The 68,650-nt window shown below is 37.7% G+C and overlaps 4 protein-coding genes and 1 long non-coding RNA gene across 8 annotated transcripts; 1 reads left to right on the plus strand and 4 right to left on the minus strand.

The window, feature by feature from the left end:
* Window positions 1-2,981: 2,981 nt before the first annotated feature.
* On the minus strand, window positions 2,982-10,853 carry LOC121401452 (protein KIBRA-like). Of its 3 annotated transcripts, none has more exons than XM_041586156.1 (3): window positions 9,787-10,853; window positions 5,349-5,470; window positions 2,982-3,186 (listed from the first exon to the last, which is right to left on the minus strand). In XM_041586156.1, exons 1-3 carry the CDS (start codon window positions 9,904-9,906, stop codon window positions 3,120-3,122), a joined length of 309 nt encoding a protein of 102 aa, XP_041442090.1. In that variant the 5' UTR covers window positions 9,907-10,853; the 3' UTR covers window positions 2,982-3,119. The 3 variants fall into 3 exon arrangements, 1 of the variants encoding a protein (XP_041442090.1); XR_005966256.1 differs by lacking the exon at window positions 9,787-10,853 and adding an exon at window positions 7,821-7,839 and having other exon boundaries at window positions 2,983-3,186; XR_005966257.1 differs by lacking the exon at window positions 9,787-10,853 and adding an exon at window positions 5,730-5,748 and having other exon boundaries at window positions 2,983-3,186.
* A 9,835-nt stretch (window positions 10,854-20,688) lies between these two features.
* LOC121401453 (protein spinster homolog 1-like) lies at window positions 20,689-25,266 on the minus strand. Its single transcript, XM_041586157.1, has 11 exons — window positions 24,933-25,266; window positions 24,747-24,812; window positions 24,390-24,526; window positions 24,099-24,250; window positions 23,822-23,891; window positions 23,310-23,452; window positions 22,666-22,818; window positions 22,249-22,438; window positions 22,072-22,137; window positions 21,247-21,342; window positions 20,689-21,046 (listed from the first exon to the last, which is right to left on the minus strand). The coding sequence occupies exons 1-11, from the start codon at window positions 24,967-24,969 to the stop codon at window positions 20,816-20,818; spliced, it is 1,341 nt and encodes a 446-aa protein (XP_041442091.1). The 5' UTR covers window positions 24,970-25,266; the 3' UTR covers window positions 20,689-20,815.
* A 5,249-nt stretch (window positions 25,267-30,515) lies between these two features.
* Window positions 30,516-47,899, minus strand: LOC121401454 (protein KIBRA-like). Of its 2 annotated transcripts, none has more exons than XR_005966258.1 (3): window positions 47,745-47,899; window positions 34,979-35,100; window positions 30,516-31,258 (listed from the first exon to the last, which is right to left on the minus strand). XR_005966258.1 is itself a non-coding variant. In XM_041586158.1 (3 exons), exons 1-3 carry the CDS (start codon window positions 39,537-39,539, stop codon window positions 31,192-31,194), a joined length of 309 nt encoding a protein of 102 aa, XP_041442092.1. In that variant the 5' UTR covers window positions 39,540-39,684; the 3' UTR covers window positions 30,516-31,191. The 2 variants fall into 2 exon arrangements, 1 of the variants encoding a protein (XP_041442092.1); XM_041586158.1 differs by lacking the exon at window positions 47,745-47,899 and adding an exon at window positions 39,420-39,684.
* LOC121401455 lies at window positions 31,857-57,103 on the plus strand. Its single transcript, XR_005966259.1, has 3 exons — window positions 31,857-32,043; window positions 56,496-56,695; window positions 57,083-57,103. It is a non-coding gene; the product is annotated as an uncharacterized LOC121401455 (long non-coding RNA).
* A 4,272-nt stretch (window positions 57,104-61,375) lies between these two features.
* On the minus strand, window positions 61,376-62,946 carry LOC108706163 (protein spinster homolog 1-like). The gene is made up of 5 exons (XM_041585499.1): window positions 62,826-62,946; window positions 62,639-62,704; window positions 62,279-62,415; window positions 61,988-62,139; window positions 61,376-61,778 (listed from the first exon to the last, which is right to left on the minus strand). The coding sequence occupies exons 1-5, from the start codon at window positions 62,860-62,862 to the stop codon at window positions 61,541-61,543; spliced, it is 630 nt and encodes a 209-aa protein (XP_041441433.1). The 5' UTR covers window positions 62,863-62,946; the 3' UTR covers window positions 61,376-61,540.
* Between the last annotated feature and the right edge of the window lie 5,704 nt (window positions 62,947-68,650).

A 68,650-nucleotide genomic window follows, 5' to 3' on the forward strand; every position in this document is an offset into this window, starting at 1 on the left:
GTAAAGTGAATTATACTTTAAAGTGGTGTAACACTGTTAGGGGCCCACCGATTTAGGGGCCCACCGATTTAGGGGCCCTAGTAAGTAGTATATATATATATCATTTTAATACACTGGAATTAAGATTTATTTAGGGGCAGATTTACTTAGGGTCGAATATCGAGGGTTAATTAACCCTCGATATTCGACTGCCGAATGTAAATCCTTCAACTTCAAATATCGAAGTCGAAGGATTTACCGCAATTCGAACGATTGAACGAAAGATTTTAATCCATCAATCGAACGATTTTTCTTCGATCAAAAAAACATAAGAAAGCCTATGGGGACCTTCCCATAGGCTAACATGGCACCTCGGTAGGTTTTAGGTGGCGAACTAGGGGGTCGAGACAGTACTTCGACTATCGAATGGTCGAACGATTTTTAGTTCAAATCGTTCGAGTCGAAGGTCGAAGTAGCCCATTCGATGGTCGAAGTAGCCAAAAAAAAAACATTCGAAATTCGAACTATTTTTCCTCTATTCCTTCACTCGAGCCAAGTTAATGGGTCCCTATATGTAGATTGTCATAATTTGGTTTACTCAACATATTGTTGAAGGTAAAAAATATTTTTTAGTGAGACAAAAATGAATACCCTCCAGACATTTATTGGTTGCATAAGGATTCAGTCAATACCTGCTGAACCCACTTTTAACGCAGAGCTGTATTGGTATCTTGGTGGATGTTGAACTTTCCGCAGCCTAAAATACATTTTTTCTCTAAAATCGCCTCATGTTCAAACTCCATGTGTCTTGCTTTCCATCCTGACCATTTTTTGAGTGCCTGCAAAGAACAGCATTCCTGCAACAAGAAGCAACTAACAGCACTCTTCCCCAGCAGACACAAAAACAATGTCAATATTTTAAAATACATTAAACAAGTTTCGACTACAATGAACTTGAAACCCCTTCCTAGGCTCACAAGGCAGAACCTCAGAACGACACTTATCCAATGTTACTGATACTTTGTGTGCATCGTGAGTGGCACACATGCTAACAATTAGCAGACAGTGTGCCCTTTAGTAGGCATCTCTGCACTGATCTGGCCCACTAGAAGCCTGTGTTTTGTAATGCCAGATGCAATGCTGTGGGCAGGCACTACTAGCACAGTGGCAGTTGTGGGGAACTCTGGGGGATTTACTGGGAGATTTATTCTGTAGAAGACAGTACAATTCTAAATGTTTTAATTGTATTTGTCTCTTGTTTATGGATTTTGCTTTGTCTTTGGTGGAATACGGTTGTAGTAGAAAAGGTGGGCGTGTGCAGGGAGCTTGTCTCTAAATACGGTATTTGTTTTTTCCATTTGATTGCAGGTTTGATAGGTCCACCGTGCCAAAGGAAGGGAAACAGAAAGGGGCAATTCACCATTAAATGAACTTGAGGGGGGCGGGTTATTTATCAAAGTCTGAATTTATCTCAATATTTTCTGCTACAAACTCCGATCAAATCTGCTCTGGTTTTTTCTACGCTTATTTATTATTACATTTTCCTGAAAATTTGCTCTGCGGGAAAAAATATCAAGATTTTCACAATTTTTCATCTGATTTTCACAAATTTTTTTCGGAATTTTCAACTGAAAACTACCGAAAACTTCGGGGTATTGCACAAAAGCCCAGCGCACATCAAAAAATCATTGACTTATATGCAACCTGGACAGGTATGAGATGGCCGGATTTTTAGATTCGGACTTTTCCATCCTCAGGGTTTAATAAATTCCAAAAAAATTATGATTTTAGATTTTATAAAAAAAAAAAATCACAAATTTTCCATGATTTTTGCTTTCGGAGTTAGTAAATAACCCCCTCCGTATGATGCGGAGATAGATATTCTGAGGACAATTTGCAATATGTTTTTGTTTGTTATGGTTTTTTAAATTTTGGCAGCTAACTGGTTGTAAGGGATCAATGCAACCAAGCACTGACTAAATAAAAGACTGGGAAATGAGGGCCTGAATATAGAGATAAGTAATTAAAAGTTTCAATAACAATAAAGTTGTAGCCTCAGGGTTTTCAGCTGAAGGGGGTCAGTGACTCCCATCTGAAAGTTGGAAGGAGCTGGGCAAATAATTCAACTATAAAAGAAACATTGCTAAAATGGGACATTCTAGAACACACTACAAGTTAAGGTAAAGGTGAAATACCCATTTAATTACATAGGAGAGTGAAGATAAAATCCAAACAAAGTGTACAGAATGGGAAATAAAATGTGTTTCGCTATATATAAAAGCACGTGTGGTCTCCTAGATGTTTGGGTGCACTGCCATTTTTCTTTTTTGTGTCTGTGCACAATGGGGTGCACAAACTTCTTGTTCCACCACTGCTTACTGGTACTTATTAGCCATCTGGCAACTATAACCCCAAATCCTAGAATCCACCCATGCCAGCAGAACAGAAAGTCACATTCAAACACGGATTGAAAATAAGCTTTTATTACCAAAAATTGCATTTGACCGTAACTATGCACCACTAAAATGTTCATCACATAATATTTTAGACCAATTTAAGGAACCGGTAACTGATTTTTTTTCTTCATTTGTCTTTCCATGGGGGCCACAATGTGGTAAGTGCATTTCAAAATATATTCCAAACTGTATTATATCATAAAATTGTCTATTTAGCATTTATGATATAGCACGAATTTGCTAAAACATCCGATACAAATAGTTAATGTCCAAAAAGTTGCGTGAATCTGTAAGTTTTCCTTTTTTCTAGTAGCCCATTTTAATAGAATTTTATTGCATTACAAATCTCTGAAGCGGACTGTACAAAAGTTATACTTTGCACACACACAACATCTGAAATGGTTCATTTGAAAATACAGCTCTAAATATACAAGCTATACAGACGTGGAAAAGGAATGCTGGTTTTGTAATCACGACGATAAAAATAAAAATGTCCACTTGTGTTGTCGTACCTCAAGCCAGTGTTACTCTGCTGGGTTATTGCAATGAAAAATAATATGTGACATGAAACTCTGTAACTTCATTACACCACACAATTACATTTTCAGCTTCACCAGGCTGCATTTCCTTTGCCGTGGTGCTCAGAACCGAAAAAAAAGAACATAAAATACTTTATGGTGATTATTAAACATCATCTGCTGTGAGTGTAGGTAGGTTCGTTCTTGGCCGAGTGAAAAATGCCATCTTCTCTCTGAAACACAAAACAAATGCATGAATTGGAGCTGCACATATAACAGATTTTGCCATTGCAATTTCTCTGATTGGGAAAACTGAAAACCTTGCCTCAGAGAGCACTTTGTTAGGGGCTGAAGAGAGCTGCCCCTGGAACTTGCTCTACCAGTCCAGATGTAAGAAGGTGAAATATAGACTTAATTCATGTAAATAGTTAAGAAGAAGGAAAGCTACTGAGGCAGATTATTGGCAATATATTAACCACAAAAGTGCAAGCTATACCACTATATTTTTTCTGTAGAATGCTTTATCTTTTATAAGTAAACAGTTCTAGAAGCTCTCGTTTTGTTTGTTTACGATAGCAGCTGCCATATTAGCTTGGTGTAACATAACTTCCTGCTTGAGTCTCATCCTGCCCACTCATAGCTCCGGGCTCAGATTACAGCAGGGAGGGAAGGAGGGAGGGGGAGAGGAGCAAACTGAGCATGCTCAAGTCCAAGCACAAGCCCTAGAGGTTTAAGATGAAAGAAGGAAGTCTGATACAGAAGTCCATGTATACACAATAGAAGGAAAGAAATCCTTTTTTACTCAGAGGACTCAGAGCAGCATTACTTTGAGGGTTTACTGGTATATTTATATAGACCTTTCTAAAAAGCTTACTTTTTTTTAACCTTTCCTTCTCCTTTAAGGTAATATTTAGTTCAGTCAGCAGGTGGCACCAACCCTTAAGGTTGTAAGGCAGTGAGGAGCAACAGACTCCCTCTTTAGCCTATGAAGGTCAACAGGCAGGACGGACTTCAGAGCCAGACCAGATAGGAGGATGTCGAAATTAGGAAAATTGGTGAGAGTCTTTCAGGAAAGGGAAGCTGTGGCACTGACAAGTAGATCGTTTTTTGGGGTAGGACCCTGGTTAACTGTGCCAGTTAGGGACTGGAACATTGAGGTGTAGGCTTGTACCTTCCAGCTTCTACTATGACATTCTTGTAAAAGCTGCTTTACTAAAGTCTGGTTAAACGCATCACTTTGTAAGATGGCTATTTTTCACAGGAAAAGCCTGTTAGCCACCTTTTTAGTCATGGGAGCCCATCAACCATGGATGTCCCCGTTAAACACAAGTTAATTAGTCCCACAACTGTTATGATCCAGGCTTTCAAAGTTGTCAACACGGGCTGAACTTTTTGTGTCAGTGGCACTGCATGTGCTCAGCGTGAGACGCCAAGCCTTAGGGTCCTCAAAAATCATCAAGCAGAAAGTAAGGTTTGTCTGTCATAGAAGTTGGTGCTCAGAGCTGATTAATGATTCCTACTGCAAATCATACTGGTTTCTGAGCTGCCATGTAATGCAAATCTGAATAAATGACTAATCATCCTAGTACTGCGACTTCTGTAGTCTGTATATAGAGTATCTTGTGAGACAGTCCTTAAACTCAGCCTAAAGAATATGAGGAGCTACTGGTTGGCATCTTCCGTGACCAGTGTCTCAGCAGACCCCTGGATTTTGCACTGTAGAGAAGGATTATACCACAGACTTTTCAAACAATAAAAACAAGTGTTTTATATATGGAGAGAGGGTTTTATTTGGAAGAAGTTAAAATGGGATTTCACCTTTAAATCATTTCTTAATACAGGTATGGGATCTGTTATCCGGAAACCCATTATCCAGAAAGTTCCGAATCACGGAATCACCATCTCCCATAGACTCCATTTTATCTAAATTTTTAAACATGATTAAATTTTCTCTGTAATAATCCAAACTTGATCCAAACTAACATATAATGAATCCTTATTGGAAGCAAAACCAGCCTATTTGGATTTATTTAATGTTTACATAATTTTCTAGAAGACTTAAGGTATGAAGATTCAAATTACAGAAAGATCCATTCTCTGGAAAACCGCCGTTTCCCGAGCATTCTGAATAACAGGTCCCATACCTGTATGTTAAAGATTGACCTAATCTTTTGATTTGTCTTTATTTTTTAAAATGTATTTTTATAGTCGCACATGGCATAGAGGTGTAAAGAACTATACAATAAGCAGGGCCAAACTTCAGTGAAAGCCTATTTTAATTCCTCTTACATCCCTTGTGTACATTCTGGGTTCTCCTGGCATAACACCCTGAGGCATATAGTAATACAGCACTTTACATAATACAAATCCCATAGGTGTATTTCATTAGACTCACCTGAATGACTGCACCTCCAAAGGCTCCTTGCTGCTCTGCCCTCGTAACCTGTGCACATCCTTTGCTGCTGCTCTCATCATCTTATCTGCTTGCATCTCGTATTTCTGCTCGATCTTCTGTACCTGGGTGGTTTAGTGGTTAAATAACCATTAGTGCAACGAGGAAACAGAAAGTGCCAATTCAAGCCGTTGTAGGATGAATTTCACTAAGATGAACCCATGTAAAAGTTGTTATTTTACTTTCCTTTATCAAGCACAGAGCTCTGTGTGCTAAAACTACAATCAGTTTATATTACAATAGCTCTATCTACTGATGAAACATATTACTACACCAGTTGAAGTCTCAATCCTAAAAATGTTGTATGTATTTTATGTTGTTCACCTTTGAATTAACTTTCCATATGATGTAGAGAGTTATATTCTGAGACAATATGCAGCTGGGGTTAATTATTTATTATTTTAGGTTTTTGGGTTATTTAGCTTCTTATTCAGCAGCTTTTCAGTTTGCAATTTCATCAGTCTGGGCCCAGATACATTTGCAATACAATGACAGTTGAATTAAAGGGGTTGTTCACCTTCAAATTAACTTTTTGCATGAGAGTGATATTCTGAGACAAAACAGTAGCAGTTGGATTTCAATTTTTTAGTATTTGTGGTTTGGGGTTATTTAGCTTCTAAAAAGCAGCTCTACACTTGGCAATTTCATAAATCTGGTTGCTAGGGTCCACGTTACCCTATCTATGATGTAGAGAGTGATATTCTGAGACAATTTGCAGTTGGATTTCAGTTATTTATTATTTGTGGTTATTTAGAATCTAATTCAGCAGCTCTACACTTGGCAATTTCATCAATCCGGTTGCTAGGGTCCAAATTCAAATTTACAATATAACGAGAGTTTAATTAAAGGGGTTGTTCGCCTTTGAGTTAACGTTTAGTAGGATGTAGAGGGTGATATTCTGAGACAATTGGCTATTGGTTTTCATTTTTTATTATTTGTGTCTTTTGAGTTATTTCGCTTTTATTCAGCACCTCTCCAGTTGGCAGTTTCATCAATCTGGTTGCTAGGGCCCAAGTTATCCTAGCAACCACACACCGATTTGATTAAGAGACTGGAACATGCAAAGGAGAGGGTCTGCATATTAAGACGCGTAATGTAAAATGGCAAAAGCCATACAGTTGTGGCCTTGCAGAGCATGTGTTTTTAGATGCAGTCAACTATAAAAAATAATGAAGGTGAAAAGTTGCTTAGAATTAGCCATTCTATAACATACTAGTCGTAGATAACTAGTTAACATAGTTCACTTTAAACCAGTGTTGTTTTCATTCTCCAGACAGACCACCATGTATTTAATATATACAGGTATGGGACATATATTTCACAGCAGAAGGTCAATGATATCCAGGCAAACTGAATGCTTTATTCACAGCAGAGTTTTGCAGAGCATAGTAACGTATTGGTAACAAGAAATGACACACTTTGTTCAAAAGAACAGTATGGTTTATCTCCTCAAGCTCCAAAGCAATTAGCGCAGGAGTATATTCCTTCACAGCAGTCTCTCACACACACCCACTTCCTGCTTTACCCCTGAGCAGAGAGCCCCCCTCCCCCTACGTAGTGACATCACTTCCCCAGGGTATGACTCACTCACAGCGTCTGTTATTCTGCTCATAAGCTGGGTCTCTGGGAGATATTTACCGTCCTGCTAGTGTTTTCCCAGCCACAACACCACTACATATGTAAATGTTTTATGAAAACAGCAGGCACAGGTATCTTGAGGCATCAGCTAGCCCACAAGATCCACAGACCTCTTTGTATAAGAAAGCATCAATATTTGCTCCCATTGGCATTCCCTGCATATACCAGTAAAGTGAGTTAGACAGGTGTCACTTAAAGGAGAAGCAAACCCAAAAGTTAAAACCCCTCCCCCTACCCTACATAGACCCCCTCCCCCCAGCCTAAGTGTTACTACGGGCAAATGCCCCTTACTTTATACTTACCCCTCGGTGCAGATGCAGGCATCGGAGTTCACGAGCGCCATCTTTAGCCGATTCGGTAATCTTTGGAATGAGACGGGCGCTTCAGCAATTTTCATGAGTTTCGGCGCATGCGCAGTTGTCGCGAGACAGAAAATTGCAAATGCGCCACTCCGCTGGTCTCATTCCGAAAATTACCGAAGAAAAGAACATGGCTGCCGTGAACTCCACTGGACAGAATCTGCACTGAGGGGTAAGTAAAGACTTTTTTGCATTTTGCATTTGCACAGGGTAACACAAGTTGGGGGCAGGAGGAGGGATCTATGTAGGGTAGGGGGGTAAGGGTTTTTTAACTTTTGGGTTTGCTTCTCCTTTAAAGGACCAGCAATGCCAATTATTTTTTTTAAAAATTCGTTGTATAGAATGAAAAAAAAAAACCCACCAAGATACTGTATATGTAACATTAAAATCGCAAAGTCTTTATTAAAAAACAACTTACCGAAACGCCGCTGGCACGCCTCTTCAGAAAAGCCGACAGGGCGACTATTAGGGTTGCCACCTATTGCTAAATTTTTTTACTGGCTGGTGGGGGCGGGTACAAAAAGGGGTGGGTGTGATGTCAAAGGGGCTATGACGTAAAAGGAGGCGGGCCACGGCGCGGCGATTTCCAAACAGGACAAAAGCTAAGTTTACAGGGGATTGGGGGCGGGCCGAGGGGTCTTTTTAAAGGAACAGTTCAGTGTAAAAATAAAAACTGGGTAAATAGATAGGCTGTGCAAAATAAAAAATGTTAGTTAGGCAAAAATGTATGTAGCTGGAGTGACTGAATGTCTTCCTGCTTTCCAACTCTCTTGGTTTCCACTGACTGGTTACCCTGTTTACCAGGCAGTAACTTGAAGGGGTCCACATGGGTCATATCTGTTGTTTTTGAATCTGAGCTGAATGCTGAGGATCAATTACAAACTCACTAAACAGAAATGTACCATATGGCTCCCCTTCAAATCGCTGACTAGCTCAGAGTTATAGAGCTGAAAAGCAGGAAGTAGTGTTCTGGCTATTATGTTAGACATCCAGTCACTCCAGCCTTTATACATTACATTTTTGCACAACTAACTATATTAGAAACATTTTTTTTATCTATTTACACAGTTTTCATTTTCATGCTGAACTATTCCTTTAAGGGTTAAAAGAATTGCTGAATTCTCTCCCTGAATCAGTTGTACAGGCTGATACATTAGATAGCTTTAAGAAGGGGTTGGATGGCTATTTAGCAAGTGAGGGAATTCAGGGTTATGGAAGATAGCTCATAGTACAAGTTGATCCATGGACTAGTCCGATTGCCATTTTGGAGTCAGGAAGGATTTTTTTCCCCCTCTGATGCAAATTGGAGAGGCTTCAAATGTTTTTTTTTTTTTTTGCCTTCCTCTGGCAAAGCTTTAATGCTTTATAAATAGTTTGAGTGGCTTTCAGGTCTGTGTAATAGAAGGATACCCGCAGGTGTAAAAGACAGCTGGTGAAGTATGTAAGAGCAGTCTATTGATCCTTATTGTACATCGCTGTAACTGCCTGCAGTCTGTAATGTAGCACCAGCTGGGCAGACGCATCCCTTATATACCAGTGCAACTGAGCACTAATAAACATGTTCATCTTCTTTATATGAATGTGACAGTCACAGGGGCAAGGATACAGTTGAAGGCATTGTTCAGCATAAAAATAAAAACTGGGTAAATAGATAAATTGTGCAAAATAAAAAATTTTGCAATATAGTTAGTCAAAAATGTAATGTATTAAGGCTGGAGTGATTGATGTGTAACATAATACAGAACACTACTTTGTGCTTTTCAGCTCTCTTGGTTTCCACTGATTGTTTACTAGGCAATAACCAATCAGTGTTTTACTCACGGAGCGTCAATGGCGGAGCTCACCCGGACCAACATGCCTTCCTGCTTGATCGCAGCTCTCGCGATAAGCCGGTCACTCCTCACCGGTTATTACATCCGAACCAAAAACCACAGATCGCTGTCAGGCGCACCCTTTTTATGTGCGAATAAAAGCCGAATTTTGATGATAATTGTGCCGGATTCCTGATGTTCTTGGTCAGCGCCTGATAGCGATCTGTGGTTTTTGGTTCGAATAACCCATCAGTGACTTGAGGTGGGGGGGGGCACATGGATCATAATTGTTGTTTTTGATTCTGAGCTGCATGCTGAGGATCAATTGCAAACTCACTGAACAGATATGTACCATGTGGCTCCCCTTAAAGTTGCTGACTAACTCGGAGTTAGAGAGCTGAAAAGCACAAAGTAATGTTCTGTTCGACATCCAGTCACTCCAGCCTTTATACGTGACATTTTTGGGTAATTAACTATATTAGAAACATTTTTTATTATGTAAATACTATCTATACTACTAGCTTTTATTTTTACACTGAACTGTTTCTTTAAAGAGCACCTTTTCCTCCTTACCTGTTTCTCCACTTGTCTAAGCAGAAGCTTGAATGTGTCATCATCCTTCACCCGCTGAGGAAGCTCATTCTCACCCAGGCGCTTGGTGAATCCCCGATGGAGACTGGCCTTGGAGTACATGTGGATAATGTGCTTAGCTTTATAAAAAGGGGACTGATCTGATTTCCCTATAGAAGTTACACTGAGCCCCACCCCGAGTGCATTAGATAGGAAATTTTGCCTTCCTCTGGATCAGCTAAAATATTAGGCAGTTTCACTTTGACAGACTGTTAAACCTGATGAATGTGTCGTTTTAAACCTTGTCTTTTATGTATCTGTATATATATAAATATATATATATATGTGTGTGTGTGTGCCATCTACCAACTATAACCAGTAGATCTTCAGTCTGTCTTGATCACTGTGTCCTGTATGCCTACAGCATCATCTGAAATAAAAGACACTGACAGTGCTCCTGCTCCACATGTTCAGCCAAAGAAAATTATAGTCAAAAGCCTTTTTTCATTCAAAATTCGCGCTCACGTATCCCTTAATAAATAAACAAGTATTTTCCCCCCCACTTATTTTGTGTGGGACTCATCTTCAATTCCTGCAACGTCTTTCATTCGTTATCTTACTGTGCAAATATTTACACAGGCCGCTGTGGCTGTTATTTCAGCTGCTATTTTAGTCTTACTTTCCTAATATTCTTCCGTAAGTTTTCTCCACTCTCTCCAGACAATTCCACATTTCTCACTGGAACTGTGTCTGATTTGTCACCAGTACTTCCCTTGCATACTCAAAGAATAAAGAAACTTATTTTAGAAGTAACTAATGGGGGTCTCATATTTGCTTTGTATGAGGAATGCTGACCACCAGGCTCTGAAGAATTCAATGTTTGGTCCGTTAGCTTATACATTTCTCAGCAGCAGTTTTCCGCCCCTACTGAGCATGCTCCTTGACTTGAAGCTTTTCTAGGAAATACTGTGTCAGACTGTAACAACTGCTTTGTTTCAGACTTAAAGGAGAACTAAACCCTAAAAAGAAATGTGGCTAAAAATACCATATTTTACATACTGAACCTAAAGTTTCAGCTTGTCAATAGCAGCAATGATCCATGATTTCAAACTTGTCACAGGGGTCATCCAGGGTTCTTCTATCGAGCACCATGGATCGATTTTCATCCTGCTTGTTTGGGTCTTCTAATGGCTGCACATGCACAGTAGAGCGAGAAGCCAAACTTTAACAAAAAAGCCAGCTATTTCGCTCTACTGCGCATGTGTCTGCCCTGGGAAATTTGAAAACCGAAGAAGCAGGAAGAGGATCTCTCCGTGGTGCTCGCTAGAAGAACCCTGACTCGGTGCTATTTTCTGCTGATAGGAGTACCGGCCTTGGGTGTCAGGTAAGTAAAAGTACCACAAAGACAAGGTAGTGCTGAACAAACACTCTCACAGCTTTTTGTAGCGTCTGGTGCCGACCGTGACTCTGTCTGCCCTGTTCTAATCCATATTCAAGAAGGTATTTCAGCAGCACTCTGATTTAGTGAAAAAAGTGAAATTTTATCCGTGCCTCAACGTTAGGTAAGTAAAAGTAGTCACTTGGGGATGAGTAACTTTTGGCACCCCCAAGTGTAAAATGGTATTCCTTCTCCTTTAAGTTCCTCTTTAACTTTCAGCACAGCTGATTCATGTTGGCACTACTGCACTTTTGTAATCATCTTGGGGATGAACTCCATTATATCTTCCTCAGGATCAGCCAGCCATACGCGTACCATTTAGTTTTGTTGTAACGATGTGCTGAATCCACTACTTTGGAATTTGGCCCGAATGTTATGGAGTCTATAGGAGATGGTCATTCCCTAATTCTGAGCTTTCTGGATAATGGGTTTCTGGATAACAGATCCCATACCTGTACTTCCCGACGTTCCATTCTTCCTGAAGTGCTACCCCTGAACCTTGCTTTGATATTGGCATCTCTCTTCAGAATTCCTACTACAAAGCAATGTGGCCTGGAAACAGATTTTTAACATGATTTGATGCTTGCTTCTGGTGAATCCCAAAAATACGTTTTGTTTTAAAGAGATACATTAGCAGCGGGCTTGTGCATTAAAAAGGATTCGCGATGCTGCATCTGACTCAGGAATAGCAGTAAATCATACGACCGAAAGAAGCAAACAAGTGATTAGGAATGCTGCTTCTACGCAGAGCTGCTGCCAACCATTTTGTTTTCCTCTTTTCTCATGCGCCAGCGGTGTGCCAAGTCCTTTTATTTGTTGTGGGGTTTCTCAGCACTCTGGCTGTTTATGCACAATTCAAGTGTAGTAATAACAAACTTCTGTCAGAGTCGTGGCGCATTGTCAAGATGCAGCGCAGGGAAATTCAAGAGGCCGCATATGTAAAACTTCACTGGAGCTGAGCAGAAATGATTTTAGTTTCATGTTGGCTAATCCTTGCACTGTAGTTTGTGATCACACACCAACCGCCTTTTATACAGTACAGGTATGGGATCCCTTATTCAGAACCCCATTATCCAGAAAGCTCCGAATTACGGAAAGGCCATCTCCCATAGACTCCATTTTATTGAAATAATTCACATTTTTAAATCGGATTTCCTATTTCTCTGTAATAATAAAACAGTACCTTGTACTTAATTTAAGCTAAGATATAATGAATCCTTATTGGAAGCAAAATCAGCCTATTGGGGTTATTTAATATTTAAATGATTTTCTAGTACTACACTTAGGGGCAGATTTACTAAGCTCGAGTGAATTTTCGAAGTTAAAAAAGTTCGAATTTCGAAGTAAATACTTCGACCATCGAATAGGAGAATACGACTTCAAATTTACTTCGACTTCGATTCGAAGTAAAAATCGTTTGAATATTCGACCATTCGATAATCAAAGTACTGTCTCTTTAAAAAAAAACTTTGAATTCATACTTCGCCAAATTAAAGCTACCGAAGTGCAATTGGGACCTTCCACAGCACTTTTCTAAGATTTTTTTGATCGAATAGAAATCCTTCGATCGATCGATAAAAATCGTTCGAATCGTTCGATTCAAACTATTTAATCGTTCGATCGAACGATTTCTATTCAATCGATCGAATCCGCTAAAAATCCTTTGACTTCTATATACGAAGTCCAAGGATTTCAATTCGAGGGTCGGATTTCTACGTTTTTTTAACTTCAAAATTCGACCTTTAGTAAATCTGCCCCTTAAGGTATGAAGATGCAAATTATGGAATGGTCCGTTATCCGGAAAACCCCAGGTCTCGAGCATTCTGGATAATAGGTCCCATACCTGTACTGTGAAATAATGTGCTATGCACTAAATGAGGGTATCCTTATTAAAGGGACAGCTCACCTTTGAGTTAACTTTTAGCAAGTTATAGAATGTCCCAATCTTAACAACTCTGCGGGTGTTCCTAAAGGGGCTGTTCACCTTTAAATTAACATTTGGCATCAGGTAGAGCGGGATATTCTGGGACAATGTTATTTACAAATTTTATTCAGCAGTTCTCCACTTTGCAATTTCAGCAATCTGGTTGCTAGTGTCCAAATTACCCTAGCAACCTTGCATTGATTTGAATGAGAGACTGGAATATGAAAAGGAGATGGCGTGAATAGAAAGAGGAGTAATAAAAAGTTACAATAACCATATATTTGCAGCCTTACAGAGCATTTGTTTTTTTTTTTAGATGGGGTCAGCGACCTACATTTGAAAGCTGGAAATAGTCAGAGTAAAAAGGCAAATAATGCAAAAACTTGAAGGCCAGTTGAAAAGTTGCTTAGAATTAGCCATTCTATAATGGCTATAAATTAAAGGTGAACCACCCCTTCATTTTTTTTGTTCTTAAATGATTTGCCTCCCTCTACTGCCTCTTTACAGCTTTCAACTCGGGGTCACTGTCCCCAGCAGCCAAAAAAACTATTGCACTGTGAGACTAGAATGATATAGTTGTTCATTTCCCAGTCTTTCATTCAAACCACTGGCTGTGTGCCGCTGTAAATTGGACCCCAGCAACCGATTAGCTGCTAAAATCCAAAAACGGAGCACCAGCACCAACTGGTGTAAAACATGTGTCAAATAAAAAACATATTCATAAAGCTTTGTTGTTTATACATATCATGTAAAAGAGTATTTTACCCACTAAATTGAGATTTTTCTAATATTCCCTACCATTTTTGTCACATAAATATCTTGGAAGCTCAGAGACTATGGGAATACAGCTTGAGAAAATTGTCTGAGAAATAATAAAAATGTGAATTTTTATGTTTTATATTTTTTTTTATATATATATACACCTCAGATTTTTTTTATGGGCTTCCTTGACCATTTATTTAATTGGATGCATATTACACTGACTTGTGTTAGAAACATTGTGATTTCTGATTGATTTCATTCAATACTACGGATATATTTTTATGTGTATAAATATAGCAGAGTATGGCTGTTGCCTTTAAATTGCTGACTAATAAACACAAACAACCACATTTTTTATTTTTTTTAAAAAGCTAATGATCAATTGAACAGAACAGGCTGTTTTTTAAAAAAAAATCATTTAGGCTCCTTAATGCAGCCACATTTGTTTCTTCTTCTTGGTACAGGTATGGGACCTGTTATCCAGAATGCTTGGGATCTGGGATTTTCAGGATAACGGATCTTTCCGTTAATTCGGATCTTCATACCTCAAGTCTACTAGAAAATCATGTAAACATGAAATAAACCCAATAGACTGATTTTGCTTCCAATAAGGATTAATTATATCTTAGTTGGGATCAAGTTCAAGCTACTGTTTTATTATTACAGAGAAAAAGGAAATCATTTTTAAAAAAGTGGATTATTTGGATAAAATGGAGTCTCGGGAGACATCCTTTCTGTAATTCGGAGCTTTCTGGATAACGGGTTTCCGGATAACAGATCCCATACCTGTACCGTGTACATGTTATGCTGCTTTGTCGTCTATCTTCCTTTAAAGGACGTCGAGTCAAAAAATAATTTTTTGGCTAATAAAATAAAACATAATTCGAAGCAACTTTGCAATATACATTCATTACATATTGTGTGTGGATTTTAAGTTGTTTTTATTGCTTTTGAAAGCAGTGTTTGTCCCTTTCAATTCTCTGCCCTGGTGGCTCTGGCTTTTGAAACAATGTGTGAGACTTTTATAACATTGTTTAAAAAGTAACAACTAGATGTTGAGCAAATGCTGCTTTCAATAGCAATTACATGTACAAATAAATTTTAAAGCTAACCATTTTTTAATAAATTCATATTGCAAATTTGGTTATAATTGTGTTGTGTTTTATTAGGCTAAACATTTTTTTTTTGGTTGACACGTCCTTTAACTTTGCAGAACTGTACTTATACTGAGGTATGACTTATATTAGTGCTGATCGCTTCTAGCTTAGCCAAAGCGTCACCTTGTGACCATTTTGGAGAATGCAAGGATGCCTAAAACTGCCTTTGAGCATTAATGTAGTTCATGCCATTCGGCATAATTGCCTTTAAGATAATCACAGCATCCTTCTTACGAAGTACATGAACAAGGGATGTATTTGAAAGTGTATGCTATTTAAAGGAGAACTCAAACCCCCCACTAATAAAACCCCTACCCAGAATCCTACATAATCCCCCCCCTCCGGCATAGGTGATAACACCTATAAGTGCCCCTTATTCTTTACTCGCTTATAGGTGTAGAGTAAGCGCAGCGGAGCTCGTGGGCGCCATCTTCCGGCTCTTGCAAGGGGGGGGAGCAGAGAGGGGGGACTATGTAGGGTTCAGGGTCAGGGGTTTTATTAGTGGGGGGGTTGAGTTCTCCTTTAATGCACAATGCTCCTAACAGTGTGCCAAACAAAAATCTAGAAGCAGCCATATGTGCCAATGTTAAAAACTTCTCTTTGACAAGTCAGAAGTGTGGTGGCAAAATAATAAAGGTGCATTTTTACTAGGGATGCACCGAATCCAGGATTCGGTTCAGCCAGGATTTGGCCTTTTTCAGCAGGATTCATCCGAATACTTCTGCCCGGCCCAACCGAATCCGACTCTGCATATGCAAATTAGGGGTGTGGAGGGAAGACTGAGCCATGGGGCACAACAAACTGCTATGAAATAAGTGGCAACAGTTCCTATTAGGGAGTGGCTTGGGAAGCGCCATGGAGGGATTTGGACCAGATTTAGGAATGTTACTGTTTGTGGGTGAATATATTTACAAACAATGAATTTGAATGGTACAGCATAGGATTTAATCAGCAACAAAATAACAGGAATATTACATCTTATATAAACCTTGTATTTACATTCAAAACGTGAACATAAACATGAAATCAATTAGCTCATGTACAAAAGAGGCTTCAACAGTTAAAATTTAGAATATTTCATTGCAAGTAAAACGAGGAATAAACTTACAATATGTTATCAGTGAAGAAATTAAACATAGAACCAAGGCAGACAAAATCATTTACAGATAAAACCATTAGTTAACCGATATCCCTTTTTTTAAATTATTAAAATGATGGATTAATGTTCCTATAGCAACATGAACATAGGGCACTTTTGCTTATGGGAATGTACCAGTGTCTTGTGTGACTATATGTAAATTATTGTAATATGATTTTATATATAAACAGGTATATGATCTGTTATCCAGAATGCTCAGGATCTGGGGCTTTCCAAATAATGGATCTTTCCGTAATTTGGATCTTCATGTCTTAAGTCTTCTAAAAAATCGTGTTAACATTAAATAAACCCAATAGGCTGGTTTTGCTTCCCATAAGGATTAATCATTTATATTTGGATAAATATATGAATTGTGAACGTTAAGGGGATCACAGCAGGGTTTGCACCATAAATGCAGGCCACTCCAAGTTGAAGGAAAAACAGTCCGTTTATTTTGAAATCAAACAGCTTTCAGCAGCAATCATTGACAACAGAAAATACAACTTCAGTCACCAACAGAAAGTCCAATAATAACTTATTCAGCAGCTTTAGCAGTCACTACCCCAGAAGTCTAACCAGGCTTGGTCTCTGGGGAAAAAAACCCACCGGCAAAATCTCAACCAAATAGATTTGTTTTTGACTTATATGCTTTCTCTGTAATAAGACAATGTGGCTCATTTATAAACACAGTGCAGTAACCCATAGCAACCAATCAGTGATTAACTTTTTTCAGCCAGCTGCAGGCTGAAAGCAATCATCTGATTGGTTGCCATGGGTTACTGGCCAGGCGCAAATTTGCCCAGTGTTTATAAATAACCCCCAGTAACTTGGACTCAATGATAACGTATCTGCAGAATACTAAGTTGATGGCAAAACAATCCTATGGGTTTATTTTAGTGTTTTTCTATTATCTATAAAGGCTTTATAGGACATAAATCATATCAAAACTGGTGCCCCCACCAGAGCTGTTGACTTACTAAAGCCACATGGGGGTTACAATAGTTTATTTTCAAGAAAATCCCCCTGAGCGATATGCACCTGATACTGGGTGGAAGCTCACACTGTAGGCTGCCATGTTAGGGCACATGCGCAATAAGTGCTCTGGACATGTGACGTAGGATCGGGGAACACCTTACCCAGTCACATGTCAAAATAACGATCAAGCGAGGGGGGCACAGCTCTCAATTAAGCGCACACCTTTAGTTGGAAAATTCAATTTTTATATGACAGGTGTCCTATAAAGCCATTCCGCATTAATAAAAAAAAAATAATTAAAAAATCCAGAATATTCAGAACCTAGGATAATAGAACCCATACTTTAACAGAACTGCACCCACCCCTCACATTATTGTGTCATTGACATTTCGCGTATAATGGCTATATCAGTTTCAAGCAACTTTAGGAACAAATTCACAAAGTGTTTATGTGAAAATGCACCTTTACTTCAATAGTGTTTTGATATGTGGCAATTTCACGGCGCACTTTTTGAACATAGGGCAGAATGGATTAGCCTATGGGAATTCAGCGGACACAAGATAGCCATGGATGTGGGTCGTGGATAGACTTCCGATGGTTTTACTGCAGAAGCCACCCAACTACCCAACATGCACCATGGAGGACCATAAACTGATGGACATTACTATTCAGAGAAATAAACTGGCCAATGAATGAAGGGAAACTATATGTTTTATCTCTGATTAAGGGTGCTGCACAAAGAGCAAGCACAAGCAACTGGGACAATCATGGTGCAAAATCATTGTGATTCTTATAACCTTGTTAACCTTAATCCCATTGTGTTTATTTAAAGAAGAAGGAAAACTAGCCACAATTAGGCAATCTATAACACTATATTTATTATATAGTCAACCTCTCTAGAATCTCTCTCTCTGTTTATTTAGGATATCAGTTGCCATATTAGCTTGGTGTGACATCACTTCCTGTTTGAGTCTCTCTCTGCTCACTTATAGCTCTGGGTTCAGATTACAGCAGGGAAAGGGAGCAAACCGAACATGCTTAAGCCCTAGCCCTGGAGGTTTATGCTGAAAACAGGAAGTCTGATACAGAAGCCCATGTGCTCCTTTTAAATGTTTTTCAATAGGCGTAAACCCCAGGTCCCAATTATTCCTGATAATAGATTCCATATGTGTACAATATTATATTAAAAGTACTGGTTAAAATACTACGTCCAATTGGTCTTAAAACTACCAAGAACAAGACCGATTGGACGTAGTATTTTAACCAGTACTTTTTCTTACTATACTTCACAGTCTTATCTTTAAAATCTTTAAAATTTTCAGGCAAAAGCATCCCATTTTACTTTTTCTTTTTTTTGTTCTCCGTACGGAAGCTATCTTCCAGCTCTTCGGAATGGGAGCGGCATATCGGCAATTTCTGTGACTTCCGGCGCATGTGCAGTTGTGTCCGGATAGGAAGATTGCTTCAAATACGCATGCGCCGATACGGCAATCGCATTCCGAAGATTATTAAAGAGAAGAAGATGGCTGCCGTGAACTCCGCTGGACATTACCCCCAATGAGGGGTAAGTAAGAACTTAGGGGCATTTGCCTGTGGGTAGCAGTTAGGCTGGGGGGGAGGAGGAGGGAGGGGGTCTATGTAGGGTAGGGGGGGTTGGGATTTTTTTTACTTTAGGGTTTAATTCTCCTTTAACCCCAGACGTACCAGTATATTCACTACAGAAAGAGGATAATCAGCATTTTAACCCCAGACTGACAGTATAATCAGTGTAGAAATGGCTAGTGAGCACCCCATTTATAGCTAGACTAAGCAGCAAAAGCAGTGCCAACAACTGAGCACTCCATTAATTCAAACATACCAGTAATCCCTTTTTAAACTGATTTGGAGGATTTCTGTCTTAACTTTGTTGTGTACAATGTAATGGGATTTATTCTGCTTTCTGTAAATTATAGGAATGAATGTGGGCTACAGCTGAACTAATGGCTTTCCTCTATGGAAGGAACACAACATTCTTCATGCCTGCAGCAGTTTTGGCATCTCTAAGCCTACTGACTTGCTGAATTCCTTCCCAGTGACCTTCAGGTGTCTATATAACAAACTGGAGCTGATTGGCAAATCTTTGTCCCGGTATCTACAACAACTGCCTGCTGATTGGCTGAACATTTCTCAAGCCAGCACTTCCTTGAAATCAGAGGCCCTGTGACAGTTGGGAGTTTTTCTGCCTTTAGAAAAACAGCAGCAGCTTCTTCCTTCTCTAATAAATGCATTTTGGTGTTAAAATTATGTTCACGGGACAGTTATAATTCAACAGGGGTGGATAGATTAACGGCCGACCCCTCTCATCCACCAGGGTTATATGTTCCAGTTGCCTAGTGGTGCATAGCAGGAACAGTAGTCAGTTTTAAACCAGCTGATTAAAATGGATGATTAAAATGGATGATTAAAATGGATGCTCTGCTTTTTCTGGGAGCCAATAAGTAAAAAAAAAGCTATTAAAGCTAAAGAATCACCATCTGAGAGACGCGCCAATTGCAGCACCGCCTCAGTTACTTTCCTTAGACTGAACTCATGCAGCGCTGAGGGGCTTATGGAAAACAACCTGTGTTTAAACTACACTACATGAATTGGCACAAAGTTGCACTCAGCAGCTCACTGAATTCTTTTTATTCGCACCCATTAGTTCACTTGCACTTTTGTCCAGGGACTCTATAATCAGACATAAATTCAAAATAGGAATTCCAAAATGATATTATTTTAAAGAAACAAACATATCTTTTTCCTCCATTATGAAAACGTGGATTTGCAAATTACAGGTCCAAGGAAATTCAAGAAAATTCCAGGCGAAATCTCACCCTTGATCTGAGGATGAATCCATTATATTTCTTGCACCTCCGAGGTACTTTCTACTTACTGTACAGTATATATACAATGCATAAATTATCTAATATGTTATTACACGTCAGATGGATGGTGTGACTGAATAATATCTTGATTGAAACAGGCAACTTGTCAGCTTACACATAATAATAATAAGGATTATTATTTCCGACTGCTGTGAACAACTTTGGGCATGGGGCTGCTAAACCTTTGAGCTGATACAATAAGAACAGAATATAAAATACAGCATTTCCAGACATTTTTAGTTTTCCTTTAAAGACACATGGCTAATCAAAAGTTGTTTCACATTTACCTAATTGGCTATTTAATTATGAATGGTCCCTAACATATAAATGAATGTTTTCCAAGTAAGCATTCTATAACTGCTTACACTCATTCCCAGTTTTACACTCCTCTGCTCTACGTGCTCCCTCTGCTGTCTGTATCACACACTTGGGTAGATCATTGAGAGGAGACAGGAGTTGCAGCTGTCACTTTATATTCAGTGTTTAAGTCACTTGCAGACTGAAGAGATTTTAACCACTGATTCAGACTCTACAGGCACCCGTGTATGGCCAGCATTGTGGCTGCCTCCATTGTGTCAACAAAGTACTCTAGGATTTCAGACTATACATTCAATATGAAATATATTTTTTATTTATTGTATTTTAATCAATATTACAGAACTTTTCATTTTATTATAATCACAGAACATTTCAGAAGCATCACAGCGAGGTCTTTTTTCAACTTCATCTATCATGTTACTTTGTGTCAGATGATTCCACCGTATCCAAGGGTTGTTCTACATCTGTGAATGGTGTATTCATAAAGTCTTCTACATTTTGCTTATAATATTCAAAGTATTTTGCCGTTACACAGAAACATCCTGCTCCGACCAAAGCCATAAATGGACAAATGTAGAGAATAAATTCCATTGCGTGATTCTGTATCAGGTCAGATTCTGAGTAGTTTATCTTCATAAATTTAAAAATCTATTGGAAAATAAATATGGTATGTGTTATAATGCGGCATTTGCTGAGAATTCAATTTTATATATATATATAAATATATATATATACACACACACACACACACACACACACAATACACACACATTTCCAGCTGACAAAAAAAGGTTATTAACCCTATTTACTAGAGATTGCAATTTTTCAAAAACTAAACAGCCACTTACCCATAAATGTTCTTTCTCGCCTCCTTCTTTTCCAAGCAATCCTATTATTGACTTTTCAGTAAATGACCAAGAGCGGCGGTTTGGATACACTACCATCTGGGGAAAGAGAACAAAATGCAATAGGGTGTAAGATTTTGGCAACTATAGGTGACCCAAGATAACAATTAGGGGCACATTTACTTAGCTTGAGTGAAGGAATAGAAGAAAAAAATCTTTGAATTTCAAATTGGCTACTTCTACCTTAGACTACGAATCGAACTATTCGAACTAAAAATCATTCGACTATTCGACCATTCGATAGTCGAAGTACTGTTTCTTTCTAGCAATTTTCTGATCGAAGGAATTTCGATTTAATCGTTCGATTTTTCCTAGGATCGATCGATCAAAGTAATTAACCCTCGATATTCGACCATTAGTAAATGTGCCCCTTAGTGTACAACGCCTTTATCTAAATTTTGCCTGATGCATTATTCCTTTTCTTAGGAAAATTTTCTGTGATACTGCAGCCATATACAACTGCAAATATCATACTCCAGATCTCTGGTGCTCATGCCTTTATTATAATACATGCACACGTATAATTTCAAAAGGGTAAGTGTGCACCGACTATTGACCACAGAGGGAACCATGTAATTACCACCAAGTCAAAGGTGGCAGTTGCACCAGGGTTTCCCTGCATCAATATGCACTGAAATGAGCCTTATAGAGTTGATCTGAACCCTACACCCCATTCAGTTTTACATACATTAGCTCAGCTAACACCTTTGTAAGCATTTTGGTGGGATCATTTGGGGGGGGGTGAGTCCAAGAAGAAAAATACATTACCATGATGATTTCGTTGATAAGGACCTTGTTCATAGCCAAACAAATCCCATTTAGGAAGAAGAGAATCTGTTGAGAAAAAGTGAGGACAGTTAGGTTGAATGAAGTTCATCTTATAGAATGTATAGTTACAATGCTCTAACAGTTTACATAAAGTAGTAATGCAATTGTAAAACTTACTTGGGATACGACAGAACTAATTCCTACAAAAAATAATCCAAAGCACATAAGTGGGACAGAGACCAGAAGTGCTACGATACACACAACTGGCTCTCCATGTGGATTCCGCTTTTTATAATGTGCATTGATCTTCACGCCGAGAATAATGCCGATTGCAGTAGCAAGACATTTGCACAATCCGTAGATCAATCTAAAAATAAGAAGAGAGATTATTGTTGGTTAAACATGCAACATCCTTTTCGGTTTTGGAAATAATCATTTCAAGGAAGCTGCAACCATCTGAACTTGTATGAAGTAAAACAACAAGTAAGTAATTGGAGAAAGTTAATTGCAGACACATTAAAATCTACAAGTCCAATATATATTTGTGTGTAATAGAACAGAATTTGGCAAGTAGAGAAGGAAACGGGGTTTTACCTGTCATCGAAGGTGCAGTCAACTGTCAGACAAGGCTGGTGATTATTTGACATCATGCGAGCATTTCTCAGTACATTCGGAGCATATGTATACATGCTATTAGTAATGAACATACTAGCTGCATAACCCAAAACAGCAAAGACCAAACAGCGGCTGAAAGAAGAGAAATGATATGGATTACAATAAGGGACATTTTCTACTTGACTTGATTTCATGCATCACTGATACTCGACTAATACCTCCAAAATTTTAATGGACCCCATTTCTATCGAGTAAGGCGTAAATTATGATCTCTACGAAGCTCATATTTTGACTTTTTTTGCATGTTTTTAAAAGCACCCTAATACGGGTAATCGTATAAGTCGTATTTTTCTGTCCATTCCATTCATTTAATTTGAAATAAGATCATTCATATACATGAGCTCAAGCAAAAACTAATTGAGTAACTATAATAATTGAAACAGGAATCTCTCACATCTAAAGGGAGAATCTGTTGAGAATAATATGAGGTACTGCCATTCTGGGGGGTGTTACTAACACTTTAATTTACTCAGTGTTATAACTGTGGTCATACACGGGCTTAGCTAAATATTTGCCTCTCTAACAGATGCCAGACCGAACATAAAAGATAAAGAGATACTCACTTTAAAATCAGATCAAAAATATCAGAGTAAACTTTAGTTCTCTTCTGATATATTTCAGCCTTCAACATAAAACCACCTCGACCTGGCTTTCTCATCACTGCTGCTAGAAGCACAAGAGCCACCACATCAAGTACAGGTGCAATCTGTTTCCAAATAAAAATAAATATCAGTTATGTGACCCAGCATATGAGAATAGAGAATATATTTCTCAAAATGTGAAATAAAGCCCCCAGCAGATTAACAGAGTGAAATGTTGCCACTGTCTCTTCATTCCTGTGGATTTTTAAGCATATTTATTATAGGGTGTAAGTGAGAGTTTACTCACTTTACCTCAAAAAATCTCTTACAAGTAAATACGAGAATGGAATCGTCTCCAGGACCTGTGGCGAGTTCTATATTAAAGTTTGAGAAGTATGCCCCTTCATGTTTGCAAGGTAATGATATGATTTTATACTGGTATATATATATAATAGCACCCCAGCCTTTAATACCTCCATATATATTTCTCTTACCCGCAGTGCCATACGCCAGTCGGTTCCTATTACGCTGGCTACATACGTTCCAATAAAGGTCCCCGCAAAACTGTAAAAACAAAAAAAAGGACAGGGTTAAAGTAAAGTAAGTGGCAGTAAGTGGAATTATTTTCTATCAGCTTAGACTCTCATTATTATATAAACTCACAGGAAGATATAGGAAAAGAGCATTTAGGGACTTACAGTTGCCATGCTAGAATGCAGATTGTACAGAAAAAAAGTCCTAACAATCTTAGATACAAAAATGGGTACTTACGTTCCAATAGTGTTGAGAATGTAAAGTAAGGTCAGCATTTTACGTCGTTGGTCAGTATCAAAAAGTTCTGCTACCAGCATTGGAGCAGCAGCTAAATAATGGCTTTTTACTGATTCCATGAGACTTCGAAGTAACACAAACGTCCAGAATGACTAAAGAATCAGAAAGATACAAATTAAAAACTCATGCATTGATAGGATACAGAGTGAACAAAATGAATTGCTGTGTAGGTACTGTCTTTATATGTGTAGTGAATTGAAATGCCATTGGCTGTCATAAACAGATTATTACCTTCTCTGAAACTAAAGTACTGCCAATGCCGAACATGACCATTACGGCGACAATTCCTGATATTACTCTTAGTCCGGTGAAGGTACTCCAGAAATAAAATAATATCGGGGCCATGGTTGCACAGCTGCCAACAAACACTATATAGAGGGGAGAAAAGAAGACTGTGAGATGCCAATTGCAAATAACAAGATATACATGAAACTATAGATTCATTAGGTAGCAGTTTATAGTAATAAGTATAATGACAGATAGGATGATATGATAGTATCTTAAACAACAGATATGAGAAATTAAAGCATTAGAGATAATGGCAAACAAAGAATTTTAGAAGAATGATGCAAATAAACCATATATTACTTAGAGTTATAACTGACGAATAAAAGTCCGTTATTTCGAATTCCTCTTCTATGTAGGGACGGACAGCTAAAAAACAAATTGGAGAAAGAAGAGAAAGAAATTAGGATTTTGGTTGGTTCAAATGCAGACATTATACTCTGATATATCAGACGTCTTGGATTCTAAAGTAAATAAGTCCAAACTTACATTTATAAATGATGTTGTCCGTATTACTCACTGCCATAAGGAAAGCAAGTGCAATAATAAGAAGTATCGAGCAACATTTGCCGAGTTTAGGGAAATCCGGTTCATCAAGCTTTTCATCCTGTTTTTCAATATCCTCTTTTTCAAAAAAGTACTGATCTGTTTCATGTTGGATGCGCTTTGAACTGATAAAATAAGCGAATCTAAAGATTTTGTCATATATATAGTTGTAAATTGTTTGAATTATTTGCCAAATGATTCTGAAATGACAAGAGAAAAGATATCAGTGGTTATGAAAAAAAAAACCCCATAAAAGGCAATATTCACATTTCCATTGTATAATATCTGCTGTACTGTATATTAGCTACCTGTAATGTGATCTAAACATCTGTATTGTCAATAACAGGCTTACATTGACTCTATTTTCCAACGTATTCCAACTTAAGCTATCAGTTAATACATACAAGTACTTTCTGTTCCACTAACCATAAAAATAAATCATTAAGATTTGTGTACAGTAGAAGTGAAAATTTGTTTGTAGCAACAACAAAAAAAGGTGTAGAGTCCTGAATCGTTCTTCGGCTAAAAGAACCATATTCACTAATAATTTATCTTCTGCCTTGTTTAGGCCAAGTTTGAAGTAATAGTTATTTCTTTTTTCCCAGCCAAGGGTTTGTACCATTACAGACAACAAAATACAGTTCTAACCCAGCTTCTATTTGGCTGCCAGACAATGTGGATAAACTAGTAGATATTACATTGCCAATATTAAAAAGCCACACAGACTATATACTATATATATACATATACTGTACAAATATGTGTGTAAAAATGAATACAAGAATGATCACTATTTAGTATTTTTGCCGCTTTAATTGAAAAGATCAGCTAAACCTATAACCAACCTCTCACTGGTAAGAAACCCAGAGGGTGGTATATTGTAAACCATATGAACAGCATAGAAATCCCCCCAAAAATAAAATCTTCAAATTTTTATTGACAGTACAATACACTGAAGCTAAAACACCTTTTAAAATAAATAGAGTTCCCCAAATCAAATTTTCGGATCACTTTGTACCCATGATGACATTATAATGCTGTCCCAATTCCAAGATATAATTAATCCTTATTGGAAGCAAAACCAGCCTATTGGGTTTATTTAATGTTTAAATGAATTTCTAGTAGACTTAAGGCATGAAGACCCAAATTACGGAAAGATCCGTTATCTGGAAAAACCCAGGTCCTGAGCATTCTGGATAACAGGTCCGATACCTGTATGCTTAAATCCATTTCATACATGCCAACAGGCTAAAGCCTATATGTACTATATCCTAAACATCTCTATACTATAGCTAAACCCTGGTTTTATTTTTTACTTATAAAATATACTTATAAAATATATATAAACGTATACATGTCTATAAAATTGGTTATTTGATGCTAAGAATTTCATTATTATGATAAAAAGAGCAGTTACTTACAGAATAAACATGTTGTTATGTGTTCTTGTTGAGATTTAAATAACAATGATCTCTCATCAACAGGCTAAGAGCAAAGCCTTCGTAGTTTGTGATGATGTCACAATGGCCTGCTGTTTATTGTGATGATGTCACACAGAGATTGTGATGATGTCATAATGGATTGCTATTTGTTGTGATGATGTCACTCTTGGTTGCTATAGAAACCCATAGCCTGCTTAATCAGGGTTACTACAGGTCAATGAACTGTAGTAGAACTGTAGTAGAAATAGAAAAGCCAACTATAACAGGGTCTGCTTCAACACTGGATTAAAACAAACATGGATTCAGGAATGTAAAATAAAAATGTCTCATCAGCAGGCAAAGAAATGTATCATTTACAGCCCAGCGGCAACATTTCAACTGTATTTCCTCTGACACTGACCCCACATTTCAGAGAAAAGTGTCTTTTACTAAGCAATACTTCAAATATGGGTTTAGTTCTTGAATTGGATCTTGAAAGATTTTTCTACAAAGCCAACAGCGTGATCTGTTAACATCATTTTGACAGTTTGGAAATCCCAACTGGCCATGGTGGCTGTGTAATACAATGTGGGCACTGGATTGTAAACTGCACTGGGGCAGTGACCGATGTGAATGATGTATAATAAGTGGAAGGTGCTGCACAATATACCAGCACCATATGAATAAAAATGAATAATGACAATATACTTGCTATGACAGACTGGGCCTTTTATCACTGTTCTGAAGAATTACCCAGGGGAAAAACCTTACATAAGGCAATAACAATGGAAGTGAAAAGGGAGGTGTTTTCCTGGTGCTTTTTCATTCGTTCTTTAGGCCGTTGCACATTGAAACACGCAAGCAGCTAGCAGTTTGCTTATGCTTATGACGAAGTGGTTTGGTCCACGAAACGTGTGAAGCGTGTTAAGTTTGTGCGCTCTATGATTTTAAAAATGTTTGAACAATAAACGAGTGTTTTTAGCCCGGTAAGTGCTCCGTGTCTTGGAGATTTTCATTCAGCTAGCAGTTTGGGAAAGGACAATTTGAGTTCACAATGAAAGATATGGGTTCCATATTGAAAAGGCACAGTATGTGAGCAGCAAGGATAGGGGCAGGCAAACATAGAAGCTATAAAACTGGGTATAAACTGTGGTTATGTCCGAAAATGAGCAGATCCTTTTCCTATACACATCAGGATAGAATATTGCACTCATCAGGAATATGGGCAAACAAATTTGAGTGCTCCCATGTTGATATTCTGTCTGTTGAACTAAGGTTGTTATTTTTTTTTTTCGTGTGCAACAAATGGTTCGGGATTCAGCCTTTTCCAGCAAGATTCAGCCGAATCCAAGTGCCTGGCGGAACTGAATCTGAAAAATCACGTGACTTTTCGTCAAAATTTTTTTAACCACATTCGCAGCATGTGGTTCTCTTTCCCTCTTTTACCCCTAATTTACATATTCATTTACGGTTCAGATTTGGTTTGGTATTTGGTCAAATCTTTCACAAAGTATTCAGGATTGGGCCAAATCATAAAATAGTGGATTTGTTGTGTCCCTATTTATATCAAACACTGCAGAACTACCATTTGCCCCTTGCCTACCCTTTCAGTAACTAAAGCAAGCTAGGGAATGTCATCCTAAAGGATAATAGTAAAGTGAATTATACTTTAAAGTGGTGTAACACTGTTAGGGGCCCACCGATTTAGGGGCCCACCGATTTAGGGGCCCTAGTAAGTAGTATATATATATATCATTTTAATACACTGGAATTAAGATTTATTTAGGGGCAGATTTACTTAGGGTCGAATATCGAGGGTTAATTAACCCTCGATATTCGACTGCCGAATGTAAATCCTTCAACTTCAAATATCGAAGTCGAAGGATTTACCGCAATTCGAACGATTGAACGAAAGATTTTAATCCATCAATCGAACGATTTTTCTTCGATCAAAAAAACATAAGAAAGCCTATGGGGACCTTCCCCATAGGCTAACATGGCACCTCGGTAGGTTTTAGGTGGCGAACTAGGGGGTCGAGACAGTACTTCGACTATCGAATGGTCGAACGATTTTTAGTTCAAATCGTTCGAGTCGAAGGTCGAAGTAGCCCATTCGATGGTCGAAGTAGCCAAAAAAAAAAACATTCGAAATTCGAACTATTTTTCCTCTATTCCTTCACTCGAGCCAAGTTAATGGGTCCCTATATGTAGATTGTCATAATTTGGTTTACTCAACATATTGTTGAAGGTAAAAAATATTTTTTAGTGAGACAAAAATGAATACCCTCCAGACATTTATTGGTTGCATAAGGATTCAGTCAATACCTGCTGAACCCACTTTTAGCGCAGAGCTGTATTGGTATCTTGGTGGATGTTGAACTTTCCGCAGCCTAAAATACATTTTTCTCTAAAATCGCCTCATGTTCAACTCCATGTGTCATGCTTTCCATCCTGACCATTTTTTGAGTGCCTGCCAAAGAACAGCATTCCTGCAACAAGAAGCAACTAACAGCACTCTTCCCCAGCAGACACAAAAACAATGTCAATATTTTAAAATACATTAAACAAGTTTCGACTACAATGAACTTGAAACCCCTTCCTAGGCTCACAAGGCAGAACCTCAGAACGACACTTATCCAATGTTACTGATACTTTGTGTGCATCGTGAGTGGCACACATGCTAACAATTAGCAGACAGTGTGCCCTTTAGTAGGCATCTCTGCACTGATCTGGCCCACTAGAAGCCTGTGTTTTGTAATGCCAGATGCAATGCTGTGGGCAGGCACTACTAGCACAGTGGCAGTTGTGGGGAACTCTGGGGGATTTACTGGGAGATTTATTCTGTAGAAGACAGTACAATTCTAAATGTTTTAATTGTATTTGTCTCTTGTTTTATGGATTTTGTTTGTCTTTGGTGGAATACGGTGTAGTAGAAAAGGTGGCGTGTGCAGGGAGCTTGTCTCTAAATACTGTATTTGTTTTTTCCATTTGATTGCAGGTTTGATAGGTCCACCGTGCCAAAGGAAGGGAAACAGAAAGGGGCAATTCACCATTAAATGAACTTGAGGGGGGCGGGTTATTTATCAAAGTCTGAATTTATCTCAATATTTTCTGCTACAAACTCCGATCAAATCTGCTCTGGTTTTTCTACGTTTTTTTATTATTACATTTTCCTGAAAATTTGCCCTGTGGGAAAAAAAATAATCAGATTTTCACAATTTTTTCATCTGATTTTCACGATTTTTTTCCGAATTTTCACCTGAAAACTCCGAAAACTTCGGGGTATTGCACAAAAGCCCAGCGCACATCAAAAAATCATTGACTTATATGCAACCTCGACAGGTATGAGATGCCGGATTTTCAGATTCAGACTTTTCCATCCTCAGGGTTTAATAAATTCCAAAAAAATCGTGATTTTTAAAAGTCATATTTTATAAAAAAGAAATCACAAATTTTTCATGATTTTTGCTTTCGGAGTTTAGTAAATAACCCCCTCAGATATTCTGAGACAATTTGCAACATGTTTTTGTTTTTTTATGGTTTTTAAATTTTGGCAGCTAACTGGTTGTAAGGGATCAATTCAACCTAGCAACCAAGCACTGGACTAAATAAAAGACTGGGAAATGAGGGCCTGAATATAGAGATAAGTAATTAAAAGTTTCAATAACAATAAAGTTGTAGCCTCAGGGTTTTCAGCTGAAGGGGGTCAGTGACTCCCATCTGAAAGTTGGAAGGAGCTGGGCAAATAATTCAACTATAAAATAAATAAAATGGGACATTCTATCTAGAACATACTACAAGTTAAGGTAAAGGTGAAATACCCATTTAAGTACATAGGAGAGTGAAGATAAAATCCAAACAAAGTGTACAGAATGGGAAATAAAATGTGTTTTGCTATATATATAAAAGCATGTGTGGTCTCCTAGATGTTTGGGTGCACTGCCATTTTTCTTTTTTGTGTCTGTGCACAATGGGGTGCAGAAACTACTTGATCCACTACTGCTTACTGGTACTTATTAGCCAGGCACAATCATCTGGCAACTATAAGCCCAAATCCTAGAATCCACCCATGCTAGCAAAACAGAAAGTCACATTCAAACAAGGATTGAAAATAAGCTTTTATTACCAAAAATTGCATTTGACCGTAACTATGCACCACTAAAATGTTCATCACATAATATTTTAGACCAATTTAAGGAACCGGTAACTGATTTTTTTTTCTTCATTTGTCTTTCCATGGGGGCCACAATGTGGTAAGTGCATTTCAAAATATATTCCAAACTGTATTATATCATAAAATTGTCTATTTAGCATTTATGATATAGCACGAATTTGCTAAAACATCCGATACAAAATAGTTAATGTCCAAAAAGTTGCGTGAATCTGTAAGTATTCCTTTTTTCTAGTAGCCCATTTTAATAGAATTTTATTGCATTACAAATCTCTGAAGCGGACTGTACAAAAGTTATACTTTGCACACACACAACATCTGAAACGGTTCATCTGAAAATACAGCTCTAAATATACAAGCTATACAGATGTGGAAAAGGAATGCTGGTTTTGTAATCACGACGATAAAAATAAAAATGTCCACTTGTGTTGTCGTACCTCAAGCCAGTGTTACTCTGCTGGTTATTGCAATGCAAAATAATAAGTGACATGAAACTCTGTAACTTCATTACACCACACAATTACATTTTCAGCTTCACCAGGCTGCATTTCCTTTGCCATGGTGCTCAGAACCGAAAAAATATAGAACATAAAATACTTTATGATGATTATTAAACATCATCTGCTGTGAGTGTAGGTAGGTTCGTTCTTGGCCGAGTGAAAAATGCCATCTTCTCTCTGAAACACAAAACAAATGCATGATTTGGAGCGGCACATATAACAGATTTTGCCATTGCAATTTCTCTGATTGGGAAAAGTGAAAACCTTGCCTCAGAGAGCACTTTGTTAGGGGCTGAAGAGAGCTGCCCCTGGAACTTGCTCTACCAGTCCAGATGTAAGAAGGTGTAATATAGACTTAATTCATGTAAATAGTTAAAGAAGAAGGAAAGCTACTGAGGCAGATTATTGGCAATATATTAGCCACAATAGTGCAAGCTATACCACTATATTGTTTCTGTAGAATGCTTTATCTTTTATAAGTAAACAGTTCTAGAAGCTCTCTTTTTGCTTGTTTAAGATAGCAGCTGCCATATTAGCTTGGTGTAAAATAACTTCCTGCTTGAGTCTCCTCCTGCCCACTCATTGCTCTGGGCTCAGATTACAGCAGGGATGGAGGGGGAGAGGAGAAAACTGAGCATGCTCAAGTCCAAGTCCTAGAGGTTTAAGATGAAAGAAGGAAGTCTGATACAGAAGTCCATGTATACACAATAGAAGGAAATAAATCCTATTTTACTTTTGACAGAGGACTAAGAGCAGCATTACTTTGAGGGTTTACTGGTGTATTTATATAGACCTTTCTAAAAAGCTTGCTTAGTTTTAACCTTTCCTTCGTCTTTAAGGTAATATTTAGTTCAGTCAGCAGGTGGCACCAACCCTTAAGGTTGTAAGGCAGTGAGGAGCAACAGACTCCCTCTTTAGCCTATGAAGGTCAACAGGCAGGACGGACTTCAGAGCCAGACCAGGTAGGAGGATGTCGAAATTAGGAAAATTGGTGAGAGTCAGTCAGGAAAGCCAGTAAAGGGCAAGCTGTGGCACTGACAAGTAGATCGTTTTTTGGGGTAGGACCCTGGTTAACTGTGCCCAGGCCCGGACTGACCATGTGCCTGTTCGGGCAAATGCCCGAAGGGCCGCTGCATTTACTGCTGAAATGGGCCGCTTTGTGGAGTCAGTCGCATCCTCTCACTATTGTTCCCCTCTGCGTGCAGTAACAGTTATCCGACGAAGTTACTGATCTGAAGCCCTCCCCCAGGGCGGTATCTGTTTTCTTTTTTTTTTCCTGTGCGGGGAAGAGGGACTGGGAGAAGGAGCGCTCATTACAGTGCTGTAACTAAGGCTGGGAGGGGGGAGGTTCCTGAAGAGTCCCAGCATTGCATGGTGACGGCTGCTTTATTTACGCCACTGCTCTCTGAGCTTCACAGATCCGAGCTGGGCTGTAGTCACAGATGCTGTGAGAGAAGCCTAGGTTAGTTTGTTTAGAATGATGTAGAGCCTGTCAGATTGAATTACAGCAGGGTTTAACACGTGTGCTGGCCAGGCCTGCCCTGCAGTGAATTTAGAGAGGCAGCACTCAGAGATAGGATGTTGTTAGAGCTGGACTGGAAGTTGATGCATTGCTGGGAAACTTTAAGGGCTGGTTACCCACTGCTGGCAAAGTGATTTTGAAATCCCCTGCATAATAGTGGGTTAATGAGAGGCAAAGAGAAAGGGTAAATTACACAATAGAGGAATGAGGGCGGTCTAATGGGGTATCATGGTGCTGCAGATTCATCCTCTCCCCCCCCCCAGACTAGTGCAGAAAGAATGCTGGCCCAGTAAGGCTACAAATCATATTTATTACACTGCCTTGTGAATTTTAACTATTTCCTTGCTAGCAAAAATTCCAGTTGTGCCATTCTTCTGCTATGCATTTTTGGGTATTTATGCATGGAATTGCCACTCTGCAATCCTGATGTGATTTATGGGGGGTATTTATTAATGGAAATGCCACAATGATTTCTGAGGGTATTTATACATAAATGTACATTTATATACAAACTATGGCAGCATAGCCATGCCCCTGTACTAAGCACAATTCAGCAGGAACAGCCCCCTAAGATTGCTCATAGTCTGTACAGAGATATACCAGAAAACCAGGTCAGCATAAGTATTCCCCTGTACTATTTACCATATAACAGGAAGGTTTGAGGGTAGTTGTTTAAAAATGCTCTTTAAATACACTGGGACTGATTTACTAACAGATGCTAAATTGCATCAGAGTGGTTCCCCATAAAAGCAATTTGGACCTTTACTTTAATTTTCAAGCCGTTGATTGATTTATATAGGCAACTGCATTGATGAATTATAGCATTTATGCCAGTATATCACAATTATTTTGAGGATCATTTTATTTGCATACATCGAAGGTGAACAGACCCACAAAGTGGACACCAATATATACACTTTAACCAAATTTACAAGTGTGTCTTGTAAAGAGTACAAGAGCATTGTGTGTTTACACATGGGCTGCTTTGATTTTTTTTGCCCGGGCTGCTTTTTACTCCCAGTCCGGCTCTGACTGTGCCAGTTAGGGACTGGAGCATTGAGGTGTAGGTTTGTGCCTTCCAGCTTCTACTATGACATTCTTGTGAAAGCTGCTTTACTAAAGTCTGGTTAAACGCATCACTTTGTAAGATGGCTATTTTTCACAGGAAAAGCCTGTTAGCCACCTTTTTAGTCATGGGAGCCCATCAACCATGGATGTCCCCGTTAAACACAAGTTAATTAGTCCCACAACTGTTATGATCCAGGCTTTCAAAGTTGTCAACACGGGCTGAACATTTTGTGAGTTTCAGTGGCACTGCATGTGCTCAGCGTGAGACGCCAAGCCTTAGGGGTCCTCAAAAATCATCAAGCAGAAAATAAGGTTTGTCTGTCAAAGAAGTTGGTGCTCAGAGCTGATTAATGATTCCTACTGCAAAGCACACTGGTTTCTGAGCTGCCATGTAATGCAAATCTGAATAAATGACTAATCATCCTAGTATTGCGACTTCTATAGTCTGTATATAGAGTATCTTATGAGACGGTCCCTGAACTCAGCCTAAAGAATATGAGGACCTACTGGCCAGTGTCTCAGCAGACCCCTGGATTTTGCACTGTAGAGTAGGATTATACCACAGACTTTTCAAACAATAAAAACAAGTGTTGATATATATATATATATATATATATATATATATATATATATATATATCTATATCTATATCTATATCTATATCTATATATAAATATATATATGGAGAGAGGGTTTTATTTGGAAGAAGTTAAAAGGGGAATTTCACCTTTAAATCATTTCTTAATACAGGTATGGGATCTGTTATCCGGAAACCCATTATCCAGAAAGTTTCGAATAACGGAATTACCATCTCCCATAGACTGCATTTTATCTAAATTTTTAAACATGATTTAATTTTTCTCTGTAATAATCTAGTGTACTTGATCCAGACTAACATATAATGAATCCTTATTGGAAGCAAAACCAGCCTATTTGGATTTATTTAATGTTTACATAATTTTCTAGTAGACTTAAGGTATGAAGATCCAAATTACAGAAAGATCCATTCTCTGGAAAACCCCAGGTCCCGAGCATTCTGAATAACAGGTCCTATACCTGTATGTTAAATATTGGCCTAATCTTTTGATTTATCTTTATTTTTTAAAATGTATTTTTATAGTCGCACATGGCATAGAGGTGTAAAGAACTATACAATAAGCAGGGCCAAACTTCAGTGAAAGCCTATTTTAATTCCTCTTATATCCCTTGTGTACATTCTGGGTTCTCCTGGCATAACACCCTGAGGCATATAGTAATACAGCACTTTACATAATACAAATCCCATAGGTGTATTTCATTAGACTCACCTGAATGACTGCACCTCCAAAGGCTCCTTGCTGCTCTGCCCTCGTAACCTGTGCACATCCTTTGCTGCTGCTCTCATCATCTTATCTGCTTGCATCTCGTATTTCTGCTCGATCTTCTGTACCTGGGTGGTTTAGTGGTTAAATAACCATTAGTGCAACGAGGAAACAGAAAGTGCCAATTCAAGCCGTTGTAGGATGAATTTCACTAAGATGAACCCATGTAAAAGTTGTTATTTTACTTTCCTTTATCAAGCACAGAGCTCTGTGTGCTAAAACTACAATCAGTTTATATTACAATAGCTCTATCTACTGATGAAACATATTACTACACCAGTTGAAGTCTCAATCCTAAAAATGTTGTATGTATTTTATGTTGTTCACCTTTGAATTAACTTTCCATATGATGTAGAGAGTTATATTCTGAGACAATATGCAGCTGGGGTTAATTATTTATTCTTTTAGGTTTTTGGGTTATTTAGCTTCTTATTTAGCAGCTCTTCAGTTTGCAATTTCATCAGTCTGGGCCCAGATAAATTTGCATTACAATGACAGTTTAATTAAAGGGGTTGTTCACCTTCAAATTAACTTTTTGCATGAGAGTGATATTCTGAGACAAAAACAGTAGCAGTTGGATTTCAATTTTTTAGTATTTGTGGTTTTGGGGTTATTTAGCTTCTAAAAAAGCAGCTCTACACTTGGCAATTTCATAAATCTGGTTGCTAGGGTCCACGTTACCCTATCTATGATGTAGAGAGTGATATTCTGAGACAATTTGCAGTTGGATTTCAGTTATTTATTATTTGTGGTTATTTAGAATCTAATTCAGCAGCTCTACACTTGGCAATTTCATCAATCCGGTTGCTAGGGTCCAAATTCAAATTTGCAATATAACGAGAGTTTAATTAAAGGGGTTGTTTGCCTTTGAGTTAACGTTTAGTAGGATGTAGAGGGTGATATTCTGAGACAATTGGCTATTGGTTTTCATTTTTTATTATTTGTGTCTTTTGAGTTATTTCGCTTTTTATTCAGCACCTCTCCAGTTGGCAGTTTCATCAATCTGGTTGCTAGGGCCCAAGTTATCCTAGCAACCACACACCGATTTGATTAAGAGACTGGAACATGCAAAGGAGAGGGTCTGCATATTAAGATGTTTTATATAAAATGGCAATAGCCATACAGTTGTGGCCTTGCAGAGCATGTGTTTTTAGATGCAGTCAACTATAAAAAATAATGAAGGTGAATTGAAAAGTTGCTTAGAATTAGCCATTCTATAACATACTAGTCGTAGATAACTAGTTAACATAGTTCACTTTAAACCAGTGTTGTTTTCATTCTCCAGACAGACCACCATGTATTTAATATATACAGGTATGGGACATATATTTCACAGCAGAAGGCCAATGATATCCAGGCAAACTGAATGCTTTATTCACAGCAGAGTTTTGCAGAGCATAGTAACGTATTGGTAACAAGAAATGACACACTTTGTTCAAAAGAACAGTATGGTTTATCTCCTCAAGCTCCAAAGCAATTAGCGCAGGAGTATATTCCTTCACAGCAGTCTCTCACACACACCCACTTCCTGCTTTACCCCTGAGCAGAGAGCCCCCCTCCCCCTACGTAGTGACATCACTTCCCCAGGGTATGACTCACTCACAGCGTCTGTTATTCTGCTCATAAGCTGGGTCTCTGGGAGATATTTACCGTCCTGCTAGTGTTTTCCCAGCCACAACACCACTACATATGTAAATGTTTTATCAAAACAGCAGGCACAGGTATCTTGAGGCATCAGCTAGCCCACAAGATCCACAGACCTCTTTGTATAAGAAAGCATCAATATTTGCTCCCATTGGCATTCCCTGCATATACCAGTAAAGTGAGTTAGACAGGTGTCACTTAAAGGAGAAGCAAACCCAAAAGTTAAAAACCCCTCCCCCTACCCTACATAGACCCCCTCCCCCAGCCTAAGTGTTACTACGGGCAAATGCCCCTTACTTTATACTTACCCCTCGGTGCAGATGCAGGCATCGGAGTTCACGAGCGCCATCTTTAGCCGATTCGGTAATCTTTGGAATGAGACGGGCGCTTCAGCAATTTTCATGAGTTTCAGCGCATGCGCAGTTGTCGCGAGACAGAAAATTGCAAATGCGCCACTCCGCTGGTCTCATTCCGAAAATTACCGAAGAAAAGAACATGGCTGCCGTGAACTCCACTGGACAGAATCTGCACTGAGGGGTAAGTAAAGACTTAGGGGCATTTGCACAGGGTAACACAAGTTGGGGGCAGGAGGAGGGATCTATGTAGGGTAGGGGGGTAAGGGTTTTTTAACTTTTGGGTTTGCTTCTCCTTTAAAGGACCAGCAATGCCAATTATTTTTTTTAAAAATTCGTTTGTATAGAATGAAAAAAAAAACCCACCAAGATACTGTATATGTAACATTAAAATCGCAAAGTCTTTATTAAAAAACAACTTACCGAAACGCCGCTGGCACGCCTCTTCAGAAAAGCCGACAGGGCGACTATTAGGGTTGGCACCTATTGCTTAAATTTTTTTACTGGCTGGTGGGGGCGGGTACAAAAAGGGGTGGGTGTGATGTCAAAGGGGCTATGACGTAAAAGGAGGCGGGCCACGGCGCGGCGATTTCCAAACAGGACAAAAGCTAAGTTTACAGGGGATTGGGGGCGGGCCGAGGGGTCTTTTTAAAGGAACAGTTCAGTGTAAAAATAAAAACTGGGTAAATAGATAGGCTGTGCAAAATAAAAAATGTTAGTTAGGCAAAAATGTATGTAGCTGGAGTGACTGAATGTCTTCCTGCTTTCCAACTCTCTTGGTTTCCACTGACTGGTTACCCTGTTTACCAGGCAGTAACTTGAAGGGGTCCACATGGGTCATATCTGTTGTTTTTGAATCTGAGCTGAATGCTGAGGATCAATTGCAAACTCACTAAACAGAAATGTACCATATGGCTCCCCTTCAAATCGCTGACTAGCTCAGAGTTATAGAGCTGAAAAGCAGGAAGTAGTGTTCTGGCTATTATGTTAGACATCCAGTCACTCCAGCCTTTATACATTACATTTTTGCCCAACTAACTATATTAGAAACATTTTTTTATCTATTTACACAGTTTTCATTTTCATGCTGAACTATTCCTTTAAGGGTTAAAAGAATTGCTGAATTCTCTCCCTGAATCAGTTGTACAGGCTGATACATTAGATAGCTTTAAGAATGGGTTGGATGGCTATTTAGCAAGTGAGGGAATTCAGGGTTATGGAAGATAGCTCATAGTACAAGTTGATCCATGGACTAGTCCGATTGCCATTTTGGAGTCAGGAAGGATTTTTTTCCCCCTCTGATGCAAATTGGAGAGGCTTCAAATGTTTTTTTTTTTTTTTGCCTTCCTCTGGCAAAGCTTTAATGCTTTATAAATAGTTTGAGTGGCTTTCAGGTCTGTGTAATAGAAGGATACCCGCAGGTGTAAAAGACAGCTGGTGAAGTATGTAAGAGCAGTCTATTGATCCTTATTGTACATCGCTGTAACTGCCTGCAGTCTGTAATGTAGCACCAGCTGGGCAGACGCATCCCTTATATACCAGTGCAACTGAGCACTAATAAACATGTTCATCTTCTTTATATGAATGTGACAGTCACAGGGGCAAGGATACAGTTGAAGGCATTGTTCAGCATAAAAATAAAAACTGGGTAAATAGATAAATTGTGCAAAATAAAAAATTTTGCAATATAGTTAGTCAAAAATGTAATGTATTAAGGCTGGAGTGATTGATGTGTAACATAATACAGAACACTACTTTGTGCTTTTCAGCTCTCTTGGTTTCCACTGATTGTTTACTAGGCAATAACCAATCAGTGTTTTACTCACGGAGCGTCAATGGCGGAGCTCACCCGGACCAACATGCCTTCCTGCTTGATCGCAGCTCTCGCGATAAGCCGGTCACTCCTCACCGGTTATTACATCCGAACCAAAAACCACAGATCGCTGTCAGGCGCACCCTTTTTATGTGCGAATAAAAGCCGAATTTTGATGATAATTGTGCCGGATTCCTGATGTTCTTGGTCAGCGCCTGATAGCGATCTGTGGTTTTTGGTTCGAATAACCCATCAGTGACTTGAGGTGGGAGGGGGGCACATGGATCATAATTGTTGTTTTTGATTCTGAGCTGCATGCTGAGGATCAATTGCAAACTCACTGAACAGATATGTACCATGTGGCTCCCCTTAAAGTTGCTGACTAACTCGGAGTTAGAGAGCTGAAAAGCACAAAGTAATGTTCTGTTCGACATCCAGTCACTCCAGCCTTTATACGTGACATTTTTGGGTAATTAACTATATTAGAAACATTTTTTATTATGTAAATACTATCTATACTACTAGCTTTTATTTTTACACTGAACTGTTTCTTTAAAGAGCACCTTTTCCTCCTTACCTGTTTCTCCACTTGTCTAAGCAGAAGCTTGAATGTGTCATCATCCTTCACCCGCTGAGGTAGCTCATTCTCACCCAGGCGCTTGGTGAATCCCCGATGGAGACTGGCCTTGGAGTACATGTGGATAATGTGCTTAGCTTTATAAAAAGGGGACTGATCTGATTTCCCTATAGAAGTTACACTGAGCCCCACCCCGAGTGCATTAGATAGGAAATTTTGCCTTCCTCTGGATCAGCTAAAATATTAGGCAGTTTCACTTTGACAGACTGTTAAACCTGATGAATGTGTCGTTTTCAAACCTTGTCTTTTATGTATCTGTATATATATAAATATATATATATATATGTGTGTGTGTGCCATCTACCAACTATAACCAGTAGATCTTCAGTCTGTCTTGATCACTGTGTCCTGTATGCCTACAGCATCATCTGAAATAAAAGACACTGACAGTGCTCCTGCTCCACATGTTCAGCCAAAGAAAATTATAGTCAAAAGCCTTTTTTCATTCAAAATTCGCGCTCACGTATCCCTTAATAAATAAACAAGTATTTTCCCCCCCACTTATTTTGTGTGGGACTCATCTTCAATTCCTGCAACGTCTTTCATTCGTTATCTTACTGTGCAAATATTTACACAGGCCGCTGTGGCTGTTATTTCAGCTGCTATTTTAGTCTTACTTTCCTAATATTCTTCCGTAAGTTTTCTCCACTCTCTCCAGACAATTCCACATTTCTCACTGGAACTGTGTCTGATTTGTCACCAGTACTTCCCTTGCATACTCAAAGAATAAAGAAACTTATTTTAGAAGTAACTAATGGGGGTCTCATATTTGCTTTGTATGAGGAATGCTGACCACCAGGCTCTGAAGAATTCAATGTTTGGTCCGTTAGCTTATACATTTCTCAGCAGCAGTTTTCCGCCCCTACTGAGCATGCTCCTTGACTTGAAGCTTTTCTAGGAAATACTGTGTCAGACTGTAACAACTGCTTTGTTTCAGACTTAAAGGAGAACTAAACCCTAAAAAGAAATGTGGCTAAAAATACCATATTTTACATACTGAACCTAAAGTTTCAGCTTGTCAATAGCAGCAATGATCCATGATTTCAAACTTGTCACAGGGGTCACCCAGGGTTCTTCTATCGAGCACCATGGATCGATTTTCATCCTGCTTGTTTGGGTCTTCTAATGGCTGCACATGCACAGTAGAGCGAGAAGCCAAACTTTAACAAAAAAGCCAGCTATTTCGCTCTACTGCGCATGTGTCTGCCCTGGGAAATTTGAAAACCGAAGAAGCAGGAAGAGGATCTCTCCGTGGTGCTCGCTAGAAGAACCCTGACTCGGTGCTATTTTCTGCTGATAGGAGTACCGGCCTTGGGTGTCAGGTAAGTAAAAGTACCACAAAGACAAGGTAGTGCTGAACAAACACTCTCACAGCTTTTTGTAGCGTCTGGTGCCGACCGTGACTCTGTCTGCCCTGTTCTAATCCATATTCAAGAAGGTATTTCAGCAGCACTCTGATTTAGTGAAAAAAGTGAAATTTTATCCGTGCCTCAACGTTAGGTAAGTAAAAGTAGTCACTTGGGGATGAGTAACTTTTGGCACCCCCAAGTGTAAAATGGTATTCCTTCTCCTTTAAGTTCCTTTTTAACTTTCAGCACAGCTGATTCATGTTGGCACTACTGCACTTTTGTAATCATCTTGGGGATGAACTCCATTATATCTTCCTCAGGATCAGCCAGCCATACGCGTACCATTTAGTTTTGTTGTAACGATGTGCTGAATCCACTACTTTGGAATTTGGCCCGAATGTTATGGAGTCTATAGGAGATGGTCATTCCCTAATTCTGAGCTTTCTGGATAATGGGTTTCTGGATAACAGATCCCATACCTGTACTTCCCGACGTTCCATTCTTCCTGAAGTGCTACCCCTGAACCTTGCTTTGATATTGGCATCTCTCTTCAGAATTCCTACTACAAAGCAATGTGGCCTGGAAACAGATTTTTAACATGATTTGATGCTTGCTTCTGGTGAATCCCAAAAATACGTTTTGTTTTAAAGAGATACATTAGCAGCGGGCTTGTGCATTAAAAAGGATTTCGCGATGCTGCATCTGACTCAGGAATAGCAGTAAATCATACGACCGAAAGAAGCAAACAAGTGATTAGGAATGCTGCTTCTACGCAGAGCTGCTGCCAACCATTTTGTTTTCCTCTTTTCTCATGCGCCAGCGGTGTGCCAAGTCCTTTTATTTGTTGTGGGGTTTCTCAGCACTCTGGCTGTTTATGCACAATTCAAGTGTAGTAATAACAAACTTCTGTCAGAGTCGTGGCGCATTGTCAAGATGCAGCGCAGGTAAAATTCAAGAGGCCGCATATGTAAAACTTCACTGGAGCTGAGCAGAAATGATTTTAGTTTCATGTTGGCTAATCCTTGCACTGTAGTTTGTGATCACACACCAACCGTCTTTTATACAGTACAGGTATGGGATCCCTTATTCAGAACCCCATTATCCAGAAAGCTCCGAATTACGGAAAGGCCATCTCCCATAGACTCCGTTTTATTGAAATAATTCACATTTTTAAATCGGATTTCCTATTTCTCTGTAATAATAAAACAGTACCTTGTACTTAATTTAAACTAAGATATAATGAATCCTTATTGGAAGCAAAATCAACCTATTGGGGTTACTTAATATTTAAATGATTTTCTAGTACACTTGATTTACTAAGCTCAAGTGAATTTTCGAAGTGAAAAGTTCGAATTTCGAAGTAAATACTTCGACCATTGAATAGGAGAATACGACTTCGAATTTACTTTGACTTCGATTCGAAGTAAAAATCGTTTGAATATTCGACCATTCGATAATCAAAGTACTGTCTCTTTAAAAAAAACTTTGAATTCATACTTCGCCAAATTAAAGCTACCGAAGTGCAATGTTAGCCTATTGGGACCTTCCACAGCACTTTTCTAAGATTTTTTTGATCGAATAGAAATCCTTCGATCGATCGCTAAAAATCGTTCGAATCGTTCGATTCAAACTATTTAATCGTTCGATCGAATGATTTCTATTCAATCGATCGAATACGCTAAAAATCCTTTGACTTCTATATTCGAAGTTGAAGGATTTCAATTCGAGGGTCGGATTTCTACGTTTTTGTTAACTTCGAAATTCGACCTTTAGTAAATCTGCCCCTTAAGGTATGAAGATGCAAATTATGGAATGGTTCGTTATCTGGAAAACCCCAGGTCTCGAGCATTCTGGATAATAGGTCCCATACCTGTACTGTGAAATAATGTGCTAGGAACTAAATGAGGGTATCCTTATTAAAGGGACAGCTCACCTTTGAGTTAACTTTTAGCAAGTTATAGAATGTCCCAATCTTAACAACTCTGCGGGTGTTCCTAAAGGGGCTGTTCACCTTTAAATTAACATTTAGCATCAGGTAGAGCGGGATATTCTGGGACAATGTTATTTACAAATTTTATTCAGCAGTTCTCCACTTTGCAATTTCAGCAATCTGGTTGCTAGTGTCCAAATTACCCCAGCAACCATGCATTGATTTGAATGAGAGACTGGAATATGAAAAGGAGATGGCGTGAATAGAAAGAGGAGTAATAAAAAGTTACAATAACCATACATTTGCAGCCTTACAGAGCATTTGTTTTTTTAGATGGGGTCAGCGACCTACATTTGAAAGCTGGAAATAGTCAGAGTAAAAAGGCAAATAATGCAAAAACTTTAAAAAAGAAAAAATGAAGGCCATTTGAAAAGTTGCTTAGAATTAGCCATTCTATAATGGCTATAAATTAAAGGTGAACCACCCTTCATTTTTTTTTGTTCTTAAATGATTTGCCTCCCTCTACTGCCTCTTTACAGCTTTCAACTCGGGGTCACTGTCCCCAGCAGCCAAAAAACTATTGCACTGTGAGACTAGAATGATATAGTTGTTCATTTCCCAGTCTTTCATTCAAACCACTGGCTGTGTGCCGCTGTAAATTGGACCCCAGTAACCGATTAGCTGCTAAAATCCAAAAACGGAGCACCAGCACCAACTGGTGTAAAACATGTGTCAAATAAAAGCATATTTATAAAGCTTTGTTGTTTATACATCTCATGTAAAAGAGTATTTTACCCACTAAATTGAGATTTTTCTAATATTCCCTACCATTTTTGTCACATAAATATCTTGGAAGCTCAGAGACTATGGGAATACAGCTTTTTATATATATATATACACCTCAGATTTTTTTATGGGCTTCCTTGACCATTTATTTAATTGGATGCATATTACACTGACTTGTGTTAGAAACATTGTGATTTCTGATTGATTTCATTCAATACTACCGATATATTTTTATGTGTATAAATATAGCAGAGTATGGCTGTTGCCTTTAAATTGCTGACTAATAAACACAAACAACCACATTTTTTTATTTTATTTTTTGTAAAAAGCTAATGATCAATTGAACAGAACAGGCTGTTTTTTTAAAAAAAAAATCATTTAGGCTCCTTAATGCAGCCACATTGTTTCTTCTTCTTGGTACAGGTATGGGACCTGTTATCCAGCATGCTTGGATCTGGGATTTTCAGGATAACGGATCTTTCCGTAATTCGGATCTTCATACCTCAAGTCTACTAGAAAATCATGTAAACATGAAATAAACCCAATAGACTGATTTTGCTTCCAATAAGGATTAATTATTATCTTAGTTGGGGATCAAGTACAAGCTACTGTTTTATTATTTACAGAGAAAAAGGAAATCATTTTTAAAAAAGTGGATTATTTGGATAAAATGGAGTCTCGGGAGACAGCCTTTCTGTAATTCGGAGCTTTCTGGATAACAGGTTTCCGGATAACAGATCCCATACCTGTTACCGTGTACATGTTATGCTGCTTTGTTGTTCTATCTTCCTTTAAAGGAGTCAAGCCAAAAAATAATTTTTGGCTAATAAAATAAAACATAATTCGAAGCAACTTTGCAATATATATTCATTACAAATTTTGTGTGGATTTTAAGTTGTTTTTATTGCTTTTGAAGCAGTGTTTGTCCCTTTCAATTCTCTGCCCTGGTGGCTCTGGCTTTTGAAACAATGTAACACAAGCCAATGGATTAATAGACCTGTCTTGCTGGATGAGGCTTTTATAACATTGTTTAAAAAGTAACAACTAGATGTTGCGCCAAATGCCTGCTTTCAAATAGCAATTACATGTACAAATAAATTTTAAAGCTAACCATTTTTTAATAAATTCATATTGCAAATTTGGTTATAATTGTGTTGTGTTTTATTAGGCTAGAACATTTTTTTTTTTGGTTGACACGTCCTTAACTTTGCAGAACTGTTCTTATACTGAGGTATGACTTATATTACTGCTGATCGCTTCTAGCTCAACCAAAGCGTCACCTTGTGACCATTTTGGAGAATGCAAGGATGCCTAAAACTGCCTTTGAGCATTAATGTAGTTTCATTCCATTCGGCATAATTGCCTTTAAGAATAATCACAGGCATCCTTCTTACGAAGTACTTGAACAAGGGATGTATTTGAAAGTGTATGCTATTTAAAGGAGAACTCAAACCCCCCACTAATAAAACCCCTACCCAGAATCCTACATAATCCCCCCCTCCGGCATAGGTGATAACACCTATAAGTGCCCCTTATTCTTTACTCGCTTATAGGTGTAGAGTAAGCGCAGCGGAGCTCGTGGGCGCCATCTTCCGGCTCTTGCAAGGGGGGGGAGCAGAGAGGGGGGACTATGTAGGGTTCGGGGTTAGGGGTTTTATTAGTGGGGGGTTGAGTTCTCCTTTAATGCACAATGCTCCTAACAGTGTGTCAAACAAAAATCTAGAAGCAGCCATATGTGCCAATGTTAAAAACTTCTCTTTGACAAGTCAGAAGTGTGGTGGGAAAATAATAAAGGTGCATTTTTACTAGGGATGCACCGAATCCAGGATTCGGTTCAGCCAGGATTTGGCCTTTTTCAGCAGGATTTGTCCGAATACTTCTGCCCGGCCCAACCGAATCCGACTCTGCATATGCAAATTAGGGGTGTGGAGGGAAGACTGAGCCATGGGGCACAACAAACTGCTATGAAATAAGTGGCAACAGTTCCTATTAGGGAGTGGCTTGGGAATCGTCATGGAGGGATTTGGACCAGATTTAGGAATGTTACCGTTTGTGGGTGAATATATTTACAAACAATGAATTTGAATGGTACAGCATAGGATTTAATCAGCAACAAAATAACAGGAATATTACATCTTATATAAACCTTGTATTTACATTCAAAACGTGAACATAAACATGAAATCAGTTAGCTCATGTACAAAAGAGGCTTCAACAGTTAAAATTTAGAATATTTCATTGCAAGTAAAACGAGGAATAAACTTACAATATGTTATCAGTGAAGAAATTAAACATAGAATCAAGGCAGACAAAATCATTTACAGATAAAACCATTAGTTAACCGATATCCCTTTTTTTAAATTATTAAAATGATGGATTAATGTTCCTATAGCAACATGAACATAGGGCACTTTTGCTTATGGGAATGTACCAGTGTCTTGTGTGACTATATGTAAATTATTGTAATATGATTTTATATATAAACAGGTATATGATCTGTTATCCAGAATGCTCAGGATCTGGGGCTTTCCAAATAATGGATCTTTCCGTAATTTGGATCTTCATGTCTTAAGTCTTCTAAAAAATCGTGTTAACATTAAATAAACCCAATAGGCTGGTTTTGCTTCCCATAAGGATTGATCATTTATATTTGGATAAATATATGAATTGTGAACGTTAAGGGGATCACAGCAGGGTTTGCACCATAAATGCAGGCCACTCCAAGTTGAAGGAAAAACAGTCCGTTTATTTTGAAATCAAACAGCTTTCAGCAGCAATCAGTGACAACAGAAAACAACTTCAGTCACCAACAGAAAGTCCAATAATAATTATTCAGCAGCTTTAGCAGTCACTACCCCAGAAGTCTAACCAGGCTTGGTCTCTGGGGAAAAAAACCCACCGGCAAAATCTCAACCAAATAGATTTGTTTTTGACTTATATGCTTTCTCTGTAATAAGACAATGTGGCTCATTTATAAACACAGTGCAGTAACAGGCACTGAAAGTCGGGCAGATCCCGATCGGGCAGCTTAATATATTCCATCGGATCGCTGCCATCATCTATGCATCTATGCGGTCTCGAGATCCGACCGTCCGTATTGGATCCATTATGATCTGATCGTTAGGCCCTAGGGCCACGATCGGATCAGCCCAATATCGCCTACTTCAGTGTGGGCATATCGGGGAGATTCGCTGGTTTGACGACTACGTCTATGGCCACCTTTAAACACACAAACCAAGCTGGCTTTATCTGTATGTATGTGTATATATATATATATATATATGTATATATATGTATATATATACATTTATTTTGCCCACAATGTGCCTGGCTGTGAACGGGACACCTGAGGGTGCAACTCACAAATCAGGAGCACCTACAGGCAGATGGAACTTCAGGAGCCCCGCGTGTTTTCTTCCTTGTGCCAGATGCATCTTTGAAGGTAGTACAAGAGCAAGTGTCCAGTGCACACCTGTCCATCACTACTAGTAGATGTGAGTACCAAGTGCAAACAATGGTGTAAATGTCACGACTGTAATTAAGCAGTATACAGTATTTGACATTGCAACAGACACACATTTTAAAAGACAACAATTGCCCCTATGTCAGTATATAGGCATGGGGCAGATAGTCGCATCTGCACAACGGCAGCCAGCAGAGGAACATTTGCAGATTCGGAGCAGTTTGTTTAACCAGGGGACTAAAATCTAATCCCAAATCAAACAAGTGGCTTCTCTGTACATTATTTAGCTGGTATGAAGGTGGCTGCAATGCCTATAGAGGGGGCACACAAGCTGATACATCTGGTGCAAAGTAGACGAATCTGTAAAGGCAACCTGCAGCCCCATCAGGTCACTGTAACCTACAAACACCAACAACTCACAGTGGGCGGCAAGACAATTGTAGTTCAGCAACATACATACTGCAGAATGTCTTACTGACCCCTGATCAGCCCAATGTGTGTTTGAGAGGGTGAAATAATATTTAAAGACCCCCAATCAGCCAGGACCCCTATACTAACACCTGGGCACCAGAGCAGCCGCAGGGTCTGCGCCCCTTCCTTCTCATTCCTCTGTCACATGTCCCCAGCAGTCTGATATATATAAGGTGATGTACCAGTCACAAACAGCACTCGCCTGGCTGGCTCCCGGCCCGCGGGCCACCACGTGCAATATGATCTCAATGAGAAAAGAAACTCACGTGTCACTAGCATTTTGCTCAATCGTCCCCAGTAAAACCAAAAAGAGCTTTCAAACTAGATCCTCACTGGTATCCATAGTCCTCCCGATGCTCCACTCGGCTCCCGTTCCCTCGCTTCATTCGTATGGGGCTTCAGGAAAAGTGCAACGTCCCGGACACAGGCACAGTAAGGAAACCCTATCCCGATCAGTAGGGTAAAACAGACTCAAGTTCAGCACTGAGGGGTGGGTGTGGGACGTTGCAGGGGCTCCGGTCCAGCCCATAGAGCTGCACTGATGTAACCGGGAAACAAACAGAAGGGAGATTTCCTTCCCAATTTAAGGGGTTATCACGTCCCATTTGATTAGCCCTATCTGCCCATTTTCCCGTCATTCAGAGCCATGTTGCCTGCACAGATGGAGCCTCATTGTTTGCCTCACACAATACCACAACAGAGCTCATTTAAATCATTTTATGGCTTCCCTACAGATGCAGCCTCCCCTCTAACCATGGACTGGCACCAGATCTAATTTTCAAAACCCAGTCACCTACAAAACCAGCCCAAAAGAGGCACTTCAAAAGCAGCCCAAAATAAAACAACATGTGCAGTGAAAAAAATGCTAAAAAATAAATAAATATATGTGAAAATACGCCTTTTTCAATCATTTGAAAGATTCGCCCCCTTCACAGGGACGTAACTACAGAGGAGGCTCGGGAGGTGTAGGGAACCCATGAGGCCCGAATACAGTTACAGTTTCAATAAATATTGGTAAAACCGTTCAGCCTCTAGACATTTTGGTGGCCAGCAGATTTTTGCCCCAAAATTGTCTGAAATTCAGCAAAGTCACCGGAAAATGCGAGAATACAGATCCCAAAATCTGGTAACTCCCAACTTCTACACCAGTCAGTCCATTGCATGCTGGTTATTGTAGTCTTACGTTAAACTTGGCAGTCGGCAAATTGTTAAACAAAAACTACATTGCCCAACATGCATCGGGAGACGCAGGCTTGGCACTAGTGATGCGCTGGTCGGGTTTTCCCCGACCCTAACCTCCACTCGCGGTATATAATAATTGTATAAGGGAAGGAAGAAAATAACTTCAAATGTGGCTCTATATAAATTCTTTGAGCCAGGCCACACACAGTTGGACAGTAATGGTCTCTTATAAGCATTGCCCTTTGCTTCTCTTATTTATTAGCAAGAGGCTGGTTTTTACATGGGATTTATAATGCTACTTTGTTTTAACATCTCATATCACTATAATTATCAGATTTTGGCTTGATTCCTGCTTCCGTTATTCAGCATTGTGCACAAAGATTGGCATTCTTACATTATAAAGCAGGATAAGTACAGTGGGCAGAGGTCAGCTAAGCATGGAGAAGATTCTTGGACCAGAACATATGGATCAGCTCTATGCAATATGTTCAGGGCAGTGGTGTCACTAGATGTTACTGGGCCCCACAGCAAATTAATTTTAGGGCCCCAACATATCCAGAGGTTTTCCTGTTTTACCAATATATGTTGAAGTTGCTCATTAAGTAGCCTAGGGCCTCATGGGGCCCCTATACCTACTGGGGCCCCTGCAGCCACAGGGTCTGCTTCCTCTGTAGTTACACCCCTGATTCAGTGTCTGGCCGGCAGAGGAGTAGCAGAGGATATCCGGTGGGTGCAAGCCTGGTATACTCCAACTCTATGTCAATTCCTGTAATATTTAAAAAAAAAACGCTTTGTGGGTTATTTATCAAATTCCAAATTTATCACAATATTTTCTGCTACAAACTCCGATCAAATCCGCTCAGGTTTTAACGCTTATTTATTATAACATTTTCCCGAAAATTTGCTTTGCGGGAAAAAATAATCAAATTTTCACGGTTTTTCACTTTTTTTTTCGTAATTTTCACCTGAAAACTCTGAATACTTCAGGGTGTTGCACAAAACCCAGCACATATCAAAAAAATCATTGGGACTTCTCCCATTGACTTATATTCAACTTCGACAGGTTTGAGATGTTGGATTTTCAGATTCGGACTTCTCCATCCTCAGGGTTTAATAAATTCATTTTAATATATATTGGTGATGAGAGTTTGGGGGACCCTCAAATTATTTTGCTGTGGGGCCCAGTAACATCTAGTTATGCCACTGCTTGATTCATAATGCATACAGTATACCCATGCTTTCTACTCATAGGCTTTGTCAGTATAAAAGCTAAAGGACAAGGAATGGCATCCCCTTTATTAATTTAATTGCTTACCAGATACCATTGGCTGGTGCAATTTTTAAAGAAGACAAACACCCGCCTTTTGGATTATCATGAATTTATAGGGATTTAGGGATGGATTGGGAGGATTGATTTTTATGTATTTTGATTTATTTAATTTTTTAGATTAGAAGATTTTTTTAAGATTTTGGGGATAGGAATGGATGTATGGAGGATTGGGAATTATTTATGTGATATCTGATTGGATTTGGGGGAATTAGGGGATTAAATCTTAGAGAGGATGGATTGATTTGGGGAGATAGGAGGATATTTGATAATGGGAAGGGATGGGGATTTGAATTTGGGGGGAATGGGATTAGAATTTTAGAATTTGGGGGATTAATATTTTTTTTTAGGGAATATTTTTTTTAATAAGGAGATAATTATTGGGGAAAGACTTAAGGAATTTTATTAGAAGATAGATGATGGATATTTAAGATGATAAGAAGATTCAGGTTTTTTTTACATTTATTTATGATTTTGGGGAGATATTTAGGGGAGAGTTAGGAAGATTATGGAGTGATAGATGATACCACTATGATTGGATGGGGGGAGGAGGATTTACATGGATGGAGAGATGGGATTTTTGGATAGGGATTTTTAGGAGATGGAGAATTTTTGAAAGGGGGGGAGATAAGGATGGGATATGGATTATTAGATATGGAGGATGATTTTTGGGAATTCGATGGGGGGAGGGGGGATGTTTTATTTTATTTTATGAGGGAATTTTTACTCTATGGGGATTAGATTTTTATTAAGATTTTTAATTAACTGGAGGATTTATTTTTAGATTGATATTTATGGATTTTTGGGATAATAATTGATTTTTTAATGGATCTTAGGGATAATGGGGATTTATATTATTGATATTGATATATTTTTTTATATTTTTTTTTTGGGGAAGAGAGGAAAGAGATGGATAAGGAATAAGATGGATTGGAATTCTAGATACTTAAGGGATGAGATTTAGGAGATTTATGGAATATTTATATATAGGGGATTTTATTAGATATTATTGGAAGAAGGATTAATTAAATTTATTTATATTTGATATGAGAATTATATGGATTTTACTTGAGGATTTTGGGGATAAAGATGATTTGGGAGGATCTTAGAGATGGATGATTAATTTATGAGAAATTAGAATTTATGAAAGGATAGGGGAAATGGAATTTAATTATTTTCTAGAATAATATATATATTTAATATTAATGGTAAGATTTATTTTGGATGGATTTTTTTATCCATAAATCTTTACTAAAGAATTTTATATTGATGATAATGGGGAGATTAGAGAGAAGGAATTGACATTTGATTTTTATTAAATTTAATCTGAAAAAGGGATTTTAAATTATGGGGAAAGAGGGATGATTTAGGAATGAATTGAAATATTGAGAAGGATGATTTGGGAATTGAATTGATATTTTTGAATATAAAAATTAATGTATTGGATAATGTGATATAGATTGATATTTGAAAGGGGGATATAATTTTAGTTAATATGGGGGGAGATTTTATTTGGGGATTTTGATATATTGAGGATAGGATTCATTGTTTTTTCTTTTGAAGAATTAGATTATAGGATTTTATTAAAATAATTTTAGTGGGAGAAAATTTGATTAAAGGAGGATTGTTTATTAATAATGGATTATATATGATTTTAGATTATTTGATTCGGATGATATTTAACTCTTGAGATTATTTATATTTATATTATATTTTAGATTGATGGAATAATTTACAGATTTTTTTTTAATGATATTTTATAAGGATTATAATTTATTCGGATGACTTATAGATATATAGAAGGATTATTAGATTTGGAAAATTTTACTTGGATTGAATTTTATTTATTTTGATATTTTGAATAGGATTAATTGATTACGGATTTAATGATGGGGGAAGAAGGATATTGGAGATGATTTATAATTTTTTTGAATGTTTTTTTGATTGGATACTGAGATATTTTATTTTTTGGGATGGAGGATGGGATTTGGGAGAATGATTGGAGGGATATCATAAAATATATATTGAAGGGGGGGAATATTGAGAGTTGGAGGGACTATGGAATGGGGAGATGAGAATTTTTAGTTTTTTTGAATTTTGTATTTGGAAGATTGGAAGGATATTGATACGATGGGAATTATTTTATTATAGGGAAGGATTTTTGAGGGATATTTGAGGGGGGGATGGAATGGGGGGATTTTTGATAATTTTATTTTTATAGGGAATTTTGATTTTAGATTGATGGGGATAGATTATAGGGGGGAGGATGAAGAGACTATTTGGGGGGGATTAATGATTAGAGGGGGGGAATTAATTGGGAGATTGATTATTTTTATTATATATTTGAAGATTTTTTTGGGAATATTTTTGATTTTATTATTTAATTTTATAAAAGAGGTATTAAATGGGGATATTTATCTTTCAGATTTTTTAATTACGGAGATTGATTAGAGGAGGAAGATGAGATGACAAAAATTGATAGGGAATAAATTTGTATATTGAAGTGACATTTTTTGAAGAGAGGAGGATTTGATTTTTGGGATTTATTTTTGATAGATTTTTATTTTTTCATGAGAGTTATTTTTTGGTGGGATATTTTGGGGAAAAATGTTTGGAGGAAATTGATATTTGGGATAATTAAATGATATTATATTACTTTTGGAATATATTATAGGATTTTTAGGGGGATTTAATTTAGAAATGGGGTGAGAATGGAAAAGGATATTAATTAGATTTTATGTAAAATGGGGAGAATTAATGATTTTATATATTGGAATTTTTTTGAAAATTTTTATGGGATTAAGATTGGGGATTTTTATTATTTAATTGATTATGGAAGATATAAATATTATAAGGGGATGAGGAGAAGATTTATTGGGGATGTCTTTTATTTTAGGGATTTTATGGAAGGGAGGAGGATTTTAGAGATTATAGGATTTTTAGATTATAATGGAAGATATGATATGAAATTGATTTAAAAGGGATGGATGGGGGGGAAGATTATAGAAATCTATGAATTATTTTTATTGGATTTACTTGGATTTTGGGGATTTATTATTAATAGGGAGGAGAGGAAATATTGGATTGATATATTGAAGGGGGATGAGGATGATTTAATTGAGAGATTTTATATGGATAATTGATTTATTTGGGAGAATTTGTTAGGGATGAATTTATTGGGAAATTAGGGAGAGGGATGAATGGGATTTTTACCTTTTTGATATTATTATTTTTGATATGAGAGGATTTGTTCTTTTTTAGGGGATTTAGGAGGGGAGGATTTTATAATTTTGGATTTTGGGAATATATGGATATTATAATTTTTGATGATTTATGATTATGATGATTATGCGGATTTTGATGAGGATTGATATATATGAGATTGATAGGAGGGAATTTTTTATTTGATAATGATTTAATTTTATTGATATTGGGGGGGGAGATAGATAATTTAATGGATTGATTTTTTTTTATTTTTGGAAGAAATTTTTTATTTTTTTTAAATATGGATATTAGGGGGGAATGGATATTGATTGGATTTTTTTTATATTGGATTAGATATTGATTATTTTGAGGATTTTAAAGGAGAATTTGTGATTTTGGGATGATTGATGGATTTTTTATAGGATTGTGGGAGGATGACCTGATTATTGAATAGATTTGGATGGATTTGATTATTTTTTTAAGGATTTGAACTGGGGAACATGAATTTGGAAGAGAATTTATATGAGAAATTTGGAATATTAATTTGGAGAGGAAGGGGAGAGAGATTGGACTATGAGATATATATTAGAGATAAATGGGATTAGGAAATGGATTATTATTATTATTTGATTTTAAGAGATGGGATTGGGGATTATGGATTTTAAATAGGATCAACATTAAGAATAATGGATTTAATAGATTTATTTAATTGATTTGGGATTATAATAGGGAGATTGGGGATGATTAATATTTTTGAGATTTTTAGAGATTATTTTTTGATTGATGATATGATTTGAGATTTTTATTCAATTATAATAGAGGGATTTTTGAAATGGGATTTTAGAATATTATAAGATTTAGGGGATTGAGGTGAGGATGATTTGGAGAGATATATTTTTAATTTTTTGATATGGATTTTTTTGATTTAAGGGAGGATTTTATAATTATATTGGATTAGATTTTATATTGGGGATGGGAAAGAAGTTTTTTTTATATTGGGGATTTGATTAAGATAAGGATTATTTAATTGAAGGAAGGAAATTTTAATAATATGAAATAAATTTTTTGAGAATTTTGGGATTTAGGAAGGAAAGAGATATTACTATATATATGATATTGGATAGGAAATATTTTTAGGAAGTTTGGAATTTAAGGATTTTAGAATTTTATTTTTAGAGGATTTAATGGATGATGATTTAGATGATATAATGAATTTGGAGATGATGGAGATTTAAATTTTGATTAGGGAATATTATGAGATGGATTTTTTTTATTGGAATGTTTTTATTTGGGGAAATTTTTTGGAAATTGGGGGGGATACTCGGATGAGGATAATTTTTGGGGGGGGGGAATGATGAATTTTGAAATTAGATAGGATTTTTTTTATTAATTATATTTGATTTGGATTGATTAAAGGGAAGAAATTTTTGGAGGGGATTTGAATATTATTATTAAATGGATTACGATTTTACCAACAGAAAGTCCAATAATAACAGAAATAGCTTTATTCCAGCAGCTTTAGCAGTCCCACTACCCCAGAAGACATAACAGGCTTGTGTCTCTGGGGGAAAAAACCCACGGCAAAATCTCAACCAAATAGATTTGTTTTTGAACTATATGCTTCTCTGTAATAAACAATGAGCTCATTTTATAAACACAGTGCAAATTTGCCCCTGGGCATAAACCATAGCAACGCAATCAGTTGATTGACTTTTTCAGGTTCAGCTGCAGGCCTGAAAGCAATCATCTGATGTCGCCCAGCGTTACTGGCCAGTGCAAAGTTGCCCAGTGTTTAGAAATATTTATAAATAACCGCCCAGTAACTTGACTCAATTGATAAGTATCTGCAGAAAACTAAGTTGATGCACAACAATCCTATGGTTTATTTTGAGTGTTTTTCTATTATCTATAAAAGGCCTTATAGGACAAAATCATATCAAAACGGGTGCCCCCACCAGAGTGGGACTTACTTAAAGCCACATGGGGGTAACAATATTTTATTTCAAGAAAATCCCCTGAGCGATATGCACCTGATACTGGGTGGAAACCACACTGGGGCCTTGGCCATGTTAGCGGCACATGCGCAATAAAAGTGGCCCGGACATGTGATGTAGGATCGGGGAACACCTTACCCAGTCACCACGTCAAATAACGATCAAGCCGAGGGGGGCACAGCTCTCAATTAAAGTGCCTACCTTTAGTTGTGAAAATTGTATATGACAGATGTCCTTTAAAGCCATTCCGCATTAAAAAAAAAAATTAAAAATCCAGAATATTCAGAAACCTAGGAAATAGACTGCAACCCACCCCTCAAATTATTTTCACTGACGTTTCACGTATAATGGTATACTCGTTTCAAGCAAACTTAGGAAACAAATTCACAAAAGTGTTTATGTGAAAATGCAACTTTACTTCAACTGTGATGTTAGTGAATAAGTGACATGCGTTATGGATCATGATTAGCCTATGGGAATTCAGCGACACAAGATAGCCATGGATGTGGGTCGTGGATGGACTTCCGATGGTTTTACTGCAGAAGCCACCCAACTACCATACCATAAACTGATGGACATTACTATTCAGAGAAATAAACTGGCCAACGAATGAAGGGAAACTATATGTCTTATCTCTGATTAAGGGTGCTGCACAAAGAGCAAGCACAAGCAACTGGGACAATCATGGTGCAAAATCATTGTGATTATTACAACCTTGTTAACCTTAATCCCATTGTGTTTATTTTTTTTTAAGGAGAAGGAAAACTAGCCACAATTGTGCAATCTATAACACTATATTTATTCTGCAGAATGCTTTACCATACCTGAGTCAACCTCTCTAGAATCTCTCTCTCTGTTTATTTAGGATATCAGTTGCCATATTAGCTTGGTGTGACATCACTTCCTGCTTGTCTCTCTCTGCTCACTTATAGCTCTGGGCTCAGATTACAGCAGGGAAAGGGGAAAAGGGAGCAAACCGAGCATGCTTAAGCCCTAGCCCTGGAGGTTTATGCTGAAAACAGGAAGTCTGATACAGAAGCCCATGTGCTCCTTTTAAATGTTTTTCAATAGGCGTAAACCCCAGGTCCCAAGTATTCCTGATAATAGATTCCATATGTGTACAATATTATATAAAAAGTACTGGTTAAAATAATACGTCCAATCGGTCTTAAAACTACCAAGAACAAGACCGATTGGACGTAGTATTTTAACCAGTACTTTTCCTTACTATACTTCATTAAAAATCTTTAAAATTTTCAGGCAAAAACATCCCATTTTACTTTTTCTTTTTTTCTGTTCTCCATATACAGTTCACAGAAGCTATCTTCCAGCTCTTCGGAATGGGAGCGGCATATTGGCAATTTCTGTGACTTCCGGCGCATGTGCAGTTGTGCCGGATAGGAAGATTGCTTCAACTATGCATGCGCCGATACAGCGATCTCATTCCAAGATTATTGAAGAGAAGAAGATGGCTCCCGTGAACTCCGCTGGACAGAATCTGCAATGAGGGGTAAGTAAGGACTTAGGGGCATTTGCCTGTGGGTAGCAGTTAGGCTGGGGGGGGGAGGAGGGAGGGGGTCTATGTAGGGTGGGGGGGTTGGGATTTTTTTTACTTTAGGGTTTAATTCTCATTTAACCCCAGACGTGCCAGTATATTCACTACAGAAAGAGGATAATCAGCATTTTAACCCCGGACTGACAGTATAATCAGTGTAGAAATGGCTAGTGAGCACCCCATTTATAGCTAGACTAAGCAGCAAAAGCAGTGCCAACAACTGAGCACTCCATTAATTCAACCATACCAGTAATCCTTTTTTTAAATTGATTTGGAGGATTTCTGTCTTAACTTTGTTGTGTACAATGTAATGGGATTTATTCTGCTTTCTGTAAATTATAGGAATGAGTGGGCTACAGCTGAACTAATGGCTTTCCTCTATGGAAGGGAACACAACATTCTTCATGCCTGCAGCAGTTTGGCATCACTAAGCCTGCTGACTGCGTGAATTCCTTCCCAGTGACCTGCAGGTGTCTATATAACAAGCTGGAGCTGATTGGCAAATCTTTGTCCCGGTTCTACAACAACTGCCTGCTGATTGGCTGAACATTTCTCTAGCCAGTACTTCCTTGAAATCAGAGGCCCTGTGACAGTTGGGAGTTTTTTTGCCTTGAGAAAAACAGCAGCAGCTTCTTCCTTCTCTAATAAATGCCTTTTGGTGTTAAAATGATGTTCACGGGACAGTTATAATTCAACAGGGGTGGATAGATTAACTTGCCGACCCCTCTCATCCACCAGGGTTATATGTTCAGTTGCCTAGTGGTGCATAGCAGGAACAGTAGTCAGTTTTAAACCAGCTGATTAAAATGGATGATTAAAATGGATGCTCTGCTTTTTCTGGGAGCCAATAAGTAAAAAAAAAGCTATTAAAGCTAAAGAATCACCATCTGAGAGACGCGCAATTGCAGCACCGCCTCAGTTACTTTCCTTAGACTGAACTCATGCAGCGCTGAGGGGCTTATGGAAAACAACCTGTGTTTAAACTACACTACATGAATTGGCACAAAGTTGCACTCAGCAGCTCACTGAATTCTTTTTATTCGCACCCATTAGTTCACTTGCACTTTTGTCCAGGGACTCTATAATCAGACATAAATTCAAAATAAGAATTCCAAAATGATATTATTTTAAAGAAACAAACATATCTTTTTCCTCCATTATGAAAACGTGGATTTGCAAATTACAGGTCCAAAGAAATTCAGAAAATCCCAGCCTGAAATCTCACCCTTGATCTGAGGATGAATCCATTATATTCTTGCACCTCCGAGGTACTTTCTACTTACTGCTACAGTATATATACGATATATAAATGATCTAATATGTTGTTACACGTCAGATGTATGATGTGACTGAATAATATCTAGATTGAAACATGCAACTTGTCAGCTTACACATAATAATAATAACAATACAGATTATTATTTCAGACTGCTGTGAACAACTTTGGGCATGGGGCTGCTAAACCTTTGAGCTGATACAATAAGACCAGAATATAAAATACAGCATTTCCAGACATTGTTAGTTCTCCTTTAAAGACACATGGTTAATCAAAAGTTGTTTCACATTACCTAATTGGCTATTTAATTATGAATGGTCCCTAACATATAAATGAATGTTTTCCAAGTAAGCATTGTGTAACTGCTTAAACTCATTCCCAGTTTTACACTCCTCTGCTCTACGTGCTCCTCTACTGTCTGTATCACACACTTGGGTAGATCATTGAGAGGAGACAGGAGTTGCAGCTGTTACTGTTATATCCCAGTGTTTAAGTCACTTGCAGACTGAAAGAGATTAGTGCTATTTAACCAACACATTTTTCCAAGTAAGCTGAAAAACAATACATTCAATATGAAATATCCTTTTTATTGTATTTTAAGCAATATTACAGAACTTTTCATTTTATTATAATCACAGAACATTTCAGAAGCATCACAGCGAGGTCTTTTTCCAAACTTCATCTATCATGTTACTTTGTATAGATGATTCCACCGTATCCAAGAGGTTGTTCTACATCTGTGAATGGTGTATTCATAAAGTCTTCTACATTTTTCTTATAATATTCAAAGTATTTTGCAGTTACACAGAAACATCCTGCTCCGACCAAAGCCATAAATGGACAAATGTAGAGGATAAATTCCATTGCGTGATTCTGTATCAGGTCAGACTCTGAGTAGTTTTATCTCATAAATTTTAAAAATCTATTGAAAATAAATATGGTATGTGTTATAATGCGGCATTTGCTGAGAATTCAATTTTATATATATATAATATATATACCACACACACACACACACACACACAATACACACACATTTCCAGCTGACAAAAAAGGTTATTAACCCTATTTACTAGAGTTTGCAATTTTCAAAAACCGAAGCAGCCTACTTACCCATAAATGTTCTTTCTCGCCTCCTTCTTTTCCAAGCAATCCTATTATTGACTTTCAGTAAATGACCAAGAGCGGCGGTTTGGGATACACTACCATCTGGGGAAAGAGAACAAAATGTATAGGGTGTAAGATTTTGGCAACTATAGGTGACCCAGATAACAATTAGGGGCACATTTACTTAGCTTGAGTGAAGGAATAGAAGAAAAAAATCTTTGAATTTCAAATGTTTTTTGGCTACTTCTCATCAATGCTCGTTACTTAGACTACGAATCGAACTATTCGAACTAAAAATCATTCGACTATTCGACATTCGATAGTCCGAAGTACTGTTTCTTTCTAGCAATTTTCTGATCGAAGGAATTTCGATTTTAATCGTTTCGATGTTTCCTAGGATCGATCGATCAAAGTAATTAACCCTCGATATCGGACCATTAGTAAATTGCCCCTTAGTGTACAACGCCTTTATCTAAATTTTGGCCTGATGCATTTATCCTTTTCTTAGGAAATTTTTCTGTGATACTGCAGCCATATACAAACTGCAAATATCATACTCCAGATTCTCTGGTGCTCAGCCTTCATTTAATACATGCACACGTATAATTTCAAAGAAGGTAAGTGTGCACCGACTATTGACCACAGAGGGAACCATGTAATACCACCAAGTCAAAGGTGGCAGTTCCACCAGGGTTTCCCTGCATCAATATGCACTGAAATGAGCCTTATAGAGTTGATCTGAACCCTACACCCCATTCAGTTTTACATACATTAGCTCAGCTAACACCTTTGTAAGCATTTGGGTGGGATCATTTGGGGGGGGTGAGTCCAAGAAGAAAAATACATTACCATGATGATTTCGTTGATAAGGACCTTGTTCATAGCCAAACAAATCCCATTTAGGAAGAAGAGAATCTGTTGAGAAAAAGTGAGGACAGTTTAGGTTGAATGAAGTTCATCTTATAGAATGTATAGTTACAATGCTTAACAGTTTACATAAAGTAGTAATGCAATTGTAAAACTTACTTGGGATACGACAGAACTAATTCCTACAAAAAATAATCCAAAGCACATAAGTGGGACAGAGACCAGAAGTGCTACGATACACACAACTGGCTCTCCATGTGGATTCCGCTTTTATAATGTGCATTGATCTTCACGCCGAGAATAATGCCGATTGCAGTAGCAAGACATTGCACAATCCGTAGATCAATCTAAAAATAAGAAGAGAGATTATTGTTAGTTAAACATGCAACATCCTTTTTCGGTTTTGGAAATAATCATTTCAAGGAAGCTGCAACCATCTGAACTTGTATGAAGTAAAACAACAAGTAAGTAATTGGTGAAAGTTAATTGCAGACACATTAAAATCTACAAGTCCAATATATATTTGTGTGTAATAGAGGCAGAATTTGGCAAGTAGAGAAGGAAACGGGGTTTACCTGTCATCGAAGGTGCAGTCAACTGTCAGACAAGGCTGGTGATTATTTGACATCATGCGAGCATTTCTCAGTACATTCGGAGCATATGTATACATGCTATTAGTAATGAACATACTAGCTGCATAACCCAAAACAGCAAAGACCAAACAGCGGCTGAAAGAAGAGAAATGATATGGATTACAATAAGGGACATTTTTCTACTTGACTTGATTTCATGCATCACTGATACTCGACTAATACCTCCAAAATTTTAATGACCCCATTTCTATCGAGTAAGGCGTAAATTATGATCTCTACGAAGCTCATATTTTGACTTTTCTGCATGTTTTAAAAGCACCCTAATACGGGAAATCGTAATAAGTGGTATTTTTCTGTCCATTCCATTCATTTAATTTGAAATAAGATCATTCATATACATGAGCGTCAAGCAAAAAACATAATAATTGAAACAGGAATCTCTCACATCTAAAGGGAGAATCTGTTGAGAATAATATGAGGGTACTGCCATTCTGGGGGGTGTTACTAACACTTTAATTTACTCAGTGTTATAACTGTGTTCATACACGGGCTTAGCTAATATTGCCTGTCTAACAGATGCCGGACCGAACATAAAAGATAAAGAGAGTACTCACTTTAAAATCAGATCAAAAATATCAGAGTAACTTTAGTTCTCTTCTGATATATTTCAGCCTTCAACATAAAACCACCTCGACCTGGCTTTCTCATCACTGCTGCTAGAAGCACAAGAGCCACCACATCAAGCACAGGTGCAATCTGTTTCCAAATAAAAAATAAATATCAGTTATGTGACCCAGCATATGAGAATAGAGAATATATTTCTCAAAATGTGAAATAAAGCCCCCAGCAGATTAACAGAGTGAAATGTTGCCACTGTCTCTTCATTCCTGTGCATTTTTAAGCATATTTATTATAGGGTGTAAGTGAGAGTTTACTCACTTTACCTCAAAAAATCTCTTACAAGTAAATACCGAGAATGGAATCGTCTCCAGGACCTGTGGCGAGTTCTATATTAAAGTTTGAGAAGTATGCCCCTTCATGTTTGCAAGGTAATGATATGATTTTATACTGGTATATATATAATAGCACCCCAGCCTTTAATACCTCCATATATATTTTTCTTACCCGCAGTGCCATACGCCAGTCGGTTCCTATTACGCTGGCTACATACGTTCCAATAAAGGTCCCCGCAAAACTGTAAAAACAAAAAAAAGGACAGGGTTAAAGTAAAGTAAGTGGCAGTAAGTGGAATTATTTTCTATCAGCTTAGACTCTCATTATTATATAAACTCACAGGAAGATATAGGAAAAGAGTCATTTAGGGGCTTACAGTTGCCATGCTAGAATGCAGATTGTACAGAAAAAAAGTCCTAACAATCTTAGATACAAAAAATGGGTACTTACGTTCCAATAGTGTTGAGAATGTAAAGTAAGGTCAGCATTTTACGTCGTTGGTCAGTATCAAAAAGTTCTGCTACCAGCATTGGAGCAGCAGCTAAATAATGGCTTTTTACGGATTCCATGAGACTTCGAAGTAACACAAACGTCCAGAATGACTAAAGAATCAGAAAGATACAAATTAAAAACTCATGCATTGATAGGATACAGAGTGAACAAAATGAATTGCTGTGTAGGTACTGTCTTTATATGTTTAGTGAATTGAAATGCCATTGGCTGTCATAAACAGATTATTACCTTCTCTGAAACTAAAGTACTGCCAATGCCGAACATGACCATTACGGCGACAACTCCTGATATTACTCTTAGTCCGGTGAAGGTACTCCAGAAATAAAATAATATCGGGGCCATGGTTGCACAGCTGCCAACAAACACTATATAGAGGGGAGAAAAGAAGACTGTGAGATGCCAATTGCAAATAACAAGATATACATGAAACTATAGATTCATTAGGTAGCAGTTTATAGTAATAAGTATAATGACAGATAGGATGATATGATAGTATCTTAAACAACAGATATAATGAGAAATTAAAGCATTAGAGATAATGGCAAACAAAGAATTTTAGAAGAATGATGCAAATAAACCATATATTACTTAGAGTTATAACTGACGAATAAAAGTCCGTTATTTCGAATTCCTCTTCTATGTAGGGACGGACAGCTAAAAAACAAATTGGAGAAAGAAGAGAAAGAAATTAGGATTTTGGTTGGTTCAAATGCAGACATTATACTCTGATATATCGGGACGTCTTGGATTCTAAAGTAAATAAGTCCAAACTTACATTTATAAATGATGTTGTCCGTATTACTCACTGCCATAAGGAAAGCAAGTGCAATAATAAGAAGTATCGAGCAACATTTGCCGAGTTTAGGGAAATCCGGTTCATCAAGCTTTTCATCCTGTTTTTCAATATCGCTTTTTCAAAAAAATACTGATCTGTTTCATGTTGGATGCGCTTTGAACTGATAAAATAAGCGAATCTAAAGATTTTGTCATATATGTAGTTGTAATTGTTTGAATTATTTGCCAAATGATTCTGAAATGACAAGAGAAAAGATATCAGTGGTTATGAAATAAAAAACCCCATAAAAGGCAAATATTCACATTTCCATTGTATAATATCTGCTGTACTGTATATTAGCTACCTGTAATGTGATCTTAAACATCTGTATTGTCAATAACAGGCTCACATTGACTCTATTTTCCAACGTATTCCAACTTAAGCTATCAGTTAATACATACAGGTACTTTCTGTTCCACTAACCATAAAAATAAATCATTAAGATTTGTGTACAGTAGAAGTGAAATTTGTTTGTAGCAACAACAAAAAAGGTGTAGAGTCCTGAATCGTTCTTCGGCTAAAAGAACCATATTCGCTAATACTTTATCTTCTGCTTTGTTTAGGCCAAGTTTGAAGTAATTAGTTTATTTTCTTTTTTTCCCAGCCAAGGGTTTGTACCATTACAGACAACAAAATACAGTTCTAACCCAGCTTCTATTTGGCCTGCCAGACAATGTGGATAAATAGTAGATATTACATTGCCAATAATTAAAAAGCCACACAGACTATATACTATATATATAACATATACTGTACAAATATGTGTGTAAAAATGAATACAAGAATGATCACTATTTAGTATTTTTGCCGCTTTAATTGAAAAGATCAGCTAAACCTAATAACCAACCTCTCACTGGTAAGAAACCCAGAGGGTGGTATATTTGTAAACCATATGAACAGCATGAGAATCCCCCCAAAAATAAAAGGTCTTTAAAATTTTTATTGACAGCTAACCCCAATACACTGAAGCTAAAACACCTTTTGAAATAAATATGAGTTCCCCAATCAAATGTCTCTGTGTAGGACGGAACATTGGATTTACACCATTAAAGTTTTACACAGAAGTCCCATGAGTGCTCTGTGCTCTTGCTTGCTGTCATTACTTTTTGTGGCAGAACCTGGGCCTTTTTTGCCTTTTCTTTAGGAGTGAGTGTGCTGCTTTTCAGAATATATATATATATAATATATATATATATATATATATATATATATATATATATATATATATATATATATAGATATATAGATATAGTAGATATATATATAGTAGATATATATTTTGCATTGGTAAGCAGCGCACACCCAAAGACCCGGTCTTCCATTGATGATATATGGGTGCAGGGGTCAAATTTAATGCATACAGTTGTTGTTGAAAAGACCCACACTCCAATTCTTTGTTAATCAATAAAATTCTTTATTAGGTACATCAATCCGAAGTTTCGGCCACATTAGGGCCTTTTTCCAAGGAAACGGTCGGATTGAGGTACCTAATAAAGAACTTTTGTTTGATTAACAAAGAATTGGAGTGGCGGGTTTTTCAACAAAACTATATACATCACTTTGTACCCATGATGACATGTATAATGTGTCCAATTCCAAGATATAATTAATCCCTTATGGAAGCAAAACCAGGCCTATTGGGTTATTTAATGTTTAAATGGAATTTCTAGTAGACTTAAGGCATGAAGACCCAAATTACGGAAAGATCCGTTATCTGGAAAAACCCAGGTCCTGAGCATTCTGGATAACAGGTCCGATACCTGTATGCTTAAATCCATTTCATACATGCCAACAGGCTGAAAGCCTATATGTACTATATCCTAAACATCTCTATACTATAGCTAAACCCTGGGTTTTATTTTTTACTTATAAAATATACTTATAAAATATATATAAACGTATACATGTCTATAAAATTGGTATTTGATGCTAAGAATTTCATTATTATGATAAAAAGAGCAGTTACTTACAGAATAAACATGTTGTTATGTGTTCTTGTTGAGATTTAAATAACAATGATCTCTCATCAACAGGCTAAGAGCAAAGCCTTCGTAGTTTGTGATGATGTCACAATGGCCTGCTGTTTATTGTGATGATGTCACACAGAGATTGTGATGATGTCATAATGGATTGCCTATTTGTTGTGATGATGTCACTCTTGGTTGCTATAGAAACCCATAGCCTGCTTAATCAGGGTTACTACAGGTCAATGAACTGTAGTAGAACTGTAGTAGAAATAGAAAAGCCAACTATAACAGGGTCTGCTTCAACACTGGATTAAAACAAACATGGATTCAGGAATGTAAAATAAAAATGTCTCATCAGCAGGCAAAGAAATGTATCATTTACAGCCCAGCGGCAACATTTCAACTGTATTTCCTCTGACACTGACCCCACATTTCAGAGAAAAGTGTCTTTTACTAAGCAATACTTCAAATATGGGTTTAGTTCTTGAATTGGATCTTGAAAGATTTTTCTACCAAAGCCAACAGCGTGATCTATTTACATCATTTTGACAGTTTGGAAATCCCAACTGGCCATGTGTCTGTGTAAATGCAATGTGGCAATGGATTGTAAGCTGCACTGGGGCAGTGACCGATGTGAATGATGTATAATAAGTGGAAGGTGCTGCAGAATATACCAGCAGCATATGAATAAAAATGAATAATGACAATATACTTGCTATGACAGACTGGGCCTTTTATCACTGTTCTGAAGAATTACCCAGGGGAAAAACCTTACATAAGGCAATAACAATGGAAGTGGAAAAGGGAGGTGTTTTCCTGGGTGCTTTTCATCTTCTTTAGGCCGTTGCACATTGAAACACGCAAGCAGCTAGCAGTTTGCTTATGCTTATGACGAAGTGGTTTGGTCCACGAAACGTGTGAAGCGTGTTAAGTTTGTGCGCTCTATGATTTTAAAAATGTTTGAACAATAAACTAGTGTTTTTAGCCCGGTAAGTGCTCCGTGTCTTGGAGATTTTCATTCAGCTAGCAGTTTGGGAAAGGACAATTTGAGTTCACAATGAAAGATATGGGTTCCATATTGAAAAGGCACAGTATGTGAGCAGCAAGGATAGGGGCAGGCAAACATAGAAGCTATAAAACTGGGTATAAACTGTGGTTATGTCCGAAAATGAGCAGATTCCTTTTCCTATACACATCAGGATAGAATATTGCACTCATCAGGAATATGGGCAAACAAATTTGAGTGCTCCCATGTTGATATTCTGTCTGTTGAACTAAGGTTGTTATTTTTTTTTTTTCGTGTGCAACAAATGGTTCGGGATTCAGCCTTTTCCAGCAAGATTCAGCCGAATCCAAGTGCCTGGCGGAACTGAATCCTGAAAAATCACGTGACTTTTCGTCAAAATTTTTTTAACCACATTCGCAGCATGTGGTTCTCTTTCCCTCTTTTACCCCTAATTTACATATTCATTTACGGTTCAGATTTGGTTTGGTATTTGGTCAAATCTTTCACAAAGTATTCAGGATTGGGCCAAATCATAAAATAGTGGATTTGTTGTGTCCCTATTTATATCAAACACTGCAGAACTACCATTTGCCCCTTGCCTACCCTTTCAGTAACTAAAGCAAGCTAGGGAATGTCATCCTAAAGGATAATAGTAAAGTGAATTATACTTTAAAGTGGTGTAACACTGTTAGGGGCCCACCGATTTAGGGGCCCACCGATTTAGGGGCCCTAGTAAGTAGTATATATATATATCATTTTAATACACTGGAATTAAGATTTATTTAGGGGCAGATTTACTTAGGGTCGAATATCGAGGGTTAATTAACCCTCGATATTCGACTGGCCGAATGTAAATCCTTCAACTTCAAATATCGAAGTCGAAGGATTTACCGCAATTCGAACGATTGAACGAAAGATTTTAATCCATCAATCGAACGATTTTTCTTCGATCAAAAAAAACATAAGAAAGCCTATGGGGACCTTCCCCATAGGCTAACATGGCACCTCGGTAGGTTTTAGGTGGCGAACTAGGGGGTCGAGACAGTACTTCGACTATCGAATGGTCGAACGATTTTTAGTTCAAATCGTTCGAGTCGAAGGTCGAAGTAGCCCATTCGATGGTCGAAGTAGCCAAAAAAAAAAACATTCGAATTCGAACTATTTTTCCTCTATTCCTTCACTCGAGCCAAGTTAATGGGTCCCTATATGTAGATTGTCATAATTTGGTTTACTCAAACATATTGTTGAAGGTAAAAAATATTTTTTAGTGAGACAAAAATGAATACCCTCCAGACATTTATTGGTTGCATAAGGATTCAGTCAATACCTGCTGAACCCACTTTTAGCGCAGAGATGTATTGGTATCTTGGTGGATGTTGAACTTTCCGCAGCCTAAAATACATTTTTCTCTAAATCGGCCTCATGTTCTCCATGTGTCTTGCTTTCCATCCTGACCATTTTTGAGTGCCTGCCAAAGAACAGCATTCCTGCAACAAGAAGCAACTAACAGCACTCTTCCCCAGCAGACACAAAAACAATGTCAATATTTAAAATACATTAAAACAAGTTTCGACTACAATGAACTTGAAACCCCTTCCTAGGCTCACAAGGCAGAACCTCAGAATGACAACTTATCCAATGTTACTGATACTTTGTGTGCATCGTGAGTGGCACACATGCTAACAATTAGCAGACAGTGTGCCCTTTAGTAGGCATCTCTGCACTGATCTGGCCCACTAGAAGCCTGTGTTTTGTAATGCCAGATGCAATGCTGTGGGCAGGCACTACTAGCACAGTGGCAGTTGTGGGGAACTCTGGGGGATTTACTGGGAGATTTATTCTGTAGAAGACAGTACAATTCTAAATGTTTTAATTGTATTTGTCTCTTGTTTTATGGATTTTGTTTGTCTTTGGTGGAATACGGTGTAGTAGAAAAGGTGGCGTGTGCAGGGAGCTTGTCTCTAAATACTGTATTTGTTTTTTCCATTTGATTGCAGGTTTGATAGGTCCACCGTGCCAAAGGAAGGGAAACAGAAAGGGGCAATTCACCATTAAATGAACTTGAGGGGGGCGGGTTATTTATCAAAGTCTGAATTTATCTCAATATTTTCTGCTACAAACTCCGATCAAATCTGCTCTGGTTTTTCTACGTTTTTTTATTATTACATTTTCCTGAAAATTTGCCCTGTGGGAAAAAAATAATCAGATTTTCACAATTTTTTCATCTGATTTTCACGATTTTTTTCCGAATTTTCACCTGAAAACTCCGAAAACTTCGGGGTATTGCACAAAAGCCCAGCGCACATCAAAAAATCATTGACTTATATGCAACCTCGACAGGTATGAGATGCCGGATTTTCAGATTCAGACTTTTCCATCCTCAGGGTTTAATAAATTCCAAAAAAATCGTGATTTTTAAAAGTCATATTTATAAAAAAGAAATCACAAATTTTTCATGATTTTTGCTTTCGGAGTTTAGTAAATAACCCCCTCAGATATTCTGAGACAATTTGCAACATGTTTTTGTTTTTTTATGGTTTTTAAATTTTGGCAGCTAACTGGTTGTAAGGGATCAATTCAACCTAGCAACCAAGCACTGGACTAAATAAAAGACTGGGAAATGAGGGCCTGAATATAGAGATAAGTAATTAAAAGTTTCAATAACAATAAAGTTGTAGCCTCAGGGTTTTCAGCTGAAGGGGGTCAGTGACTCCCATCTGAAAGTTGGAAGGAGCTGGGCAAATAATTCAACTATAAAATAAATAAAATGGGACATTCTATCTAGAACATAC

The sequence above is a fragment of the Xenopus laevis genome, chromosome 3L (assembly GCF_017654675.1).
Source record: "Xenopus laevis strain J_2021 chromosome 3L, Xenopus_laevis_v10.1, whole genome shotgun sequence".
Lineage (NCBI taxonomy): Eukaryota > Metazoa > Chordata > Amphibia > Anura > Pipidae > Xenopus > Xenopus laevis.

What these genes read in the sequence shown, in the direction of transcription:
- LOC121401452 (XM_041586156.1), bottom strand. Translation starts at nt 9,906, where the DNA reads ATGTACTCCAAGGCCAGTCTCCATCGGGGATTCACCAAGCGCCTGGGT. An exon ending in TTAGACAAGTGGAGAAACAG is followed by an intron (nt 5,471 to 9,786) that starts GTAAGGAGGAAA and finishes TAAACCACCCAG; the next exon opens with GTACAGAAGATCGAGCAGAA. An exon ending in TTGGAGGTGCAGTCATTCAG is followed by an intron (nt 3,187 to 5,348) that starts GTGAGTCTAATG and finishes TTTGTGTTTCAG; the next exon opens with AGAGAAGATGGCATTTTTCA.
- LOC121401453 (XM_041586157.1), bottom strand. Translation starts at nt 24,969, where the DNA reads ATGGCAGTGAGTAATACGGACAACATCATTTATAAAT. An exon ending in GGACAACATCATTTATAAAT is followed by an intron (nt 24,813 to 24,932) that starts GTAAGTTTGGAC and finishes TTTGTTTTTTAG; the next exon opens with CTGTCCGTCCCTACATAGAA. An exon ending in GTACTTTAGTTTCAGAGAAG is followed by an intron (nt 24,251 to 24,389) that starts GTAATAATCTGT and finishes CTGATTCTTTAG; the next exon opens with TCATTCTGGACGTTTGTGTT.
- LOC121401454 (XM_041586158.1), bottom strand. Translation starts at nt 39,539, where the DNA reads ATGTACTCCAAGGCCAGTCTCCATCGGGGATTCACCAAGCGCCTGGGT. An exon ending in TTAGACAAGTGGAGAAACAG is followed by an intron (nt 35,101 to 39,419) that starts GTAAGGAGGAAA and finishes TAAACCACCCAG; the next exon opens with GTACAGAAGATCGAGCAGAA. An exon ending in TTGGAGGTGCAGTCATTCAG is followed by an intron (nt 31,259 to 34,978) that starts GTGAGTCTAATG and finishes TTTGTGTTTCAG; the next exon opens with AGAGAAGATGGCATTTTTCA.
- LOC108706163 (XM_041585499.1), bottom strand. Translation starts at nt 62,862, where the DNA reads ATGGCAGTGAGTAATACGGACAACATCATTTATAAAT. An exon ending in GTACTTTAGTTTCAGAGAAG is followed by an intron (nt 62,140 to 62,278) that starts GTAATAATCTGT and finishes CTGATTCTTTAG; the next exon opens with TCATTCTGGACGTTTGTGTT. An exon ending in ATTCTCAACACTATTGGAAC is followed by an intron (nt 61,779 to 61,987) that starts GTAAGTACCCAT and finishes TTGTTTTTACAG; the next exon opens with TTTTGCGGGGACCTTTATTG.